This window comes from Miscanthus floridulus, chromosome 2 (assembly GCF_019320115.1).
Source record: "Miscanthus floridulus cultivar M001 chromosome 2, ASM1932011v1, whole genome shotgun sequence".
NCBI lineage: Eukaryota > Viridiplantae > Streptophyta > Magnoliopsida > Poales > Poaceae > Miscanthus > Miscanthus floridulus.
Genome location: NC_089581.1, coordinates 88,153,616 through 88,225,704, shown reverse-complemented (window position 1 = coordinate 88,225,704; position 72,089 = coordinate 88,153,616). Strand labels below are relative to the sequence as shown.

Sequence of the window (72,089 nt, the reverse complement as noted above, 5' to 3'; positions counted from 1 at the left end):
CGACGGTCAAGGTACCAAAATGACCACATCATCACGGCGCATCGACTGAAGGCACTAGCTAGACGAATTACTACGAGTTACGAGCTTGGCGTCGGCCATGGCGGATGCGGTGGCTCGGCGACGTTACGCCGGCGAAATGAAGCCGAAAACGGGGAAACAGAGGGCATGGGAAGGTCCAGTAGCTCACCACGAACACGTTCAAGCAAGAATTAAGGCCGGAGAAGTAACGTAGACACGGGTCGACGTGAACAGCAACGGCGGCGGAGTAAGGGTCGTCGGTGACGGTGTGCCGGCGACTGCAGTGGATAAAACGGCCAAACAATAGTGAAATGAGCACTACGGCATCGAGACGAAGCTAAAGGGACATCAATCAAGGGCAACAGCTCACCGATGGACTCTGGCCACGAAGATGCGCATGCGACGGTGAGGTTACCGGCCGCGAGGAAGAAGGCGATGAAACTCGAGTTCCCGGTGAAGACAAGCCAAATTGGTGGGTCAGATGGACGCGCAAGGTTCAGGCGGAGCTAGGACTAGCTTAACAGTGACGGTGGAGCACGACAACGACGGCACGGGCTTGCCGGAGATGGAGCAGCGGCGACGGGAAAAACAGAGAGCGAAGAAAGAAGAACGGCGGCGGCTCCAGAGCTTTATAGGGCAGCCAAGGAAGCGCAAGGAAGCCACGACGCAGCCTTCAGCGCGCCAACGCGACGCCCAGACGGCCACGCGCGCGACTAGAAGCAAGCCGAAGATCGCCGCCGGTGTAGCCTGAGCGGTGAGTACTGTTCACAGAAATTACAAGTTTGCCATTCGCCAAATTTCACAAATTACTCTCAAATTTTCATAACAACTCAAAAATCTCCAAAAATAAAAGTTGTTCAAAATCAAAAGTTCTACAACTTTGCTTTTATAACCATCTCCTAATTCGGTCTAGATTTTGAAATGAACTTTTGAATTTGAATAGGGAAATTTACCGAATTACGCCTTTTTGATTTACTCAAAAATTTTCTAAACAACTTGAAAAACTCCAAAAACAAACTTTGTATAACCTGCCAAGCTCTACACTTTTGCTTTTGGGCCCAACCCCAAAATATGCTTAGATTTTGAAATGGATTTTCAGGGTAGGGTTTACATGTTGAAACGCGGGGTTTTCTCGAAAAATTCAAAACCCAGTCAAACTTTGAACTTGAGTCAAACAATACAATTCAACACTCATTACACAAATGTAAACTTGTTTTAGTAAATGCACATCAAAGTTTTCACCAAATGCCAAATGCTTTGCAATGCATATGATGACATGTCAGATTTTAACATTTAAACACCCGAGGTGTTACAACGGTTTGCGCCACATGTACCATTGGCTCAGAAATCATTTTGGACGCACCCGATGGTACTCCTAGGTGACGAGGCTCAAGTGGAATATCTCATTTTGGTTCGTTTGGACATAGTGCTAATCTTGACACAAGATAGGTGTGCAGTCTGCACCGAACGTACCATAGGCTCAGAAATCATTTTGGATGCGCCCGATGGAACTCCTAGGTGATGTGGGTCTTGTGGAATCTCGTTTCGGACATAGGTTTAGAAATCGTTTTGGACATAATAATGGTACTCCTACGTGATGAGGCTCAAGTGGATGCTTGTTTCGTTCTGTTTGGAGATAGTGCTAAGCTTGACATAAGATAGGTGCACGGTTTGCGCCAAACGTACCATAGGCTCAGAAATCGATGTGGACATAATGATGGTACTCCTACGTGACGAGGCTCAAGTGGATGCTTGTTTCCTTCTGTTTGGAGATAGTGCTAAGTTTGACGCAAGATAGGTGCACGGTTTGCACCGAACGTACCATAGGCTCATAAATCGTTTTGGATGCACCCGATGGAATGCCTAGGTGACGGGGGTCATGTGGAACCTTGTTTTGATCTGTTTGGAGATTGTGTTAGTGTTGGTGCAAGTTAGGTGCTTGGTTTGCGCAAAACGTACCATAGGCTCAGCATTCGTTTTGGACGTACCCAATGGTACTCCTAGGCGATGAGGCTGAAATGGAAGCTCGTTTTGGTCCGTTTGGAGATAGTGTTAGTGTCGGTGCAAGATAAGTGCACGGTTTGCGCCACATGTACCATTGGCTCAGAAATCATTTTGGACGCACCCAATGGTACCCCTAAGTGACGAGGCTCAAGTGGAATATCTCGTTTTGGTTCGTTTGGACATAGTGCTAATCTTGATACAAGATAGGTGTGCAGTTTGCACCGAACATACCATAGGCTCAGAAATCATTTTGGATGCGCCCGATGGAACTCCTAGGTGATGTGGGTCTTATGGAATCTCATTTTGGCCTGTTGGGAGACAATGTTGGTGTTGGTGCAAGTAGGTGCACGGTTTGCGCCAAACGTACCACAGGCTCTGAAATCGTTTTGGACATAATGATGGTACTCCTACGTGACGAGGCTCAAGTGGATGCTTGTTTTGTTTTGTTTGGAGATAGTGCTAAGCTTGACGCAAGATATGTGTACGGGTTGTGCCGAACGTACCATTGGCTCAGAAATCATTTTGGATGCACCCGATGGAACGCCTAGGTGACGTGGGTCATGTGGAACCTCGTTTCGATACGTTTGGAGATAGTGTTAGTGTGGGTGCAAGTTAGGTGCATGGTTTGCGCAAAACATACCATAGGCTCAGCACAAGTTTTGGACATACCCGATGGTACTCCTAGGTGATGAGGCTGAAATGGAAGCTCGTTTTGGTCCGTTTGGAGATAGTGTTAGTGTCGGTGCAAGATAATTGCACGGTTTGCGCCACATGTACCATTGACTCAGAAATCATTTTGGACACACCAGATGGTACTCCTAGGTGACGAGGCTCAAGTGGAATATCTCATTTTGGTTCGTTTGGACATAGTGCTAATCTTGACACAAGATAGGTGTGCAGTTTGCACCGAACGTACCATAGGCTCAGAAATCATTTTGGATGCGCCCGATGGAACTCCTAGGTGACGTGGGTCTTGTGGAATCTCGTTTCGGACATAGGTTCAGAAATCGTTTTGGACATAATAATGGTACTCCTACGTGATGAGGCTCAAGTGGATGCTTGTTTCGTTCTGTTTGGAGATAGTGCTAAGCTTGACCCAAGATTGGTGCATGGTTTGCGGCGAACGTACCATAGGCTCAAAAATCGTTTTGGATGCACCCGATGGAATGCCTAGGTGACGTGGGTCATGTGGAACCTTGTTTCGATCTGTTTAGAGATAGTGTTAGTGTCGGTGCAAGTTAGGTGCACGGTTTGCGCAAAACGTACCATAGGCTCAGCATTCGTTTTGGACGTACCCGATGGTACTCCTAGGCGACGAGGCTGAAATGGAAGCTCGTTTTGGTCCATTTGGAGATAATGTTAGTGTCGGTGCAAGATAAGTGCACGGTTTGCGCCACATGTACCATTGGCTTAGAAATCGTTTTGGACGTACCCGATGGTGCTCCTAAGTGACGGGGCTCAAGTGGAATATCTCGTTTTGGTTCGTTTGGACATAGTGCTAATCTTGACACTAGGTAGGTGTGCAGTTTGCACCGAACTTACCATATACTTAGAAATCATTTTGGATGCGCCCGATGGAACTCCTAGGTGACGTGGGTCTTATGGAATCTCGTTTTGGTCTGTTGGGAGACAATGTTGGTGTTGGTGCAAGTAGGTGCACGGTTTGCGCCAAACATACCACAGGCTTAGAAATCATTTTGGACATAATGATGGTACTCCTACGTGACGAGGCTCAAGTGGATGCTTGTTTTGTTTTGTTTGGAGATAGTGCTAAGCTTGACGCAAGATATGTGTATGGGTTGTGCCGAACATACCATAGGCTCAGAAATCATTTTGGATGCACCCGATGGAACGCCTAGGTGACGTGGGTCATGTGGAACCTCGTTTCGATCCATTTGGAGATAGTGTTAGTGTTGGTGCAAGTTAGGTGCACGGTTTGTGCAAAATGTACCATAGGCTCAGCATTCGTTTTGGACGTACCCGATGGTACTCCTAGGTGACGAGGCTGAAATGGAAGCTCGTTTTGGTCCATTTGGAGATAGTGTTAGTGTCGGTGCAAGATAAGTGCACTGTTTGCGCCACATGTACCATTGGCTCAGAAATCATTTTGGACGCACCCGATGGTACTCCTAGGTGATGAGGCTCAAGTGGAATATCTCATTTTGGTTCGTTTGGACATAGTGCTAATCTTGACACAAGATAGGTGCGCAGTTTGCACCGAACGTACCATAGGCTTAGAAATCATTTTGGATGCGCCCGATGGAACTCCTAGGTGACGTGGGTCTTGTGGAATCTCGTTTCGGACATAGGTTCAGAAATCGTTTTGGACATAATAATGGAACTCCAACATGATGAGGCTCAAGTGGATGCTTGTTTCGTTCTATTTGGAGATAGTGCTAAGCTTGACATAAGATAGGTGCACGGTTTGCGATGAACGTACCATAGGCTCAAAAATCGTTTTGGATATAATGATGGTACTCCTACGTGATGAGGCTCAAGTGGATGCTTGTTTCGTTCTGTTTGGAGATAGTGCTAAGCTTGACCCAAGATAGGTGCATGGTTTGCGACGAATGTACCATAGGCTCAAAAATTGTTTTGGATGCACCCGATGGAACGCCTAGGAGACGTGGGTCATGTGGAACCTCGTTTCGATCCGTTTGGAGATTGTGTTAGTGTTGGTGCAAGTTATGATATGCACCCGCTAGGGTTGAATCCCGATCTTTCGATGAGAGAAGGTGGATAACTCGATTTGGGGATGGAGATGACGTTCACGGCCCGACTACAACCATCCAAGGATGCCGTGCCTTAGCAACCGATACACCACCTCCAACAGTCATCGCGATCTTGTGGAGCACGATCAACCAAACCACTAGGGTAATTCCTGCAAGCAATCAAGGAACAAGCAAGAACAAGTAGAACAAGCAACTCAATTGCAAATATGGAGATGAAAAAAACCAATCTGAAATCACAAAGTTGGGGTTCTGAATCGAGTAGAACGGATGGTCTAGTCGACACACGCGTCTACAAGGAAGTAGCAATGGCTAAACTTGATCTAAACAAAACCCAATCTGTTTGTGGCGGCTCTAATCCTTATTAATACCTAGGGGAACGACCAGGGGGGTGTTGGGGTCGTTCTCCAACCCTAGGACGCGTCCCTAATGGACCCAACTTGATACATGGACCATCGGCCCAAAATAGGGTGATGCAGCACCAAAGGCAGAAAAGGTCCTGGCGTGAAAACGACGACTACAGAAGCATCGGATAAGATATAGCCATGAGTCCAGATCCGTTGGAAAATAGACTTGATAAGCTTTCCAAAAAGTGCTAGAACGTCCCAATCCGAGTCCGTATGCGACCGTGGTGAACATCACAAGTTGGAGCTGTCCTGGAGTCCGAATCCAGCCCCAAAACGTGTTGGATTTGATCTCTTTCTTTCCTTGGACCAAAAGTGACGTGGTGTCCAGGTGGAGGACGTTAGGAATACATGGATTTGGTCCCCAATCAACTTCATTAACCTTCCATGCTTTCCATATGCAATCAAACCTTCCCTTGATCCATGTAAGTATTTCTGAAAATGACAACGAACACACATCATGGTGCAGCATCAATTCATCAAATGTATCAAATACAATCATGGTAAAGGATTGTTTCACCTATGAATCAAAAGTTGCTAATGTGGTTGTATCCAGGCAGGTGATGTCCTCATCATTCTCCCCTTCTTGGCTGCAAGTCGTCCTCGACTTGCCCCAATGGCATTCAAAGGTGCTTGCTTTGATGTTGGAGCATGGAGCGATGACTATGCTGCATGGCCACAACCAGCAATGCTCCCCTTCTTTGGCCTTACCCTGTTGCATATTGGAAAAACTAGGAAAACTTTGCAAGACATTATTAGTGTTAGTGCAGCCCTCAATTTGATCTTGGTATTGTGGCCCAAAAGGATATTTTAGATTAGAGCAAATATAAACTTTATGCACCAAATATTCTCCTTTGCTGTCATATTTGCCAATTGCATGAAGCGAACAATGATTAAAACTCGGCAAACTAGAATCAAATTTAAGTTTCTCTTTTAGACAATTTAGATTACATAGAATATCAAATTCAATATAACCCAAAGTATTTAAAGAGGACAGCAAATTCAGTTCATCTTGTGCACATGTAATAGGATGAAAAAGCTTATCTTTAGCACATTTGTATGGTTCCAAACCAAAAGTATCACACTTATTCGCTACTTGTGGCATAGAAGTAAAAGAATCATCAGCACACAAGTCCTCTTTGTCACAAGGAATAGCGAGTAATTCATTTTGTGACAAAGGAAAATCAGTAGTGGGTTCCACTATTTGTTGCTCTTCATTAGCATGCAGAGTGGACAAATTTTGGACATTATGGGTCACATCATTCTGGCAAGTATTCACAGATAATAGAATCTCTTTTTCAGCATTGAGAGCTAGACAAAACAATTGACCAATATGGCAATATGATTTGCTAATTAACAAGGTTCGAATTTCAGAATTGAGCCCTCTCATGAATCTACTCATAACATCTTCCATGCATTCATCCAATCCACCAAACATGATACAAATCTTAAAATTATGGTAGTATTGTTTCACAGTCTTACTACCCTGCTTCAAGTTGTCTAATTTTGCAAGCAAATAATCAACATGATATGCAGGAACGAATGCATCTCTAAAAAGAAATTTGAAGTCTTTCCAAGATTCTGGAACTTTGTTGTGCCTACAAATGTGTTTCCATTCTAGCAAAGCATATTCAATCAAAATATTAGAGGCAATACAAATCTTTTGTTTCTCAGACAGGTCATGCTCATCAAATTCATTGTCTACTTTTAACTCCCAATCAATGTAAGCTTGAGGATCAAACTTACCATCATATAACGGCAAGTGTTGAATGACATCCTGAATATGAGGGTCTAGTTTCAATAGCTCAAAAATCTCCATATCACCTGCCATGATCAGTAGAAAACAAGAAACACAAAAATAATATGTATCCTCCTATCAACTACTAGGATGTGTCGGATGTAATTCTCTCAAACTTAACTTGTTAAAACAAGCCCTTACAAGTTCTTACCAAGCCAAACAGGAGGTGACGGCAACCAACAAGTCTACAACCGTGGAGTGAAGTGTATCGGTGCCGCAACAACAACACCTGTCAAGCTGTTGTCGAAATATGTGGAGCTATAGGTGGGCTAAAGCAAGGAAGTACTAGAACCACGTTAGTTGCAAGCAAATTGAACAAACGCTCAACGACGTTATTGTGCTGGTCCTAGGCTAGTACATGCTAGAGACGCGAGCCTAGACACAAACGAAGTCACTGAGCTGCAACAAAGAAGGATCCCAAGGAGAGGAATAACAACAAAAGAAAAAATCCTTCTCTTCTTCTTTCTCTTTCTATTCTTTCTTTCTTTCTTTCTTCCTGTCTTTCTTTTCTTTCTTTCTTTTCTTTCTTTCTTTTCTTTCTTTCTTTCTTTTCTTTCTTTCTTTTCTTTCTTTTTCTTTCAAGTAGCACAAAGCTAAAATTTTGCAACAAGAGATAACAAGCTACTTATAGCAATTAAATGTATCCTTGGGAAGGGTGATTCAGTAGCAAAGTCAAACCAGTGGCTGTTTTGCAAAACCAGGAGATGCGCAAATCTCCAGGGCGATTACGAAGCGCTCAAAATGAATTTAGGAGCAATGTCAGATCTGTTGGAAAGAGCACAAGTTAAGGTTTCCAGATTATATTTAAACTCCTTATTCGGACTCCTGACAAAGGAAATATGGTGCTTTTCTTTTCAGGATAAAACAGGACTCCGAATCGAATTCTACCTTGATCTTGTTGGATTTCCTTTTTGTAGATGGAAATATGGACGTGGATGAAACCTCCAAGGACGTGGCTAGGATAATGGTGGTAAACAAAACAAAGGAATTTGGAAATCCACTCGGATTCGTAGAGAGAAACAAATAAACTCAAATCTGCGATGGTGACAGAAATGTGACTAGAACTCGAAACTCTAAACGACTAGACGCTAAGACCAGCAACTTGACACGATGATGCAACCGTTAATTCAATAAGCCCTAACTAAGCAGTAATAGTATTAAGCTCAAAGGGTTTTTGGGATTATGAAGAACTAATCTACTAATTTTGTTTTGGCTTTTTCTGGACTAAAGGAGATTAAAAATAGCAAAGAACTGGAAGTCTCTCACCGATCAACCTGGCTCTGATACCAACTGATATGCACCCGCTAGGGTTGAATCCCGATCTTTCGATGAGAGAAGGTGGATAACTCGATTTGGGGATGGAGATGATGTTCACGGCCCGACTACAACCATTCAAGGATGCCGCGCCTTAGCAACCGATACACCACCTCCAACAGTCGTCGCGATCTTGTGGAGCACGATCAACCAAACCACTAGGGTAATTCCTGCAAGCAATCGAGGAACAAGCAAGAATAAGTAGAACAAGCAACTCAATTGCAAATATGGAGATGAAAAAAACCAATCTGAAATCACAAAGTTGGGGTTCTGAATCGAGTAGAACGGATGGTCTAGTCGACACACGCGTCTACAAGGAAGTAGCAATGGCTAAACTTGATCTAAACAAAACCCAATCTGTTTGTGGCGGCTCTAATCCTTATTAATACCTAGGGGAACGACCATGGGGGTGTTGGGGTCATTCTCCAACCCTAGGACGTGTCCCTAATGGACCCAACTTGATACATGGACCATCGGCCCAAAATAGGGTGACGCAGCACCAAAGGCAGAAAAGGTCCTGGCGTGAAAACGACGACTACGGAAGCATCGGATAAGATATAGCCATGAGTCCAGATCCGTTGGAAAATAGACTTGATAAGCTTTCCAAAAAGTGCTAGAACGTCCCAATCCGAGTCCGTATGCGACCGTGGTGAACATCACAAGTTGGAGCTGTCCTGGAGTCCGAATCCAGCCCCAAAACGTGTTGGATTTGATCTCTTTCTTTCCTTGGACCAAAAGTGACGTGGTGTCCAGGTGGAGGACGTTAGGAATACATGGATTTGGTCCCCAATCAACTTCATTAACCTTCCATGCTTTCCATATGCAATCAAACCTTCCCTTGATCCATGTAAGTATTTCTGAAAATGACAACGAACACACATCATGGTGCAGCATCAATTCATCAAATGTATCAAATACAATCATGGTAAAGGATTGTTTCACCTGTGAATCAAAAGTTGCTAATGTGGTTGTATCCAGGCAGGTGATGTCCTCATCAAGTTAGGTGCACGGTTTGCGCAAAAACGTACCATAGGCTCAGCATTCGTTTTGGACATACCCGATGGTACTCCTAGGCAATGAAGCTGAAATGGAAGCTTGTTTCGGTCCGTTTGGAGATAGTGTTAGTGTCAGTGCAAGATAAGTGCACGGTTTGCGCCACATGTACCATTGGCTCAGAAATCATTTTGGACGCACCCAATGGTACTCCTAGGTGACGAGGCCCAAGTGGAATATCTCATTTTGGTTCGTTTGGACATAGTGCTAATCTTGACACAAGATAGGTGTGCAATCTACACCGAACGTATCATAGGCTCAGAAATCATTTTGGATGCGCCCGATGGAACTCCTAGGTGATGTGGGTCTTATGGAATCTCGTTTCGGACATAGGTTCAGAAATCGTTTTGGACATAATAATGGTACTCCTACGTGATGAGGCTCAAGTGGATGCTTGTTTCGTTCTGTTTGGAGATAGTGCTAAGCTTGACATAAGATAGGTGCACGGTTTGCGCCAAACGTACCATAGGCTCAGAAATCGATTTGGACATAATGATGGTACTCCTACGTGATGAGGCTCAAGTGGATGCTTGTTTCGTTCTGTTTGGAGATAGTGCTAAGCTTGACCCAAGTTAGGTGCATGGTTTGCGGCGAACGTACCATAGGCTCAAAAATCGTTTTGGATGCACGAGATGGAACGCCTAGGTGACATGGGTCATGTGGAACCTTGTTTCGATCTATTTAGAGATAGTGTTAGTGTCGGTGCAAGTTAGGTGCACGGTTTGCGCAAAACGTACCATAGGCTCAGCATTCGTTTTGGACGTACCCGATGGTACTCCTAGGCGACGAGGCTGAAATGGAAGCTCATTTTGGTCTGTTTGGAGATAGTGTTAGTGTCGGTGCAAGATTAGTGCACGGTTTGCACCACATGTACCATTGGCTCAGAAATCATTTTGGACGCACCCGATGGTACTCCTAAGTGACGAGGCTCAAGTGGAATATCTCGTTTTGGTTTGTTTGGACATAGTGCTAATCTTGACACAAGATAGGTGCACAGTTTGCACCGAACTTACCATATACTCAGAAATCATTTTGGATGCGCCCGATGGAACTCCTAGGTGACGTGGATCTTATGGAATCTCGTTTCGGTCTGTTGGGAGACAATGTTGGTGTTGGTGCAAGTAGGTGCACGGTTTGCGCCAAACGTACCATAGGCTCAGAAATCATTTTGGACATAATGATGGTACTCCTACGTGACGAGGCTCAAGTGGATGCTTCTTTTGTTTTGTTTGGAGATAGTGCTAAGCTTGATGCAAGATATGTGTACGGGTTGTGCCGAACGTACCATAGGCTCAGAAATCATTTTGGATGCACCCGATGGAACGCCTAGGTGACGTGGGTCATGTGGAACCTCATTTCGATCCATTTGGAGATAGTGTTAGTGTTGGTGCAAGTTAGGTGCACGGTTTGCGCAAAATGTACCATAGGCTCAGCATTCGTTTTGGACATACCCGATGGTACTCCTAGGTGACGAGGCTGAAATGGAAGCTCGTTTTGTTCCGTTTGGAGATAGTGTTGGTGTTGGTGCAAGATAAGTGCACGGTTTGCGCCACATGTACCATTGGCTCAGAAATCATTTTGGATGCACCCGATGGTACTCCTAGGTGACGAGGCTCAAGTGGAATATCTCATTTTGGTTCGTTTGGACATAGTGCTAATCTTGACACGAGATAGGTGTGCAGTTTGCACCGAACGTACCATAGGCTCAGAAATCATTTTGGATGCGCCCGATGGAACTACTAGGTGATGTGGGTCTTGTGGAATCTCGTTTCGGGCATAGGTTCAGAAATCGTTTTGGACATAATAATGGTACTCCTACGTGATGAGGCTCAAGTGGATGCTTGTTTCATTCTGTTTGGAGATAGTGCTAAGCTTGACATAAGATAGGTGCACGGTTTGCGACGAACGTACCATAGGCTCAAAAATCATTTTGGATATAATGATGGTACTCCTACGTGATGAGGCTCAAGTGGATGCTTGTTTCGTTCTGTTTGGAGATAGTGCTAAGCTTGACCCAAGATAGGTGCATGGTTTGCGACGAACGTACCATAGGCCCATAAATCGTTTTGGATGCACCCGATGGAACGCCTAGGTGACGTGGGTCATGTGGAACCTCATTTTGATCCGTTTGGAGATTGTGTTAGTGTCGGTGCAAGTTAGGTGCACGGTTTGCGTAAACGTACCATAGGCTCAGCATTTGTTTTGGACGTACCCAATGGTGCTCCTAGGCAATGAAGCTGAAATAGAAGCTCGTTTCGGTCTGTTTGGAGATAGTGTTAGTGTCAGTGCAAGATAAGTGCACGGTTTGCGCCACATGTACCATTAGCTCAGAAATCATTTTGGACGCACCCGATGGTACTCCTAGGTGATGAGGCTCAAGTGGAATATCTCATTTTGGTTCATTTGGACATAGTGCTAATCTTGACACAAGATAGGTGTGCAGTTTGCACCGAACGTACCATAGGCTCAGAAATCATTTTGGATGCGCCCGATGGAACTCCTAGGTGATTGGGTCTTGTGGAATCTCGTTTCGGACATAGGTTCCGAAATCGTTTTGGACATAATAATGGTACTCCTATGTGATGAGGCTCAAGTGGATGCTTGTTTCGTTCTGTTTGGAGATAGTGCTAAGCTTGACATAAGATAGGTGCACGGTTTGCGCCAAACGTACCATAGGCTCCGAAATCGATTTGGACATAATGATGGTACTCCTACGTGATGAGGCTCAAGTGGATGCTTGTTTTCTTCTGTTTGGAGATAGTGCTAAGTTTGACGCAAGATAGGTGCACGGTTTGCACCGAACGTACCATAGGCTCGTAAATCATTTTGGATGCACCCGATGGAATGCCTAGGTGATGGGGGTCATGTGGAACCTTGTTTTGATCTGTTTGGAGATTGTGTTAGTGTTGGTGCAAGTTAGGTTCTCGGTTTGCGCAAAACGTACCATAGGCTCAGCATTCGTTTTGGACGTACCCAATGGTACTCCTAGGCGACGATGCTGAAATGGAAGCTCGTTTTGGTCCGTTTGGAGATAGTGTTAGTGTCAGTGCAAGATAAGTGCACGGTTTGCGCCACATGTACCATTGGCTCAGAAATCATTTTGGACGCACCCGATGGTACTCCTAAGTTACGAGGCTCAAGTGGAATATCTCGTTTTGGTTCAATTGGACATAGTGCTAATCTTGATACAAGATAGGTGCGCAGTTTGCACTGAACATACCATAGGCTCAGAAAACATTTTGGATGCGCCCGATGGAACTCCTAGGTGCTGTGGGTCTTATGGAATCTCATTTCGGTCTGTTGGGAGACAATGTTGGTGTTGGTGCAAGTAGGTGCATGGTTTGCGCCAAACGTACCACAGGCTCAGAAATCGTTTTGGACATAATGATGGTACTCCTACGTGACGAGGCTCAAGTGGATGCTTGTTTTGTTTTGTTTGGAGATAGTGCTAAGCTTGATGCAAGATATGTGTACGGGTTGTGCCGAATGTACCATAGGCTCAGAAATCATTTTGGATGCACCCGATGGAACGCCTAGGTGACGTGGGTAATGTGGAACCTCATTTCGATCTGTTTGGAGATAGTGTTAGTGTGGGTGCAAGTTAGGTGCACGGTTTGCGCAAAACATACCATAGGCTCAGCATAAGTTTTGGACATACCCGATGGTACTCCTAGGTGACGAGGCTGAAATGGAAGCTCGTTTTGGTCCGTTTGGAGATAATGTTAGTGTCGGTGCAAGATAATTGCATGATTTGCGCCACATGTACCATTGGCTCAGAAATCATTTTGGACACACCCGATGGTACTCCTAGGTGACGAGGCTCAAGTGGAATATCTCATTTTGGTTCGTTTGGACATAGTGCTAATCTTGACACAAAATAGGTGTGCAGTTTGCACCGAACGTACCATAGGCTCAGAAATCATTTTGGATGCGCCCGATGGAACTCCTAGGTGATGTGGGTCTTGTGGAATCTCGTTTTGGACATAGGTTCAGAAATCATTTTGGACATAATAATGGTACTCCTACGTGATGAGGCTCAAGTGGATGCTTGTTTCGTTCTGTTTGGAGATAGTGCTAAGCTTGACCCAAGATAGGTGCATGGTTTGCGGCGAACGTACCATAGGCTCAAAAATCGTTTTGGATGCACCCGATGGAACGCCTAGGTGACGTGGGTCATGTGGAACCTCGTTTCGATCCGTTTGGAGATAGTGTTAGTGTCGGTGCAAGTTAGGTGCACGGTTTGCGCAAAATGTACCATAGGCTCAGCATTCGTTTTGCACGTACCCGATGGTACTCCTAGGTGATGAGGCTGAAATGGAAGCTCATTTTGGTCCGTTTGGAGATAGTGTTAGTGTCGGTGCAAGATAAGTGCACGGTTTGCGCCACATGTACCATTGGCTCAGAAATCATTTTGGACGCACCCGATGGTACTCCTAGGTGACGAGGCTCAAGTGGAATATCTCATTTTGGTTCGTTTGGACATAGTGCTAATCTTGACACGAGATAGGTGTGCAGTTTGCACCGAACGTACCATAGGCTCATAAATCATTTTGGATGCGCCCAATGGAACTCCTAGGTGATGTGGGTCTTGTGGAATCTCGTTTCGGACATAGGTTCAGAAATCATTTTGGACATAATAATGGTACTCCTATGTGATGAGGCTCAAGTGGATGCTTGTTTCGTTCTGTTTGGAGATAGTGCTAAGCTTGACATAAGATAGGTGCACGGTTTGCGACGAACATACCATTGGCCCAAAAATCGTTTTGGATATAATGATGGTACTCCTACGTGATGAGGCTCAAGTGGATGCTTGTTTCGTTCTGTTTGGAGATAGTGCTAAGCTTGACCCAAGATAGGTGCATGGTTTGCGATGAACGTACCATAGGCTCAAAAATCATTTTGGATGCACCCGATGGAACGCCTAGGTGACGTGGGTCACGTGGAACCTCATTTTGATCCGTTTGGAGATTGTGTTAGTGTCGATACAAGTTAGGTGCACGGTTTGCGCAAACGTACCATAGGCTCAGCATTCGTTTTGGACGTGGCAATGAAGCTGAAATGGAAGCTCGTTTCGGTCTGTTTGGAGATAGTGTTAGTGTCAGTGCAAGATAAGTGCACGGTTTGCGCCACATGTACCATTGGCTCAGAAATCATTTTGGACGCACCCGATGGTACTCCTAGGTGACGAGGCTCAAGTGCAATATCTCATTTTGGTTCATTTGGACATAGTGCTAATCTTGACACAAGATAGGTGTGCAGTTTGCACCGAACGTACCATAGGCGTAGAAATCATTTTGGATGCGCCCGATGGAACACCTAAGTGATGTGGGTCTTGTGGAATCTCATTTCGGACATAGGTTCAGAAAATCGTTTTGGACATAATAATGGTACTCCTACGTGATGAGGCTCAAGTGGATGCTTGTTTCGTTCTGTTTGGAGATAGTGCTAAGCTTGACATAAGATAGGTGCACGGTTTGCGCCAAACGTACCATAGGCTCAGAAATCGATTTGGACATAATGTTGGTACTCCCACGTGACGAGGCTCAAGTGGATGCTTGTTTTGTTTTGTTTGGAGATAGTGCTAAGCTTGACACAAGATATGTGTATGGGTTGTGCCGAACATACCATAGGCTCAGAAATCATTTTGGATGCACCCGATGGAACGCCTAGGTGACGGGGGTCATGTGGAACCTTGTTTTGATCTGTTTGGAGATTGTGTTAGTGTTGGTGCAAGTTAGGTTCTTGGTTTGCGCAAAATGTACCATAGGCTCAACATTCGTTTTGGACGTACCCAATGGTACTCCTAGGCGACGATGCTGAAATGGAAGCTCGTTTTGGTCCATTTGGAGATAGTGTTAGTGTCGGTGCAAGATAAGTGCACGGTTTGTGCCACATGTACCATTGGCTCATAAATCATTTTGGACGCACCTGATGGTACTCCTAAGTGACGAGGCTCAAGTGGAATATCTCGTTTTGGTTCGTTTAGACATAGTGCTAATCTTGATACAAGATAGGTGCGCAGTTTGCACCGAACATACCATAGGCTCAGAAATCATTTTGGATGCGCCCGATGGAACTCCTAGGTGATGTGGGTCTTATGGAATCTCATTTCGGTCTGTTGGGAGACAATGTTGGTGTTGGTGCAAGTAGGTGCATGGTTTGCGCCAAACGTACCATAGGCTCAGAAATCGTTTTGGACATAATGATGGTACTCCTACGTGACGAGGCTCAAGTGGATGGTTGTTTTGTTTTGTTTGGAGATAGTGCTAAGCTTGACGCAAGATATGTGTACGGGTTGTGCCGAACGTACCATAGGCTCAGAAATCATTTTGGATGCACCCGATGGAACGCCTAGGTGACGTGGGTCATGTGGAACCTCGTTTCGATCCGTTTGGAGATAGTGTTAGTGTGGGTGCAAGTTAGGTGCACGGTTTGCGCAAAACATACCATAGGCTCAGCATAAGTTTTGGACATACCCGATGGTACTCCTAGGTGATGAGGCTGAAATGGAAGCTCGTTTTGGTCCGTTTGGAGATAGTGTTAGTGTCGGTGCAAGAAAATTGCACGATTTGCGCCACATGTACCATTGGCTCAGAAATCATTTTGGACACACCCGATGGTACTCCTAGGTGACGAGGCTCAAGTGGAATATCTCATTTTGGTTCGTTTGGACATAGTGCTAATCTTGACACAAGATAGGTGCACAGTTTGCACCAAACGTACCATAGGCTCAGAAATCATTTTGGATGCGCCCGATGGAACTCCTAGGTGACGTGGGTCTTGTGGAATCTCATTTCGGACATAGGTTCAGAAATCATTTTGGACATAATAATGGTACTCCTACGTGATGAGGCTCAAGTGGATGCTTGTTTCGTTCTGTTTGGAGATAGTGCTAAGCTTGTCCCAAGATAGGTGCATGGTTTGCGGCGAACGTACCATAGGCTCAAAAATTGTTTTGGATGCACCCGATGGAACGCCTAGGTGACGTGGGTCATGTGGAACCTTGTTTCGATCTGTTTAGAGATAGTGTTAGTGTCGGTGCAAGTTAGGTGCACGGTTTGCGCAAAACGTACCATAGGCTCAGCATTCGTTTTGGACATACCCGATGGTACTCCTAGGCGACGAGGCTGAAATGGAAGCTCGTTTTGGTCCATTTGGAGATAGTGTTAGTGTCGGTGCAAGATAAGTGCACGGTTTGCGCCACATGTACCATTGGCTCAGAAATCATTTTGGACGCACCCGATGGTACTCCTAAGTGACGAGGCTCAAGTGGAATATCTCGTTTTGGTTCATTTGGACAATGTGCTAATCTTGACACAAGATAGGTGTGCAGTTTGCCCCGAACGTACCATAGGCTCAGAAATCATTTTGGATGCGCCCGATGGAACTCCTAGGTGATGTGGGTCTTGTGGAATCTTGTTTCGGACATAGGTTCAGAAATCGTTTTGGACATAATAATGGTACTCCTACGTGATGAGGCTCAAGTGGATGCTTGTTTCGTTCTGTGTTGGAGATAGTGCTAAGCTTGACATAAGATAGGTGCACGGTTTGCGCCAAACGTACCATAGGCTCAGAAATCGATTTAGACATAATGATGGTACTCCTACGTGACGAGGCTCAAGTGGATGCTTGTTTCCTTCTGTTTGGAGATAGTGCTAAGTTTGACGCAAGATAGGTGCACGGTTTGCACCGAACATACCATAGGCTCATAAATCATTTTGGATGCACCCGATGGAATGCCTAGGTGACGGGGGTCATGTGGAACCTTGTTTTGATCTGTTTGGAGATTGTGTTAGTGTTGGTGCAAGTTAGGTTCTTGGTTTGCGCAAAACGTACCATAGGCTCAGCATTCGTTTTGGACGTACCCAATGGTACTCCTAGGCGACGATGCTGAAATGGAAGCTCGTTTTGGTCCATTTGGAGATAGTGTTAGTGTCGGTGCGAGATAAGTGCACGGTTTGCGCCACATGTACCATTGGCTCAGAAATCATTTTGGACGCACCCGATGGTACTCCTAAGTGACGAGGCTCAAGTGGAATATCTTGTTTTGGTTCGTTTGGACATAGTGCTAATCTTGATACAAGATAGGTGCGCAGTTTGCACCGAACATACCATAGGCTCAGAAATCATTTTGGATGCGCCCGATGGAACTCCTAGGTGATGTGGGTCTTATGGAATCTCATTTCGGTCTATTGGGAGACAATGTTGGTGTTGGTGCAAGTAGGTGCACGGTTTGCGCCAAACGTACCACAGGCTCAGAAATCATTTTGGACATAATGATGGTACTCCTACGTGACGAGGCTCAAGTGGATGCTTGTTTTGTTTTGTTTGGAGATAGTGCTAAGCTTGATGCAAGATATGTGTACGGGTTGTGCCGAACGTACCATAGGCTTAGAAATCATTTTGGATGCACCCGATGGAACGCCTAGGTGATGTGGGTCATGTGGAACCTCGTTTCGATCCGTTTGGTGATAGTGTTAGTGTGGGTGCAAGTTAGGTGCACGGTTTGCGCAAAACATACCATAGGCTCAGCATAAGTTTTGGACATACCCTATGGTACTCCTAGGTGACGAGGCTGAAATGGAAGCTCATTTTGGTCCGTTTGGAGATAGTGTTAGTGTCGGTGCAAGATAATTGCACGATTTGCGCCACATGTACCATTGGCTCAGAAATCATTTTGGACACACCCAATCGTACTCCTAGGTGACGAGGCTCAAGTGGAATATCTCATTTTTGTTCGTTTGGACATAGTGCTAATCTTGACACAAGATAGGTGCGCAGTTTGCACCGAACGTACCATAGGCTCAGAAATCATTTAGGATGCGCCCGATGGAACTCCTAGGTGACGTGGGTCTTGTGGAATCTTGTTTCGGACATAGGTTCAGAAATCGTTTTGGACATAATAATGGTACTCCTACGTGATGAGGCTCAAGTGGATGCTTGTTTCGTTCTGTTTGGAGATAGTGCTAAGCTTGACCCAAGATAGGTGCATGGTTTGCGGCGAACGTACCATAGGCTCAAAAATTGTTTTGGATGCACCCGATGGAACGCCTAGGTGACGTGGGTCATGTGGAACCTTGTTTTGAGCTGTTTAGAGATAGTGTTAGTGTCGGTGCAAGTTAGGTGCACGGTTTGCGCAAAACGTACCATAGGCTCAGCATTCGTTTTGGACGTACCCGATGGTACTCCTAGGCGACGAGGCTGAAATGGAAGCTCGTTTTGGTCCGTTTCGAGATAGTATTAGTGTCGGTGCAGGATAAGTGCACGATTTGCGCCACATGTACCATTGGCTCAGAAATCATTTTGGATGCACCTGATGGTACTCCTAAGTGACGAGGCTCAAGTGGAATATCTCATTTTGGTTCGTTTGGACATAGTGCTAATCTTGACACAAGATAGGTGCGCAGTTTGCACCGAACTTACCATATACTCAGAAATCATTTTGGATGCGCCCAATGGAACTCCTAGGTGACGTGGGTCTTATGGAATCTCGTTTCGGTCTGTTGGGAGACAATGTTGGTGTTGGTGCAAGTAGGTGCACGGTTTGCGCCAAACGTACCATAGGCTCAGAAATCATTTTGGACACACCCGATGGTACTCCTAGGTGACGAGGCTCAAGTGGAATATCTCATTTTGGTTCGTTTGGACATAGTGCTAATCTTGACACAAGATAGGTGCACAGTTTGCACCAAACGTACCATAGGCTCAGAAATCATTTTGGATGCGCCCGATGGAACTCCTAGGTGACGTGGGTCTTGTGGAATCTCATTTCGGACATAGGTTCAGAAATCATTTTGGACATAATAATGGTACTCCTACGTGATGAGGCTCAAGTGGATGCTTGTTTCGTTCTGTTTGGAGATAGTGCTAAGCTTGTCCCAAGATAGGTGCATGGTTTGCGGCGAACGTACCATAGGCTCAAAAATCGTTTTGGATGCACCTGATGGAACGCCTAGGTGACGTGGGTCATGTGGAACCTTGTTTCGATCTGTTTAGAGATAGTGTTAGTGTCGGTGCAAGTTAGGTGCACGGTTTGCGCAAAACGTACCATAGGCTCAGCATTCGTTTTGGACATACCCGATGGAACTCCTAGGCGACGAGGCTGAAATGGAAGCTCGTTTTGGTCCATTTGGAGATAGTGTTAGTGTCGGTGCAAGATAAGTGCACGGTTTGCGCCACATGTACCATTGGCTCAGAAATCATTTTGGACGCACCCGATGGTACTCCTAAGTGACGAGGCTCAAGTGGAATATCTCGTTTTGGTTCATTTGGACAATGTGCTAATCTTGACACAAGATAGGTGTGCAGTTTGCACCGAACGTACCATAGGCTCAGAAATCATTTTGGATGCGCCCGATGGAACTCCTAGGTGATGTGGGTCTTGTGGAATCTCGTTTCGGACATAGGTTCAGAAATCGTTTTGGACATAATAATGGTACTCCTACGTGATGAGGCTCAAGTGGATGCTTGTTTCGTTCTGTTTGGAGATAGTGCTAAGCTTGACATAAGATAGGTGCACGGTTTGCGCCAAACGTACCATAGGCTCAGAAATCGATTTAGACATAATGATGGTACTCCTACGTGACGAGGCTCAAGTGGATGCTTGTTTCCTTCTGTTTGGAGATAGTGCTAAGTTTGACGCAAGATAGGTGCACGGTTTGCACCGAACATACCATAGGCTCATAAATCATTTTGGATGCACCTGATGGAATGCCTAGGTGACGGGGGTCATGTGGAACCTTGTTTTGATCTGTTTGGAGATTGTGTTAGTGTTGGTGCAAGTTAGGTTCTCGGTTTGCGCAAAACGTACCATAGGCTCAGCATTCGTTTTGGACGTACCCAATGGTACTCCTAGGCGACGATGCTGAAATGGAAGCTCGTTTTGGTCCATTTGGAGATAGTGTTAGTGTCGGTGCAAGATAAGTGCACGGTTTGCGCCACATGTACCATTGGCTTAGAAATCATTTTGGACGCACCCGATGGTACTCCTAAGTGACGAGGCTCAAGTGGAATATCTTGTTTTGGTTCGTTTGGACATAGTGCTAATCTTGATACAAGATAGGTGCGCAGTTTGCACCGAACATACCATAGGCTCAGAAATCATTTTGGATGCGCCCGATGGAACTCCTAGGTGATGTGGGTCTTATGGAATCTCATTTTGGTCTATTGGGAGACAATGTTGGTGTTGGTGCAAGTAGGTGCACGGTTTGCGCCAAACGTACCACAGGCTCAGAAATCGTTTTGGACATAATGATGGTACTCCTACGTGACGAGGCTCAAGTGGATGCTTGTTTTGTTTTGTTTGGAGATAGTGCTAAGCTTGATGCAAGATATGTGTACGGGTTGTGCCGAACGTACCATAGGCTCAGAAATCATTTTGGATGCACCCGATGGAACGCCTAGGTGATGTGGGTCATGTGGAACCTCGTTTCGATCCGTTTGGTGATAGTGTTAGTGTGGGTGCAAGTTAGGTGCACGGTTTGCGCAAAACATACCATAGGCTCAGCATAAGTTTTGGACATACCCTATGGTACTCCTAGGTGACGAGGCTGAAATGGAAGCTCGTTTTGGTCCGTTTGGAGATAGTGTTAGTGTCGGTGCAAGATAATTGCACGATTTGCGCCACATGTACCATTGGCTCAGAAATCATTTTGGACACACCCAATGGTACTCCTAGGTGACGAGGCTCAAGTGGAATATCTCATTTTTGTTCGTTTGGACATAGTGCTAATCTTGACACAAGATAGGTGCGCAGTTTGCACCGAACGTACCATAGGCTCAGAAATCATTTAGGATGCGCCCGATGGAACTCCTAGGTGACGTGGGTCTTGTGGAATCTTGTTTCGGACATAGGTTCAGAAATCGTTTTGGACATAATAATGGTACTCCTACGTGATGAGGCTCAAGTGGATGCTTGTTTCGTTCTGTTTGGAGATAGTGCTAAGCTTGACCCAAGATAGGTGCATGGTTTGCGGCGAACGTACCATAGGCTCAAAAATCGTTTTGGATGCACCCGATGGAACGCCTAGGTGACGTGGGTCATGTGGAACCTTGTTTTGAGCTGTTTAGAGATAGTGTTAGTGTCGGTGCAAGTTAGGTGCACGGTTTGCGCAAAACGTACCATAGGCTCAGCATTCGTTTTGGACGTACCCGATGGTACTCCTAGGCGACGAGGCTGAAATGGAAGCTCGTTTTGGTCCGTTTGGAGATAGTATTAGTGTCGGTGCAGGATAAGTGCACGATTTGCGCCACATGTACCATTGGCTCAGAAATCATTTTGGATGCACCTGATGGTACTCCTAAGTGACGAGGCTCAAGTGGAATATCTCATTTTGGTTCGTTTGGACATAGTGCTAATCTTGACACAAGATAGGTGTGCAGTTTGCACCGAACTTACCATATACTCAGAAATCATTTTGGATGCGCCCAATGGAACTCCTAGGTGACGTGGGTCTTATGGAATCTCGTTTCGGTCTGTTGGGAGACAATGTTGGTGTTGGTGCAAGTAGGTGCACGGTTTGCGCCAAACGTACCATAGGCTCAGAAATCATTTTGGACACACCCGATGGTACTCCTAGGTGACGAGGCTCAAGTGGAATATCTCATTTTGGTTCGTTTGGACATAGTGCTAATCTTGACACAAGATAGGTGCACAGTTTGCACCAAACGTACCATAGGCTCAGAAATCATTTTGGATGCGCCCAATGGAACTCCTAGGTGACGTGGGTCTTGTGGAATCTCATTTCGGACATAGGTTCAGAAATCATTTTGGACATAATAATGGTACTCCTACGTGAAGAGGCTCAAGTGGATGCTTGTTTCGTTCTGTTTGGAGATAGTGCTAAGCTTGTCCCAAGATAGGTGCATGGTTTGCGGCGAACGTACCATAGGCTCAAAAATCGTTTTGGATGCACCCAATGGAACGCCTAGGTGACGTGGGTCATGTGGAACCTTGTTTCGATCTGTTTAGAGATAGTGTTAGTGTCGGTGCAAGTTAGGTGCACGGTTTGCGCAAAACGTACCATAGGCTCAGCATTCGTTTTGGACATACCCGATGGAACTCCTAGGCGACGAGGCTGAAATGGAAGCTCGTTTTGGTCCATTTGGAGATAGTGTTAGTGTCGGTGCAAGATAAGTGCACGGTTTGCGCCACATGTACCATTGGCTCATAAATCATTTTGGACGCACCCGATGGTACTCCTAAGTGACGAGGCTCAAGTGGAATATCTCGTTTTGGTTCGTTTGGACATAGTGCTAATCTTGACACAAGATAGGTGCGCAGTTTGCACCGAACGTACCATAGGCTCAGAAATCATTTTGGATGCGCCCGATGGAACTCCTAGGTGATGTGGGTCTTGTGGAATCTCGTTTCGGACATAGGTTCAGAAATCGTTTTGGACATAATAATGGTACTCCTACGTGATGAGGCTCAAGTGGATGCTTGTTTCGTTCTGTTTGGAGATAGTGCTAAGCTTGACATAAGATAGGTGCACGGTTTGCGCCAAACGTACCATAGGCTCAGAAATCGATTTAGACATAATGATGGTACTCCTACGTGACGAGGCTCAAGTGGATGCTTGTTTCCTTCTGTTTGGAGATAGTGCTAAGTTTGACGCAAGATAGGTGCACGGTTTGCACCGAACATACCATAGGCTCATAAATCATTTTGGATGCACCCGATGGAATGCCTAGGTGACGGGGGTCATGTGGAACCTTGTTTTGATCTGTTTGGAGATTGTGTTAGTGTTGGTGCAAGTTAGGTTCTCGGTTTGCGCAAAACGTACCATAGGCTCAGCATTCGTTTTGGACGTACCCAATGGTACTCCTAGGCGACGATGCTGAAATGGAAGCTCGTTTTGGTCCATTTGGAGATAGTGTTAGTGTCGGTGCAAGATAAGTGCACGGTTTGCGCCACATGTACCATTGGCTCAGAAATCATTTTGGACGCACCCGATGGTACTCCTAAGTGACGAGGCTCAAGTGGAATATCTTGTTTTGGTTCGTTTGGACATAGTGCTAATCTTGATACAAGATAGGTGCGCAGTTTGCACCGAACATACCATAGGCTCAGAAATCATTTTGGATGCGCCCGATGGAACTCCTAGGTGATGTGGGTCTTATGGAATCTCATTTCGGTCTATTGGGAGACAATGTTGGTGTTGGTGCAAGTAGGTGCACGGTTTGCGCCAAACGTACCACAGGCTCAGAAATCATTTTGGACATAATGATGGTACTCCTACGTGACGAGGCTCAAGTGGATGCTTGTTTTGTTTTGTTTGGAGATAGTGCTAAGCTTGATGCAAGATATGTGTACGGGTTGTGCCGAACGTACCATAGGCTCAGAAATCATTTTGGATGCACCCGATGGAACGCCTAGGTGATGTGGGTCATGTGGAACCTCGTTTCGATCCGTTTGGTGATAGTGTTAGTGTGGGTGCAAGTTAGGTGCACGGTTTGCGCAAAACATACCATAGGCTCAGCATAAGTTTTGGACATACCCTATGGTACTCCTAGGTGACGAGGCTGAAATGGAAGCTCGTTTTGGTCCGTTTGGAGATAGTGTTAGTGTCGGTGCAAGATAATTGCACGATTTGCGCCACATGTACCATTGGCTCAGAAATCATTTTGGACACACCCAATGGTACTCCTAGGTGACGAGGCTCAAGTGGAATATCTCATTTTTGTTCGTTTGGACATAGTGCTAATCTTGACACAAGATAGATGCGCAGTTTGCACCGAACGTACCATAGGCTCAGAAATCATTTAGGATGCGCCCGATGGAACTCCTAGGTGACGTGGGTCTTGTGGAATCTTGTTTCGGACATAGGTTCAGAAATCGTTTTGGACATAATAATGGTACTCCTACGTGATGAGGCTCAAGTGGATGCTTGTTTCGTTCTGTTTGGAGATAGTGCTAAGCTTGACCCAAGATAGGTGCATGGTTTGCGGCGAACGTACCATAGGCTCAAAAATCATTTTGGATGCACCCGATGGAACGCCTAGGTGACGTGGGTCATGTGGAACCTTGTTTTGAGCTGTTTAGAGATAGTGTTAGTGTCGGTGCAAGTTAGGTGCACGGTTTGCGCAAAACGTACCATAGGCTCAGCATTCGTTTTGGACGTACCCGATGGTACTCCTAGGCGACGAGGCTGAAATGGAAGCTCGTTTTGGTCCGTTTGGAGATAGTATTAGTGTCGGTGCAGGATAAGTGCACGATTTGCGCCACATGTACCATTGGCTCAGAAATCATTTTGGATGCACCTGATGGTACTCCTAAGTGACGAGGCTCAAGTGGAATATCTCATTTTGGTTCGTTTGGACATAGTGCTAATCTTGACACAAGATAGGTGCGCAGTTTGCACCGAACTTACCATATACTCAGAAATCATTTTGGATGCGCCCAATGGAACTCCTAGGTGACGTGGGTCTTATGGAATCTCGTTTCGGTCTGTTGGGAGACAATGTTGGTGTTGGTGCAAGTAGGTGCACGGTTTGCGCCAAACGTACCATAGGCTCAGAAATCATTTTGGACACACCCGATGGTACTCCTAGGTGACGAGGCTCAAGTGGAATATCTCATTTTGGTTCGTTTGGACATAGTGCTAATCTTGACACAAGATAGGTGCACAGTTTGCACCAAACGTACCATAGGCTCAGAAATCATTTTGGATGCGCCCGATGGAACTCCTAGGTGGCGTGGGTCTTGTGGAATCTCATTTCGGACATAGGTTCAGAAATCATTTTGGACATAATAATGGTACTCCTACGTGATGAGGCTCAAGTGGATGCTTGTTTCGTTCTGTTTGGAGATAGTGCTAAGCTTGTCCCAAGATAGGTGCATGGTTTGCGGCGAATGTACCATAGGCTCAAAAATCGTTTTGGATGCACCCGATGGAACGCCTAGGTGACGTGGGTCATGTGGAACCTTGTTTCGATCTGTTTAGAGATAGTGTTAGTGTCGGTGCAAGTTAGGTGCACGGTTTGCGCAAAACGTACCATAGGCTCAGCATTCGTTTTGGACATACCCGATGGAACTCCTAGGCGACGAGGCTGAAATGGAAGCTCGTTTTGGTCCATTTGGAGATAGTGTTAGTGTCGGTGCAAGATAAGTGCACGGTTTGCGCCACATGTACCATTGGCTCAGAAATCATTTTGGACGCACCCGATGGTACTCCTAAGTGACGAGGCTCAAGTGGAATATCTCGTTTTGGTTCATTTGGACAATGTGCTAATCTTGACACAAGATAGGTGTGCAGTTTGCACCGAACGTACCATAGGCTCAGAAATCATTTTGGATGCGCCCGATGGAACTCCTAGGTGATGTGGGTCTTGTGGAATCTCGTTTCGGACATAGGTTCAGAAATCGTTTTGGACATAATAATGGTACTCCTACGTGATGAGGCTCAAGTGGATGCTTGTTTCGTTCTGTTTGGAGATAGTGCTAAGCTTGACATAAGATAGGTGCACGGTTTGCGCCAAACGTACCATAGGCTCAGAAATCGATTTAGACATAATGATGGTACTCCTACGTGACGAGGCTCAAGTGGATGCTTGTTTCCTTCTGTTTGGAGATAGTGCTAAGTTTGACGCAAGATAGGTGCACGGTTTGCACCGAACATACCATAGGCTCATAAATCATTTTGGATGCACCCGATGGAATGCCTAGGTGACGGGGGTCATGTGGAACCTTGTTTTGATCTGTTTGGAGATTGTGTTAGTGTTGGTGCAAGTTAGGTTCTCGGTTTGCGCAAAACGTACCATAGGCTCAGCATTCGTTTTGGACGTACCCAATGGTACTCCTAGGCGACGATGCTGAAATGGAAGCTCGTTTTGGTCCATTTGGAGATAGTGTTAGTGTCGGTGCAAGATAAGTGCACGGTTTGCGCCACATGTACCATTGGCTCAGAAATCATTTTGGACGCACCCGATGGTACTCCTAAGTGACGAGGCTCAAGTGGAATATCTTGTTTTGGTTCGTTTGGACATAGTGCTAATCTTGATACAAGATAGGTGCGCAGTTTGCACCGAACATACCATAGGCTCAGAAATCATTTTGGATGCGCCCGATGGAACTCCTAGGTGATGTGGGTCTTATGGAATCTCATTTCGGTCTATTGGGAGGCAATGTTGGTGTTGGTGCAAGTAGGTGCACGGTTTGCGCCAAACGTACCACAGGCTCATAAATCGTTTTGGACATAATGATGGTACTCCTACGTGACGAGGCTCAAGTGGATGCTTGTTTTGTTTTGTTTGGAGATAGTGCTAAGCTTGATGCAAGATATGTGTACGGGTTGTGCCGAACGTACCATAGGCTCAGAAATCATTTTGGATGCACCCGATGGAACGCCTAGGTGACGTGGGTCATGTGGAACCTCGTTTCGATCCGTTTGGTGATAGTGTTAGTGTGGGTGCAAGTTAGGTGCACGGTTTGCGCAAAACATACCATAGGCTCAGCATAAGTTTTGGACATACCCTATGGTACTCCTAGGTGACGAGGCTGAAATGGAAGCTCGTTTTGGTCCGTTTGGAGATAGTGTTAGTGTCGGTGCAAGATAATTGCACGATTTGCGCCACACGTACCATTGGCTCAGAAATCATTTTGGACACACCCAATGGTACTCCTAGGTGACGAGGCTCAAGTGGAATATCTCATTTTTGTTCGTTTGGACATAGTGCTAATCTTGACACAAGATAGGTGCGCAGTTTGCACCGAACGTACCATAGGCTCAGAAATCATTTTGGATGCGCCCGATGGAACTCCTAGGTGACGTGGGTCTTGTGGAATCTTGTTTCGGACATAGGTTCAGAAATCGTTTTGGACATAATAATGGTACTCCTACGTGATGAGGCTCAAGTGGATGCTTGTTTCGTTCTGTTTGGAGATAGTGCTAAGCTTGACCCAAGATAGGTGCATGGTTTGCGGCGAACGTACCATAGGCTCAAAAATCATTTTGGATGCACCCGATGGAACGCCTAGGTGACGTGGGTCATGTGGAACCTTGTTTTGATCTGTTTAGAGATAGTGTTAGTGTCGGTGCAAGTTAGGTGCATGGTTTGCGCAAAATGTACCATAGGCTCAGCATTCGTTTTGGACGTACCCGATGGTACTCCTAGGCGACGAGGCTGAAATGGAAGCTCGTTTTGGTCCGTTTGGAGATAGTGTTAGTGTCAGTGCAAGATAAGTGCACGGTTTGCGCCACATGTACCATTGGCTCAGAAATCATTTTGGACGCACCCGATGGTACTCCTAACTGACAAGGCTCAAATGGAATATCTCGTTTTGGTTCGTTTGGACATAGTGCTAATCTTGACACAAGATAGGTGCGCAGTTTGCACCGAACTTACCATATACTCAGAAATCATTTTGGATGCGCCCGATGGAACTCCTAGGTGATGTGAGTCTTATGGAATCTCGTTTCGGTCTGTTGGGAGACAATGTTGGTGTTGGTGCAAGTAGGTGCACGGTTTGCGCCAAACGTACCACAGGCTCAGAAATCATTTTGGACATAATGATGGTACTCCTACGTGACGAGGCTCAAGTGGATGCTTGTTTTGTTTTGTTTGGAGATAGTGCTAAGCTTGACGCAAGATATGTGTATGGGTTGTGCCGAACATACCATAGGCTCAGAAATCATTTTGGATGCACCCGATGGAACGCCTAGGTGACGTGGGTCATGTGGAACCTCGTTTCGATCCGTTTGGAGATAGTGTTAGTGTTGGTGCAAGTTAGGTGCACGGTTTGCGCAAAACGTACCATAGGCTCAGCATTCGTTTTGGACGTACCCGATGGTACTCCTAGGTGACGAGGCTAAAATGGAAGCTCGTTTTGGTCCGTTTGGAGATAGTGTTAGTGTCGGTGCAAGATAAGTGCACGGTTTGCGCCACATGTACCATTGGCTTAGAAATCATTTTGGACGCACCCGATGGTACTCCTAGGTGATGAGGCTCAAGTGGAATATCTCATTTTGGTTCGTTTGGACATAGTGCTAATCTTGACACAATATAGGTGTGCAGTCTGCACCGAACATACCATAGGCTCAGAAATCATTTTGGATGCGCCCGATGGAACTCCTAGGTGATGTGGGTCTTGTGGAATCTCATTTCGGACTTAGGTTCAGAAATTGTTTTGGACATAATAATGGTACTCCTACGTGATGAGGCTCAAATGGATGCTTGTTTCGTTCTGTTTGGAGATAGTGCTAAGCTTGACATAAGATAGGTGCATAGTTTGCGCCAAACGTACCATAGGCTCAGAAATCGATTTGGACATAATGATGGTACTCCTACGTGATGAGGCTCAAGTGGATGCTTGTTTCCTTCTGTTTGGAGATAGTGCTAAGTTTGACGCAAGATAGGTGCACGGTTTGCGCCGAACGTACCATAGGCTCATAAATCGTTTTGGATGCACCCGATGGAATGCCTAGGTGACGGGGGTCATGTGGAACCTTGTTTTGATCTGTTTGGAGATTGTGTTAGTGTTGGTGCAAGTTAGGTGCTCGGTTTGTGATGTGCACACGCCTATGCAACACGTGTAGCAAGTTTTGTGGCCCGATCTTCTCGTAGGATCCACGAACTTGATAACTTGTCGCTGCGTGACCTGGTGAAGAGGCAGTGCACCGCGAGGCTGTCCACGCGATGAACTACCGAGACAATCACCCTTCCACGTACCGACGAAACAGCCCACGCAATCACGCCCTATAGATGTGAAGGCACGAACTGGGTGAACCGCAGTTCGGTGTTCTACAACTCCCTCAGGAATCGAAAGAACAAGTTTGCAAGCCTCTCAAGACTCACGCATAAACAAAACTCCACGAGTTTGTGTATTCTGAATTCAGCTAATCAAGGTCTGACCTTTCATTGTCTAGTACAAGATATATATAGGGATAGGGACGTTCAGCTTGGAGTAAATGGCAGCATGCGCATGCACCAGTGGATTTCGTGGCTGGTTCGCGCGTCTTTCAGCTTCTGATAGCAGTTACTAAAATGAGCATAACTCTTTATTGGGAAGTCCAAATAATGAGCCGTTTGATGGGCTGGAAAGTAGACTTGAAGACGCTTCCATCCACATATAGAACACCGTCTAACTCCTTGTATTCTGTCCGCGGTGATGCTTGGAATTCGTACCATGTATCAGTCATCTAGCTTCTGGTTGCATTTCCATGTAAAGGTGATGAACCACCATTTTATTCTTGCACACCATAGGCTTCTTGGTTCAAATGTCCAGAGGCTTGAATCCATCTTCATCCCATGCTGGTTCATACACTCCATCATTCCTAAGGACATTGGAACAAGAACTCAAAAGCATAGGCTCATTCAACATAAACTGATTATTAAACATAAGGTTAGCGTTCACCTGAGAATGAATTTCCTTCTCCAATTGTTTAGCTCTACTTCTTGTAATTGGACCAGCTTTATCAAGTGGAGTTTCATTTGAAGATGAGTGAATGCTAGGAATGTCCTCATTAGCCTCCCCCTCTTGAGAAGGAGTCGTCCTCGACTCAGGCTCACCAACAAATGGAAGCAAGTCTTTGACATTGAATGTTGTACTCACATTGGAATATTCAGGTGGCAGCTCAATTTTGTAAGCATTATCATTTATCTTGTGTAATACCTTGAACGGACCATCACCCCTAGGAGATAACTTACTCTTGCGCTGTTGGGGAAATCGATCCTTGCGTAGATGCAACCACACGAGGTCTCCGGGCTGGAATGTAACCTTCTTCTTACCTTTGTTCGCTTGCTTTGCATATTGTGCGGATTTCTTCTCGATATTCCTTCTTGTCTCATCATGTAGCTTCTTGAGAAAATCTGATCTCTTTGCTGCATCCAAGTTAACTTGTTCCTGTAATGGTAAAGGCAAAAGATCCATGGGAGTATGCGGTTTAAACCCATAAACAATTTCAAATGGACAAAAGTTTGTTGTGGAATGGACTGCCCTGTTATAAGCAAATTCAACATGTGGAAGGCAGTCTTCCCACTGCTTCAAATTCTTTTTCAACACAGCACGCAACATGGTGGACAAGGTATGGTTGACAACTTCAGTTTGCCCATCGGTTTGCGGATGACAAGTGGTGGAAAATAACAACTTTGTACCAAGTTTAGCCCATAACGTCTTCCAAAAATAGCTTAGAAATTTTGTATCCCGATCTAAAACAATAGTCCTTGGTACTCCATGTAAACGAACGATCTCCCTGAAAAACAAATCAGCAACGTGTGAAGCATCGTCGTTCTTATGACATGGAATAAAATGTGCCATTTTAGAGAATCGGTCAACAACAACAAAGATAGAATCTCTCCCCCTCTGAGACCGAGGTAACCCCAAAATAAAATCCATGGATATATCTTCCCAAGGTACATTCAGAACTGGTAATGGAGTATAAAGACCATGGGGATTAAGGCGGGACTTAGCTTTCAAGCAGATTATGCAGCGTGCAACATGTCGCTGGACATCACGTCGCATATGTGGCCAAAAGAAATGATTGGAGAGCATGTCCAATGTCTTTTTGACGCCAAAATGACCAGCTAAGCCACCAGCATGTGCTTCCTGCAAAAGAACTTGACGAATCGAGCAGGCTGGAATGCATAGTTTGTTAGTGCGAAATAAAAAACCATCATGCACATAATACTTGTCCCAGCCTTTTCCAGCAATGCAATGAGAGAAAGGTTCTTTAAAATCAGAATCAGCTGCATAGAGTGTTTTAATGGATTCCAAACCAAGCACTTTTGTATCTAATTGTGTAACCAAACCACATCTCCGTGATAAGGCATCGGCAACAATGTTATCTTTTCCACGCTTATGTTTTACAACATAGGGAAATGTTTCAATGAACTCAATCCATTTAGCATGTCTACAGTTCAGTTTGCCTTGACTTTTTAGATATTTCAAAGCTTCATGATCAGAATGGATGACAAATTCTTTAGGTAACAAATAATGTTGCCAAACTTCCAAAACTCGAACTAAGGCATAAAGCTCTTTATCATAGACAGAATAATTCAGATGTGGACCATTCAACTTTTCAGAAAAGTAGGCAATAGGTTTACCTTCTTGAAGTAGTACACCTCCTATGCCAATACCACTTGCATCACATTCGATCTCAAATGTCTTACCAAAATCAGGAAGTTGTAGCAGCGGTGCTTCACAAAGCTTTGTTTTCAGCTCATTGAAGGCTTGGTCTTGTTCATTACCCCACTTGAATGGAACATCCTTCTTTATCAAATTGTTGAGGGGTGCAGCGATGGTGCTGAAATCTTTAACAAAACGCCTGTAAAAACCTGCAAGACCATGAAAACTTCGAACTTGACTCACATTTGTAGGTGTAGGCCAATCCTTTATTGCTTTAACCTTTTCTTCATCAACCTGAATACCATCTGCGGAAACAACAAAGCCAAGGAAAACAACACGGTCTGTGCAAAAGGTGCACTTAGCAATGTTGCCATACAATTTCTCTTCCCTCAAAACAGCAAGTACTTGACGGATATGATCAAGATGTTCATCAAATGATTTGCTATAGATCAGAATATCATCAAAATAAACAACTACAAACTTGCCAATGAAAGCTCGTAAAACATGGTTCATTAAGCGCATAAAAGTTGAAGGAGCATTTGTCAAGCCAAATGGCATCACAAGCCATTCATAGAGACCAATTTTAGTTTTAAACGCTGTTTTCCATTCATCACCAAGTTTCATGCGGATTTGATGATAGCCACTACGCAAATCAATCTTGGTGAAAATGATGGAACCACTCAATTCATCTAACATGTCATCAAGTCGTGGAATGGGATGGTGATATCGAACAGTTATAGCATTGATAGCACGACAATCAACACACATGCGCCAAGAGCCATCTTTCTTTGGAACTAAAAGAACGGGAACAACACATGGTGATAAGGATTCACGAACATACCCTTTGTCCAAAAGCTCTTTTACCTGTCGCTGAATTTCCTTTGTCTCTGTGGGATTGGTGCGGTAGGCTGGACGATTTGGAAGAGAAGCACCTGGTACCAAATCAATTTGATGCTCAATTCCACGGAGTGGAGGAAGTCCAGCTGGTATCTCATCGGGAAAAACATCTTTGAAGTCCTGTAAGAGATCAAGAACAACACTAGGCAGCGATGAAGGTAAATCGTTAGTTGAAAGTAAGACCTCCTTGTGCAAGAGCACAAAGAATGGGGCTGTGGTGTTTCTCACTTCTCTCATATCACTCTTGCTCACAAAGAGACACTCAGTGTGGTGTGGCTGTTTAGGATTGGCATGAGTCTTTATGTGGCTGGATGGGTTAGAACTCTCTCCCTTACTTGTGTTGGGGATCTCACTCAATTTTCTTTTATCAGATTCCTCTCTTTTCTTGCGAGCCATATCTGAAGCATGTATCTCCTCTGGAGATAATGGAATAAGAACCACCTTCTTGTCATTGTGAATGAAAGTGTGTTTGTTAGACCGTCCAAAATGCACCGAGTCCACATCAAATTGCCAGGGCCGACCAAGCAGCAAATGGCATGCTTGCATGGGGACAATATCACAATCCACCTCTCCATGATAATCACCAATGGAAAATGACAAACGAATCATGGCTGAAACCTTAACTGTCCCAGAATTATTCAACCATTGCATATGGTATGGATGTGGATGGCGACGTGGCTGCAAGCCAAGCTTCTCAATAAGCAAAGCACTAACAATATTATTGCAGCTCCCACCATCTATGATGAAACGGCACACTTGTCCTTTCACTTTGCATCTGGATTGAAACAAATTATGGTGTTGTCCTTGTTCAGCAGCAACAAATTGAGTGGAAAGAACTCGCCTCACCACCAAAGAAGGAGATGGTGTGTTCATTATAGAACACGTCAAATCAGGAAAATCAGCAAGCAACTCATCAAAATCATCACTAGTAATCTCGTCGAAAGATGGAGAAACAACATCTTGTAATAGGTCATTGTGAGCAAAAGTTGGAATAGGTTGAATGGCTAAACAATTTAGACCTAGCTCAAATGTACCATCCTCTGCTGAATACTCACAAGTGTCAAGATTAAGATCTGCAAATACATTGTTAAACTCGTCCTCCTCTTCACTTTGGGAATCATAAGAACCATCAGCAAGTGCAATAATAGTACGACGATTGGGACATTCAGCTTGCTTATGCCCATGACCACCACACTTAAAACACTCAATCTTGCTTGTCTTGCGTTGTGATATGAACCCGCTAGGGTGAATCCCGATCTTTCGATGAGAAAAGGTGGATAACTCGATTTGGGGATGGAGATGACGTTCACGGCCCGACTACAGCCTTCCAAGCTACGCCTTAGCAACCGATACACCACCTCCAACAGCCGTCGCGATCTTGTGGAGCACGATCAACCAAACCACTAGGGTAATTCCTGCAAGCAATCGAGGAACAAGCAAGAACAAGTAGAACAAGCAACTCAATTGCAAATATGGAGATGAAAACCAATCTGAAATATCAAAGTTGGGGTTCTGAATCGAGTAGAACGGATGGTCTAGTCGACACACGCGTCTACAAGGAAGTAGCAATGGCTAAACTTTCAACAAAACAAAACCCAATCTGTTTGTGGCGGCTCTAATCCTTATTAATACCTAGGGGAACGACCAGGGGGTGTTGGGGTCGTTCTCCAACCCTAGGACGCATCCCTAATGGACCCAACTTGATACATGGACCATCGGCCCAAAATAGGGTGACGCAGCACCAAAGGCAGAAAAGGTCCTAGCGTTGAAATGACGACTGCAGAAGCATCAGATAAGATATAGCCATGAATCCAGATCCGTTGAAAAATAGACTTGATAAGCTTTCCAAAAAGTGCTAGAACGTCCCAATCGGAGTCCGTATGAAGTCGTGGCGACCGTCGCAATTTGGGACTATTTTGCAGTCCGAATTCAACTTCCAAAACGTGTTGGACTTGGACTCTTTCTGTCCTTGGAACCGAAGTGACGTGGTGGCCTAGCAGAGGACGTTAGGAATACTTGGATTTGGTCCCCAATCAACTTCATTAACCTTCCATGCTTTCCATATGCAATCAAGCCTTCCCTTGATCCATGTAAGTAATTCTGAAAATGAGAATGAACACATTTTATGGTGGAGCACCAATTCATCAAATGCATCAATGATAAGCCTCATATAGAATGGTTGCACCTTTGGTATAGAAGTGGTTGGCATGGTCATATTTGAGCCAATGATGTCCTCATCACGTTGGGTGGCTGCAGTAGAAGAAGTGGGCTGACTTGAACTCACAGCTTTACCTTTCACATCCAATTGTTTGGAAGAAGTTGGAAGATATCTATTTGCTCCACGAGATGAGGATTTGGGCGTTGCAGCTCCTTGCTGTTGGAATTGAGGCGTGACATCCCCTTGCTGTTGGGAATGATGCCATGAAGCATTGTATTTGTAAGACGTAGCAATTTGCCTTTCAGCCCTCTTTGCAAAATGAACCAACTCGGTGAGACATGTGTAGGTTGTCATATCCACTTTATCAGCAATGGGTTTATTGAGGCCAACTAGAAACCGAGCCATTGTGGATTCCTCATCTTCAGTTATCCCTGTACGAAGTACACACATTTCCAATTCTTGAAAATATTCATCAACAGTACGAGTACCTTGCACAAGACGTTTCAGCTTCAAATGTAGATCACGAGAGTAATATGCTGGAACAAAACGACGTCGCATTTCTCTCTTTATGTCTTCCCAAGTTATACGAACATGCCCAACTCTCTGATATTCAGTACGGACCTGATTCCACCAAGTTATGGCATAGCCTTTAAACTCAATGGCTGCAAGCTTTGCCTTCTTTTCAGCAGAGTATTCATACAAATCAAATATTTGTTCCACCTTGGTCTCCCATTCAAAATAAGCATCAGCATTCTCCTGTCCGCTGAAAGGGGGAATAGAAACTTTCATGTTTCTTAAACCATCATCATTACGACGACGATGGCGGTCACGATAACCATGATGGCCACCACCATGTCGATGATCATCCATGTCGGACAACATATCATCATCACCATCATAATCTCTTCCTCCAACTAGAATGCGCCGAGCACGACCAAAACCATGGCCAAACCCACCACGTCCATGTCCATGACCAGCAGCACGACGTGGTGCCTCGTTATCCTCATTGTCATCATCCTCATTTGGTGGTGGTTCTCTATGAGGCATGTTCAATTGGAGAGTTTGTAGTTGTTGCATCAAATCATTCATTTGTGTACGCAGCTCCTGGAATTCCTCCACCGAAACAGCGGCACCATCTCCACGTCCTGCCATATTAGTAGAGGGGAAAAAGGGCAATATATATGTGGAATATATGTGGAATCACTCCCTCACCACTTGCTGAACAAGTTCTTTCTCTTCCTAGAAAGGGCAAGAACCAGGGCTGCAATCTGTAGTGGAAGAGTGAAGAGACTACGGTGCAACAGCTCACGGTGCTTTTAAGTGGAGCTTGGTGGGGTAATATGTAAATGGAATGCGCTGAAATGTAGTAATGCAAAACTGAATAATAATCCAAGAACTCAAGTCTAAGTTGCTGAATATAAAGGAAAAGATGCTCAAAGAAAGGAACAAGATGTAGGAAGTGGATAGATGAACACCAATTGCACCAACCGAAACTTGTTGCTGCCCAAACCCCTTTGTGGTGTGCTGAACACAATTCTCTTTTACTTCTTTTCTTTCCCTTTTTTTTGAACAAGAACTCGTTGTTTTCAGTCCTTCTTTTGACCCATATACATCTTTTCTTTTAACCTTTGTGAGAAACACAGCACAACTTTCAACTAAAGGGGCACATAAGGATCAACTAAGATGGACGGCGCAGCACAAAAACAAGAAACTCGCGTGGGGAATTTGTGGTGGGTAGAAAACAAGGGTGGAACGGGTGGTTTTTTTTGATTTATATGCAGCAAGCAATTTGATGATTCGAACAATGATAACAACTAGAATGATGTGGAAAAGAAAAATTCAGCAACTAGACAAATCTTAAAGGATTAAAACTCGATAAAGCAAACTACAAAATCAGTAGCATGTATGAATTTGGGCTGTAGGTTTTCTTTTTTGGCTATTAGTGGACAGTAGGTATATAAACTCTATCCTACCAAAAAAAGAACAATCCTAACGAGTAAACGGAGGCTCTGGTACCAGATGATGTGCACACGCCTATGCAACGCGTGTAGCAAGTTTTGTGGCCCGATCTTCTCGTAGGATCCGCGAACTTGATAACTTGTCGCTGCGTGACCTGGTGAAGAGGCAGTGCACCGCGAGGCTGTCCACGCGATGAACTACCGAGACAATCACCCTTCCACGTACCGACGAAACAGCCCACGCAATCACGCCCTATAGACGTGAAGGCATGAACTGGGTGAACCGCAGTTCGGCGTTCTACAACTCCCTCAGGAATCGAAAGAACAAGTTTGCAAGCCTCTCAAGATTCACGCATAAACAAAACTCCACGAGTTTGTGTATTCTGAATTCAGCTAATCAAGGTCTGACCTTTCATTGTCTAGTACAAGATATATATAGGGATAGGGACATTCAGCTTGGAGTAAATGGCAGCATGCGCATGCACCAGTGGATTTCGTGGCTGGTTCGCGCATCTTTCAGAAGGATAGCAGTTACTAAAATGAGCATAACTCTTTATTGGGAAGTCCAAATAATGAGCCGTTTGATGGGCTGGAAAGTAGACTTGAAGACGCTTCCATCCACATATAGAACACCATCTAACTCCTTGTATTCTGTCCGCGGTGATGCTTGGAATTCGTACCATGTATCAGTCATCTAGCTTCTGGTTGCATTTCCATGTAAAGGTGATGAACCACTATTTTATTCTTGCACACCATAGGCTTCTTGGTTCAAATGTCCAGAGGCTTGAATCCATCTTCATCCCATGCTGGTTCATACACTCCATCATTCCTAAGGACATTGGAACAAGAACTCAAAAGCATAGGCTCATTCAACATAAACGGATTATTAAACATAAGGTTAGCGTTCACCTGAGAATGAATTTCCTTCTCCAATTGTTTAGCTCTACTTATTGTAATTGGACCAGCTTTATCAAGTGGAGTTTCATTTGAAGATGAGTGAATGCTAGGAATGTCCTCATTAGTTTGCGCAAAACGTACCATAGGCTCAGCATTCATTTTGGACGTACCTGATGGTACTCCTAGGCGACGAGGCTGAAATGGAAGCTCATTTTGGTCCGTTTGGAGATAGTGTTAGTGTCGGTGCAAGATAAGTGCACGGTTTGTGCCACATGTACCATTGGCTCAGAAATCATTTTGGACGCACCCGATGGTACTCCTAAGTGACGAGGCTCAAGTGGAATATCTCGTTTTGTTTCGTTTGGACATAGTGCTAATCTTGACACAAGATAGGTGCGCAGTTTGCACCAAACGTACCATAGGCTCAGAAAATCATTTTGGATGCGCCCGATGGAACTCCTAGGTGATGTGGGTCTTATGGAATCTCATTTCGGTTTGTTGGGAGACAATGTTGGTGTTGGTGCAAGTAGGTGCACGGTTTGCGCCAAACGTACCACAGGCTCAGAAATTATTTTGGACATAATGATGGTACTCCTACATGACGAGGCTCAAGTGGATGCTTGTTTTGTTTTGTTTGGAGATAGTGCTAAGCTTGACGCAAGATATGTGTACGGGTTGTGCCGAACGTACCATAGGCTCAGAAATCATTTTGGATGCACCCGATGGAACGCCTAGGTGACATGGGTCATGTGGAACCTCGTTTCGATCCGTTTGGAGATAGTGTTAGTGTGGGTGCAAGTTAGGTGCACGGTTTGCGCAAAACATACCATAGGCTCAGCATGAGTTTTGGACATACCCGATGGTACTCCTAGGTGACGAGGCTGAAATGGAAGCACATTTTGATCCGTTTGGAGATAGTGTTAGTGTCGGTGCAAGATAATTGCACGATTTGCGCCACATGTACCATTGACTCAGAAATCATTTTGGACACACCCGATGGTACTCCTAGGTGACGAGGCTCAAGTGGAATATCTAATTTTGGTTCGTTTGGACATAGTGCTAATCTTGACACAAGATAGGTGCGCAGTTTGCACCGAACGTACCATAGGCTCAGAAATCATTTTGGATGCGCCCGATGGAACTCCTAGGTGACGTGGGTCTTGTGGATTCTTGTTTCGGACATAGGTTTAGAAATCGTTTTGGACATAATAATGGTACTCCTACGTGATGAGGCTCAAGTGGATGCTTGTTTCGTTCTGTTTGGAGATAGTGCTAAGCTTGACCCAAGATAGGTGCATGGTTTGCGGCGAACGTACCATAGGCTCAAAAATCGTTTTGGATGCACCCGATGGAACGCCTAGGTGACGTGGGTCATGTGGAACCTTGTTTCGATCTGTTTAGAGATAGTGTTAGTGTTAGTGCAAGTTAGGTGCACGGTTTGCGCAAAACGTACCATAGGCTCAGCATTCGTTTTGGACGTACCCGATGGTACTCCTAGGCGACGAGGCTGAAATGAAAGCTCGTTTTGGTCCGTTTGGAGATAGTGTTAGTGTCGGTGCAAGATAAGTGCACGGTTTGCGCCACATGTACCATTGGCTCAGAAATCATTTTGGACGCACCCGATGGTACTCCTAAGTGACGAGGCTCAAGTGGAATGTCTCGTTTTGGTTCGTTTGGACATAGTGCTAATCTTGACACAAGATAGGTGCGCAGTTTGCACCGAACTTACCATATACTCAGAAATCATTTTGGATGCACCCGATGGAACTCCTAGGTGACGTGGGTCTTATGGAATCTCGTTTCGGTCTGTTGGGAGACAATGTTGGTGTTGGTGCAAGTAGGTGCACGGTTTGCGCCAAACGTACCACAGGCTCAGAAATCATTTTGGACATAATGATGGTACTCCTACGTGACGAGGCTCAAGTGGATGCTTGTTTTGTTTTGTTTGGAGATAGTGCTAAGCTTGACGCAAGATATGTGTACAGGTTGTACCGAACGTACCATAGGCTCAGAAATCATTTTGGATGCACCCGATGGAACGCCTAGGTGACGTGGGTCATGTGGAACCTCATTTCGATCCGTTTGGAGATAGTGTTAGTGTTGGTGCAAGTTAGGTGCACGGTTTGCGCAAAACGTACCATAGGCTCAGCATTCGTTTTGGACGTACCCGATGGTACTCCTAGGTGACGAGGCTGAAATGGAAGCCCGTTTTGGTCCGTTTGGAGATAGTGTTAGTGTCGATGCAAGATAAGTGCACGGTTTGCGCCACATGTAGCATTGGCTCAGAAATCATTTTGGACACACCCGATGGTACTCCTAGGTGACGTGGCTCAAGTGGAATATCTCATTTTGGTTCGTTTGGACATAGTGCTAATCTTGACACGAGATAGGTGTGCAGTTTGCACCGAACATACCATAGGCTCAGAAATCATTTTGGATGCGCCCGATGGAACTCCTAGGTGATGTGGGTCTTGTGGAATCTCGTTTCGGACATAGGTTCAAAAATTGTTTTGGACATAATAATGGTACTCCTACGTGATGAGGCTCAACTGGATGCTTGTTTCGTTCTGTTTGGAGATAGTGCTAAGCTTGACATAAGATAGGTGCACGGTTTGCGCCGAACGTACCATAGGCTCAAAAATCATTTTGGATATAATGATGGTACTCCTACGTGATGAGGCTCAAGTGGATGCTTGTTTTGTTCTGTTTGGAGATAGTGCTAAGCTTGACCCAAGATAGTGCATGGTTTGCGACGAACGTACCATAGGCTCAAAAATTGTTTTGGATGCACCCGATGGAACGCCTAGGTGATGTGGGTCATGTGGAACCTCGTTTTGATCCGTTTGGAGATTGTGTTAGTGTCGGTGCAAGTTAGGTGTACGGTTTGCGCAAAACGTACCATAGGCTCAGCATTTGTTTTGGACATACCCGATGGTACTCCTGGGCAATGAAGCTGAAATGGAAGCTCGTTTCGGTCTGTTTGGAGATAGTGTTAGTGTCAGTGCAAGATAAGTGCACGGTTTGCGCCACATGTACCATTAGCTCAGAAATCATTTTGGACGCACCCAATGGTACTCCTAGGTGATGAGGCTCAAGTGGAATATCTCATTTTGGTTCATTTGGACATAGTGCTAATCTTGACACAAGATTGGTGTGCAGTTTGCACCGAACGTACCATAGGCTCAGAAATCATTTTGGATGCGCCCGATGGAACTCCTAGGTGATTGGGTCTTGTGGAATCTCGTTTCGGACATAGGTTCAGAAATCGTTTTGGACATAATAATGGTACTCCTATGTGATGAGGCTCAAGTGGATGTTTTCTTCGTTCTATTTGGAGATAGTGCTAAGCTTGACATAAGATAGGTGCACGGTTTGCGCCAAACGTACCATAGGCTCAGAAATCGAATTGGACATAATGATGGTACTCCTACGTGACGAGGCTCAAGTGGATGCTTGTTTCCTTCTGTTTGGAGATAGTGCTAAGTTTGACGCAAGATAGGTGCACGGTTTGCACCGAACGTACCATAGGCTCAAAAATCATTTTGGATGCACCCGATGGAATGCCTAGGTGACGGGGGTCATGTGGAACCTTGTTTTGATCTGTTTGGAGATTGTGTTAGTGTTGGTGCAAGTTAGGTTCTCGGTTTGCGCAAAACGTACCATAGGCTCAGCATTCGTTTTGGACGTACCCAATGGTACTCCTAGGCGACGAGGCTGAAATGGAAGCTCGTTTTGGTCCGTTTGGAGATAGTGTTAGTGTCGGTGCAAGATAAGTGCACGGTTTGCACCACATAAACCATTGGCTCAGAAATCATTTTGGATGCACCCGATGGTACTCCTAAGTGACGAGGCTCAAGTGGAATATCTCGTTTTGGTTCGTTTGGACATAGTGCTAATCTTGACACAAGATAGGTGCGCAGTTTGCACCGAACGTACCATAGGCTCAGAAATCATTTTGGATGCGCCCGATGGAACTCCTAGGTGACGTGGGTCTTATGGAATCTCGTTTCGGTCTGTTGGGAGACAATGTTGGTGTTGGTGCAAGTAGGTGCACGGTTTGCGCCAAACGTACCACAGGCTCAGAAATCGTTTTGGACATAATGATGGTACTCCTACGTGATGAGGCTCAAGTGGATGCTTGTTTTGTTTTGTTTTGTTTGGAGATAGTGCTAAGCTTGACGCAAGATATGTGTACGGGTTGTGCCGAACGTACCATAGGCTCAAAAATCATTTTGGATGCACCCGATGGAACGCCTAGGTGACGTGGGTCATGTGGAATCTCGTTTCGATCCGTTTGGAGATAGTGTTTGTGTGGGTGCAAGTTAGGTGCACGGTTTGCGCAAAACGTACCATAGGCTCAGCATTCGTTTTGGACGTACCCGATGGTACTCCTAGGCGACGAGGCTAAAATGGAAGCTCGTTTTGGTCTGTTTGGAGATAGTGTTAGTGTCGGTGCAAGATAAGTGCACGGTTTGCGCCACATGTACCATTGGCTCAGAAATCATTTTGGACGCACCCGATGGTACTCCTAAGTGACGAGGCTCAAGTGGAATGTCTCGTTTTGGTTCGTTTGGACATAGTGCTAATCTTGACACAAGATAGGTGCGCAGTTTGCACCGAACTTACCATATACTCAGAAATCATTTTGGATGCGCCCGATGGAACTCCTAGGTGACGTGGGTCTTATGGAATCTCGTTTCGATCTGTTGGGAGACAATGTTGGTGTTGGTGCAAGTAGGTGCACGGTTTGCGCCAAACGTACCACAGGCTCAGAAATCATTTTGGACATAATGATGGTACTCCTACGTGACGAGGCTCAAGTGGATGCTTGTTTTGTTTTGTTTGGAGATAGTGCTAAGCTTGACGCAAGATATGTGTACAGGTTGTACCGAACGTACCATAGGCTCAGAAATCATTTTGGATGCACCCGATGGAACGCCTAGGTGACGTGGGTCATGTGGAACCTCATTTCGATCCGTTTGGAGATAGTGTTAGTGTTGGTGCAAGTTAGGTGCACGGTTTGCGCAAAACGTACCATAGGCTCAGCATTCGTTTTGGATGTACCCGATGGTACTCCTAGGTGACGAGGCTGAAATGGAAGCTCGTTTTGGTCCGTTTGGAGATAGTGTTAGTGTCGATGCAAGATAAGTGCACGGTTTGCGCCACATGTACCATTGGCTCAGAAATCATTTTGGACGCACCCGATGGTACTCCTAGGTGACGAGGCTCAAGTGGAATATCTCATTTTGGTTCGTTTGGACATAGTGCTAATCTTGACACGAGATAGGTGTGCAGTTTGCACCGAACGTACCATAGGCTCAGAAATCATTTTGGATGCGCCCGATGGAACTCCTAGGTGATGTGGGTCTTGTGGAATCTCGTTTCGGACATAGGTTCAGAAATCGTTTTGGACATAATAATGATACTCCTACATGATGAGGCTCAAGTGGATGCTTGTTTCGTTCTGTTTGGAGATAGTGCTAAGCTTGACATAAGATAGGTGCACGGTTTGCGCCGAACGTACCATAGGCTCAAAAATCGTTTTGGATATAATGATGGTACTCCTACGTGATGAGGCTCAAGTGGATGCTTGTTTCGTTCTGTTTGGAGATAGTGCTAAGCTTGACCCAAGATAGGTGCATGGTTTGCGACGAACGTACCATAGGCTCAAAAATCGTTTTGGATGCACCCGATGGAACGCCTATGTGATGTGGGTCATGTGGAACCTCGTTTTGATCCGTTTGGAGATTGTGTTAGTGTCGGTGCAAGTTAGGTGCACGGTTTGCGCAAAACGTACCATAGGCTCAGCATTCGTTTTGGACATACCCGATGGTACTCCTAGGCAATGAAGCTGAAATGGAAGCTCGTTTCGGTCTGTTTGGAGATAGTGTTAGTGTCAGTGCAAGATAAGTGCACGGTTTGCGCCACATGTACCATTAGCTCAGAAATCATTTTGGACGCACCCGATGGTACTCCTAGGTGACGAGGCTCAAGTGGAATATCTCATTTTGGTTCGTTTGGACATAGTGCTAATCTTGACACAAGATAGGTGTGCAGTTTGCACCGAACGTACCATAGGCTCAGAAATCATTTTGGATGCGCCCGATGGAACTCCTAGGTGATTGGGTCTTGTGGAATCTCGTTTCGAACATAGGTTCAGAAATCGTTTTGGACATAATAATGGTACTCCTATGTGATGAGGCTCAAGTGGATGCTTGTTTCGTTCTGTTTGGAGATAGTGCTAAGCTTGACATAAGATAGGTGCACGGTTTGCGCCAAACGTACCATAGGCTCAGAAATCGATTTGGACATAATGATGGTACTCCTACGTGACGAGGCTCAAGTGGATGCTTGTTTCCTTCTGTTTGGAGATAGTGCTAAGTTTGACGCAAGATAGGTGCACGGTTTGCACCGAACGTACCATAGGCTCATAAATCATTTTGGATGCACCCGATGGAATGCCTAGGTGACGGGGGTCATGTGGAACCTTGTTTCGATCTGTTTGGAGATAGTGTTAGTGTTGGTGCAAGTTAGGTGCACGGTTTGCGCAAAACGTACCATAGGCTCAACATTCGTTTTGGATGTACCCCGATGGTACTCCTAGGCGACGAGGCAGAAATGGAAGCTCGTTTTGGTCCATTTGGTGATAGTGTTAGTGTCGGTGCAAGATAAGTGCACGGTTTGCGCCACATAAACCATTGGCTCAGAAATCATTTTGGACGCACCCGATGGTACTCCTAGGTGACGAGACTGAAGTGGAATATCTCATTTTGGTTCGTTTGGACATCATGCTAATCTTGACACAAGATAGGTGCGCAGTTTGCACCGAACGTACCATAGGCTCAGAAATCATTTTGGATGCGCCCGATGGAACTCCTAGGTGACGTGGGTCTTATGGAATCTCGTTTCGGTCTGTTGGGAGACAATGTTGGTGTTGGTGCAAGTAGGTGCACTGTTTGTGCCAAACGTACCACAGGCTCAGAAATCATTTTGGAAATAATGATGGTACTCCTACGTGATGAGGCTCAAGTGGATGCTTGTTTTGTTTTGTTCGGAGATAGTGCTAAGCTTGACGCAAGATATGTGTACGAGTTGTGCCTAACGTACCATAGGCTCAGAAATCATTTTGGATGCACCCGATGGAACGCCTAGGTCACGTGGGTCATGTGGAACCTCGTTTCGATCCGTTTGGAGATAGTGTTAGTGTCGGTGCAAGTTAGGTGCACGGTTTGCGCAAAATGTACCATAGGCTCAGCATTCGTTTTGGACGTACCCGATGGTACTCCTAGGCGATGAGGCTGAAATGGAAGCTTGTTTTGGTCTGTTTGGAGATAGTGTTAGTGTCGGTGCAAGATAAGTGCACGGTTTGCGCCACATGTACCATTGGCTCAGAAATCATTTTGGACGCACCCGATGGTACTCCTAAGTGACGAGGCTCAAGTGGAATATCTCATTTTGGTTCGTTTGGACATGCTGCTAATCTTGACACAAGATATGATGAGGACATCATTGGCTCAAATATGACCATGCCAACCACTTCTATACCAAAGGTGCAACCATTCTATATGAGGCTTATCATTGATGCATTTGATGAATTGGTGCTCCACCATAAAATGTGTTCATTCTCATTTTCAGAATTACTTACATGGATCAAGGGAAGGCTTGATTGCATATGGAAAGCATGGAAGGTTAATGAAGTTGATTGGGGACCAAATCCAAGTATTCCTAACGTCCTCTGCTAGGCCACCACGTCACTTTGGTTCCAAGGACAGAAAGAGTCCAAGTCCAACACCTTTTGGAAGTTGAATTCGGACTGCAAAATAGTCCCAAATTGCGACGGTCGCCACGACTTCATACGGACTCCGATTGGGACGTTCTAGCACTTTTTGGAAAGCTTATCAAGTCTATTTTCCAACGGATCTGGACTCATGGCTATATCTTATCTGATGCTTCCGCAGTCATCATTTCAACGCCAGGACCTTTTCTGCCTTTGGTGCTGCGTCACCCTATTTTGGGCCGATGGTCCATGTATCAAGTTGGGTCCATTAGGGATGCGTCCTAGGGTTGGAGAATGACCCCAACACCCCCTGGTCGTTCCCCTAGGTTATAAGGATTAGAGCCACCACAAACAGATTGGGTTTTGTTTAGATTAAGTTTAGCCATTGCTACTTCCTTGTAGACGCGTGTGTCGACTAGACCATCCGTTCTACTCGATTCAGAACCCCAACTTTGTGATTTCAGATTGGTTTTTTCACCTCCATACTTGCAATTGAGTTGCTTGTTCTACTTGTTCTTGCTTGTTCCTCGATTGCTTGCAGGAATTACCCTAGTGGTTTGGTTGATCGTGCTCCACAAGATCGCGACGGCCGTTGGAGGTGGTGTATCGGTTGCTAAGGCGCAGCATCCTTGGATGGTTGTAGTTGGGCCGTGAACGTCATCTCCATCCCCAAATCGAGTTATCCACCTTCTCTCATCGAAAGATCGGGATTCAACCCTAGCGGGTGCATATCAGTTGGTAATCAGAGCAAGGTTTATCGGTGAGAGACTTAGAATCCTTCGCTGTTTTTTTTTTAATTTTTCCTATAGTCCAGAAAAGCCAAAAAAAATAGATTGGTTTACCCACAATCCTATAAACCCTTTGAGCCTTTGCTAGCACTGCTTAGTTAGGGCTTGTTGAGTTTTAAGTTGCATCGGTTGTGTCGAGTTGCTGGTCTTAGTGTCTATTCCTTTAGAGTTTTGAGTTCTATCACATTTTGGTCACCACGAGATCCACCATCACCATATACATTGTTGCTGCGTTTCTACCACCATAGATCCATATGATGTCCGATTTGGGAGTTTAAATACAATCTGGAAACTTGAAGTTGTCTTCTTTCCAACAGATCTGACCTTGCAGCAAAATTCGATCTGAGCACTCCACAATCATCTTAGAGATTTCAGCATCTGCGGTATTAACAAGAGTTGTTAAATCTGAATTCGAAGGGGCTGTGTATAATAGCCTTATTGTTTGGGTTGTCATAGTACCAAATAAAGCATTTAGGCCTCTGCAAAAAAAAAAGAAAAAGAAGAAAAAAAGAAAAAAAAAAGACAAGAGAAGGAGAAGAAAGAAGGGGCTGAGTCTGTTGTTTTCTTCATGCTGTGCTAGTTGCTCTTTTTCAGTGACTACCTTTGTGCCTAGGCTCACGTCTCTAGCATGATTTAGCCTAGAACCAGCACAGTACCACCATTGAATGATTATTCAGCTTGCTTTTGTGACTAATGTGGTGCTAGTACTTCCTTGCTTTAGCCCACCTATAGCTCCACATATTTTGACTACAGCTTGACAGTTTGTTTTGTTGCTGCGGCACCGATACACTTCGCTCCACGGTTGCAGACTTGTTGGTTGCCGTCACCTCCTGTTTGGCTTGGTAAGAACTTGTAAGGGCTTGTTTTAACAAGTTGAGTTTGAGAGAATTACATCCGACACATCCTAGTAGTTGATAGGAGGATACATATTATTTTTGTGTTTCTTGTTTTCTACTAATCATGGCAGGTGGTATGGAGATTTTTGAGCTGTTGAAACTAGACCCTCATATTCAGGATGTCATTCAACACTTGCCGTTATATGATGGTAAGTTTGATCCTCAAGCTTACATTGATTGGGAGTTAGAAGTAGACAATGAATTTGATGAGCATGACCTGTCCGAGAAACAAAAGATTTGTATTGCCTCCAATGTTTTGACTGAATTTGCTTTGCTAAAATGGAAACACATTCGTAGGCACAAGAAAGTTCTAGAATCTTGGGAAGACTTCAAAATTCTTTTTAGAGATGCATTCATTCCTGCATATTATATTGATTATTTGCTTGCAAAATTAGACAACTTGAAGCAGGGTAGTAAGACTGTGAAACAATACTACCATGATTTTAAGATTTGTATCATGTTTGGTGGATTGGATGAATGCATGGAAGATGTTATGAGTAGGTTCATGAGAGGGCTCAATTCTGAAATTCGAACCTTGTTAATTAGCAAATCATATTGCCATATTGGTCAATTGTTTTGTCTTGCTCTCAATGCTGAAAAAGAGATTCTATTATCTGTGAATACTTGCCAGAATGATGTGACCCATAATGTCCAAAATTTGTCCACTCTGCATGCTAATGAAGAGCAACAAATAGTGGAACCCACTACTGATTTTCCATTGTCACAAAATGAATTACTCGTTGTTCCTTGTGATAAAGAGGAGTTGTGTGCTGATGATTCTTTTACTCCTATGCCACAAGTAGCGAATAAGTGTGATACTTTTGGTTTGGAACCATACAAATGTGCTGAAGATAAGCTTTTTCATCCTATTACATGTGCACAAGATGAACTGAATTTGCTGTCCTCTTTAAATACTTTGGGTTATATTGAATTTGATATTCTGTGTAATCTAAATTGTCTAAAAGAGAAACTTAAATTTGATTCTGGTTTGCCAAGTTTTAATCATTGTTCGCTTCATGCAATTGGCAAATATGACAGCAAAAGAGAATATTTGGTGCATAAAGTTTATATTTGCTCTAATCTGAAATATCCTTTTGGGCCACCACACCATGATCAAATTGAGGGCTGCACTAATACTAATGATGTCTTGCAAAGTTTTCCTAGTTTTTCCCATATGCAACAGGATAAATATCAAGAAGGGGAGCACGGTTCACTTTTACCTACAACACATCTTCCAACAAAGGTCAAACCGAGGACGGTTTGCTGTCAAGAAGGGGAGAATGATGAGGACATCATTGGCTCAAATATGACCATGCCAACCACTTCTATACCAAAGGTGCAACCATTCTATATGAGGCTTATTATTGATGCATTTGATGAATTGGTGCTCCACCATAAAATGTGTTCATTCTCATTTTCAGAATTACTTACATGGATCAAGGGAAGGCTTGATTGCATATGGAAAGCATGGAAGGTTAATGAAGTTGATTGGGGACCAAATCCAAGTATTCCTAACGTCCTCTGCTAGGCCACCACGTCACTTTGGTTCCAAGGACAGAAAGAGTCCAAGTCCAACACCTTTTGGAAGTTGAATTCGGACTGCAAAATAGTGCCAAATTGCGACGGTCGCCACGACTTCATACGGACTCCGATTGGGACGTTCTAGCACTTTTTGGAAAGCTTATCAAGTCTATTTTCCAACGGATCTGGACTCATGGCTATATCTTATCTAATGCTTCCGCAGTCGTCATTTCAACGCCAGGACCTTTTCTGCCTTTGGTGCTGCGTCACCCTATTTTGGGCCGATGGTCCATGTATCAAGTTGGGTCCATTAGGGATGCGTCCTAGGGTTGGAGAATGACCCCAACACCCCCTGGTCGTTCCCCTAGGTATTAATAAGGATTAAAGCCACCACAAACAGATTGGGTTTTGTTTAGATTAAGTTTAGCCATTGCTACTTCCTTGTAGACGCGTGTGTCGACTAGACCATCCGTTCTACTCGATTCAGAACCCCAACTTTGTGATTTCAGATTGGTTTTTTCACCTCCATACTTGCAATTGAGTTGCTTGTTCTACTTGTTCTTGCTTGTTCCTCGATTGCTTGCAGGAATTACCCTAGTGGTTTGGTTGATCGTGCTCCACAAGATCGCGACGGCCGTTGGAGGTGGTGTATCGGTTGCTAAGGCGCAGCATCCTTGGATGGTTGTAGTTGGGCCGTGAACGTCATCTCCATCCCCAAATCGAGTTATCCACCTTCTCTCATCGAAAGATCGGGATTCAACCCTAGCGGGTGCATATCAAGATAGGTGCGCAGTTTGCACCGAACGTACCATAGGCTCAGAAATCATTTTGGATGCGCCCGATGGAACTCCTAGGTGACGTGGGTCTTGTGGAATCTCGTTTCAGACATAGGTTCAGAAATCATTTTGGACATAATAATGGTACTCCTACGTGATGAGGCTCAAGTGGATGCTTGTTTCGTTCTGTTTGGAGATAGTGCTAAGCTTAACATAAGATAGGTGCACGGTTTGCGCCAAACGTACCATAGGCTCAAAAATCGTTTTGGACCTAATGATGGTACTCCTACGTGATGAGGCTCAAGTGGATGCTTGTTTCGTTTTGTTTGGAGATAGTGCTAAGCTTGACCCAAGATAGGTGCATGGTTTGCGGCGAACATACCATAGGCTCAAAAATCGTTTTGGATGCACCCGATGGAACGCCTTGGTGAAGTGGGTCATGTGGAGCCTTGTTTCGATCTGTTTGGAGATAGTGTGAGTGTCGGTGCAAGTTTGGTGCACGGTTTGCGCAAAACGTACCATAGGCTCAGCATTCGTTTTGGACACACCCGATGGTACTCCTAGGCGATGAGGCTGAAATGGAAGCTCGTTTTGGTCCGTTCAGAGATAGTGTTAGTGTCGGTGCAAGATAAGTGCACGGTTTGCGCCACATGTACCGTTGGCTCAGAAATCATTTTGGACGCACCCGATGGTACTCCTAGGTGACGAGGCTCAAGTGGAATATCTCATTTTGGTTCGTTTGGACATAGTGCTAATCTTGACACAAGATAGGTGCGTAGTTTGCACCGAACGTACCATAGGCTCAGAAATCATTTTGGATGCGCCCGATGGAACTCCTAGGTGACGTGGGTCTTGTGGAATCTTGTTTCGGACATAGGTTCAGAAATCGTTTTGGACATAATAATGGTACTCCTACATGATGAGGCTCAAGTGGATGCTTGTTTCGTTCTGTTTGGAGATAGTGCTAAGCTTGACATAAGATAGGTGCACGGTATGCGCCAAACGTACCATAGGCTCAGAAATCGATTTGGACATAATGATGGTACTCCTACGTGATGAGGCTCAAGTGGATGCTTGTTTCCTTCTGTGTTGGAGATAGTGCTAAGCTTGACACAAGATAGGTGCACGGTTTGCGGCGAACGTACCATAGGCTCATAAATTGTTTTGGATGCACCCGATGGAATGCCTAGGTGACGGGGGTCATGTGGAACCTTGTTTCGATCTGTTTGGAGACAGTGTTAATGTTGGTGCAAGTTAGGTGCACGGTTTGCGCAAAACATACCATAGGCTCAACATTCATTTTGGACATACCCCGATCGTACTCCTAGGCGACGAGGCAGAAATGGAAGCTCGTTTTGGTCCATTTGGAGATAGTGTTAGTGTCGATGCAAGATAAGTGCATGGTTTGCGCCACATGTACCATTGGCTCAGAAATCATTTTGGACGCACCCGATGGTACTCCTAGGTGACGAGACTCAAGTGGAATATCTGATTTTGGTTCGTTTGGACATCGTGCTAATCTTGACACAAGATAGGTGCACAGTTTGCACCGAACATACCATAGGCTCAGAAATCATTTTGGATGCGCCCGATGGAACTCCTAGGTGACGTGGGTCTTATGGAATCTCGTTTCGGTCTGTTGGGAGACAATGTTGGTGTTGGTGCAAGTAGGTGCACTATTTGCGCCAAACGTACCACAGGCTCAGAAATCATTTTGGACATAACGATGGTACTCCTACGTGACGAGGCTCAAGTGGATGCTTGTTTTGTTTTGTTTGGAGATAGTGCTAAGCTTGACGCAAGATATGTGTACGAGTTGTGCCGATTGTACCATAGGCTCAGAAATCATTTTGGATGCACCCGATGGAACGCCAAGGTGACATGGGTCATGTGGAACCTCGTTTCGATCCGTTTGGAGATAGTGTTAGTGTCGGTGCAAGTTAGGTGCACGGTTTGCGCAAAACGTACCATAGGCTCAGCATTCGTTTTGGACGTACCCGATGGTACTCCTAGGCGATGAGGCTGAAATGGAAGCTCGTTTTGGTCCATTTGGAGATAGTGTTAGTGTCGGTGCAAGATAAGTGCACGATTTGCGCCACATGTACCATTGGCTCAGAAATCATTTTGGACGCACCCGATGGTACTCCTTGGTGACGAGGCTCAAGTGGAATATCTCAGTTTGGTTCATTTGGACATAGTGCTAATCTTGACACAAGATAGGTGTGCAGTTTGCACCGAACGTACCATAGGCTCAGAAATCATTTTGGATGCGCCCGATGGAACTCCTAGGTGATGTGGGTCTTGTGGAATCTCGTTTTGGACATAGGTTTAGAAATCATTTTGCACATAATAATGGTACTCCTACGTGATGAGGCTCAAGTGGATGCTTGTTTCGTTCTGTTTGGAGATAGTGCTAAGCTTGACATAAGAAAGGTGCACGGTTTGCGCCAAACGTACCATAGGCGCAGAAATCGTTTTGGACATAGTGATGGTACTCCTACGTGACATGGCTCAAGTGGATGCTTGTTTCCTTCTGTTTGGAGATATTGCTAAGCTTGACGCAAGATAGGTGCACGGTTTGCGGTGAACGTACCATAGGTTCAGAAATCATTTTGGACATAATGATGGTACTCCTACGTGATGAGGCTCAAGTGGATGCTTGTTTCGTACTGTTTGGAGATAGTGCTAAGCTTGACCCAAGATAGATGCATGGTTTGCGGCGAACGTACCATAGGCTCAAAAATTGTTTTGGATGCACCCGATGGAACGCCTAGGTGACGTGGGTCATGTGGAACCTTGTTTCGATCTGTTTGGAGATAGTGTTAGTGTCGGTGCAAGTTAGGTGCATGGTTTGCGCAAAACGTACCATAGGCTCAGCATTCGTTTTGGACGTACCAGATGGTACTCCTAGGCGATGAGGCTGAAATGGAAGCTCATTTTGGTCCGGTTGGAGATAGTGTTAGTGTCGGTGCAAGATAAGTGCACGGTTTGTGCCACATGTACCATTGGCTCAGAAATCATTTTGGACGCACCCGATGGTACTCCTAGGCGACGAGGCTCAAGTGGAATATCTCATTTTGGTTCATTTGGACATAGTGCTAATCGTGACACAAGATAGGTGCGCAGTTTGCACCGAACGTACCATAGGCTCAGAAATCATTTTGGATGCGCCCGATGGAACTCCTAGGTGACGTGGGTCTTATGGAATCTCGTTTTGGTCTGTTGGGAGACAATGTTGGTGTTGGTGCAAGTTGGTGCACGGTTTGCACCAAATGTACCACAGGCTCAGAAATCATTTTGGACATAATGATGGTACTCCTACGTGATGAGGCTCAAGTGGATGATTGTTTTGTTTTGCTTGGAGATAGTGCTAAGCTTGATGCAAGATATGTATACGGGTTGTGCCGAACGTACCATAGGCTTAGAAATCAATTTGGATGCACCCGATGGAACGCCTAGGTGACGTGGGTCATGTGGAAACTCGTTTCGATCCGTTTGGAGATAGTGTTAGTGTCGGTGCAAGTTAGGTGCACGGTTTGCGCAAAACGTACCATAGGCTCAGCATTTGTTTTGGACGTACCCGATGGTACTCCTAGGTGACGAGGCTGAAATGGAAGCTCATTTTGGTCCGTTTGGAGATAGTGTTAGTGTCGGTGCAAGATAAGTGCACGGTTTGCGCCACATGTACCATTGGCTCAAAAATCATTTTGGACACACCCAATGGTACTCCTAGGTGACGAGGCTCAAGTGGAATATCTCATTTTGGTTCGTTTGGACATAGTGCCAATCTTGACACAAGATAGGTGCGCAGTTTGCACCGAACGTACCATAGGCTCATAAATCATTTTGGATGCGCCCGATGGAACTCCTAGGTGACGTGAGTCTTGTGGAATCTCGTTTCGGACATAGGTTCAAAAATCATTTTGGACATAATAATGGTACTCCTACATGATGAGGCTCAAGTGGATGCTTGTTTTGTTCTGTTTGGAGATAGTGCTAAGCTTGACATAAGATAGGTGCACGGTATGCGCCAAACGTACCATAGGCTCAGAAATCGATTTGGACATAATGATGGTACTCCTAAGTGACGAGGCTCAAGTGGATGCTTGTTTCCTTCTGTTTGGAGATAGTGCTAAGCTTGACGCAAGATAGGTGCATAGTTTGCGGCTAACGTACCATAGGCTCATAAATCGTTTTGGATGCACCCGATGGAATGCCTAGGTGATGGGGGTCATGTGGAACTTTGTTTCGATCTGTTTGGAGATAGTGTTAGTGTTGGTGCAAGTTAGGTGCACGGTTTGCGCAAAATGTACCATAGGCTCAACATTCATTTTGGACGTACCCGATGGTACTCCTAGGCGACGAGGCTGAAATGGAAGCTCGTTTTGGTCCGTTTGGAGATATTGTTAGTGTTGGTGCAAGATAATTGCATGGTTTGCGCCACATGTACCATTGGCTCAGAAATCATTTTGGACGCACCCGATGGTACTCCTAGGTGACGAGGCTCAAGTGGAATATCTCGTTTTGGTTCGTTTGGACATCGTGCTAATCTTGACACAAGATAGGTGCGTAGTTTGCACCGAAAGTACCATAGGCTCATAAATCGTTTTGGATGCACCCGATGGAACTCCTAGGTGACGTGGGTCTTGTGGACTCTCGTTTCGGACATAGGTTTAGAAATCATTTTGGACATAATAATGGTACTCCTACGTGATGAGGCTCAAGTGGATGCTTGTTTCGTTCTGTTTGGAGATAGTGCTAAGCTTGACATAAGATTGGTGCACGGTTTGCGCCAAACGTACCATAGGCTCAGAAATCGTTTTGGACATAATGATGGTACTCCTACGTGATGAGGCTCAAGTGGATGCTTGTTTCATACTGTTTGGAGATACTGCTAAGCTTGACCCAAGATAGATGCATGGTTTGCGGTGAACGTACCATAGGCTCAAAAATTGTTTTGGATGCACCCGATGGAACGCCTAGGTGACGTGGGACATGTGGAACCTTGTTTCGATCTGTTTGGAGATAGTGTTAGTGTCGGTGCAAGTTAGGTGCACGGTTTGCGCAAAACGTACCATAGGCTCAGCATTCGTTTTGGACGTACCTGATGGTACACCTAGGCGATGAGGCTGAAATGGAAGCTCATTTTGGTCCGGTTGGAGATAGTGTTAGTGTCGGTGCAAGATAAGTGCACGGTTTGTGCCACATGTACCATTGGCTCAGAAATCATTTTGGACGCACCCGATGGTACTCCTAGGCGACAAGGCTCAAGTGGAATATCTCATTTTGGTTCGTTTGGACATAGTGCTAATCGTGACACAAGATAGGTGCACAGTTTGCACCGAATATACCATAGGCTCAGAAATCATTTTGGATGCGCCTGATGGAACTCCTAGGTGACGTGGGTCTTATGGAATCTCGTTTCGGTCTGTTGGGAGACAATGTTGGTGTTGGTGCAAGTAGGTGCATGGTTTGCGCCAAATGTACCATAGGCTCAGAAATCATTTTGGACATAACGATGGTACTCCTACATGATGAGGCTCAAGTGGATGCTTGTTTTGTTTTGTTTGGAGATAGTGCAAAGCTTGACACAAGATATGTATACGGGTTGTGCCGAACATACCATAGGCTCAGAAATCATTTTGGATGCACCCGATAGAACGCCTAGGTGACGTGGGTCATGTGGAAACTCATTTCGATCCGTTTGGAGATAGTGTTAGTGTCGGTGCAAGTTAGGTGCACGGTTTGCGCAAAACGTACCATAGGCTCAGCATTTGTTTTGGACGTACCCGATGGAACTCCTAGGTGACGAGGCTGAAATGGAAGCTCGTTTTGGTCCGTTTGGAGATAGTGTTAGTGTCGGTGCAAGATAAGTGCACGGTTTGCGCCACATGTACCATTGGCTCAGAAATCATTTTGGACACACCCAATGGTACTCCTAGGTGATGAGACACAAGTGGAATATCTCATTTTGGTTCGTTTGGACATCGTGCTAATCTTGACACAAGATAGGTGCACAGTTTGCACCGAACGTACCATAGGCTCAGAAATCATTTTGGATGCGCCCGATGGAACTCCTAGGTGACGTGGGTCTTATGGAATCTCGTTTCGGTCTGCTGGGAGACAATGTTGGTGTTGGTGCAAGTAGGTGCACTGTTTGCGCCAAACGTACCACAGGCTCAGAAATCATTTTGGACATAACGATGGTACTCCTACGTGACGAGGCTCAAGTGGATGCTTGTTTTGTTTTGTTTGGAGATAGTGCTAAGCTTGACGCAAGATATGTGTACGAGTTGTGCCGAATGTACCATAGGCTCAGAAATCATTTTGGATGCACCCGATGGAACGCCAAGGTGACGTGGGTCATGTGGAACCTCGTTTCGATCCGTTTGGAGATAGTGTTAGTGTCGGTGCAAGTTAGGTGCACGGTTTGCGCAAAACGTACCATAGGCTCAGCATTCGTTTTGGACGTACCCGATGGTACTCCTAGGCGATGAGGCTGAAATGGAAGCTCGTTTTGGTCCATTTGGAGATAGTGTTAGTGTCGGTGCAAGATAAGTGCACGGTTTGCGCCACATGTACCATTGGCTCAGAAATCATTTTGGACGCACCCGATGGTACTCCTTGGTGACGAGGCTCAAGTGGAATATCTCAGTTTGGTTCATTTGGACATAGTGCTAATCTTGACACAAGATAGGTGTGCAGTTTGCACCGAACGTACCATAGGCTCAGAAATCATTTTGGATGCGCCCGATGGAACTCCTAGGTGACGTGGGTCTTGTGGAATCTCGTTTCGGACATAGGTTTAGAAATCATTTTGGACGTAATAATGGTACTCCTACGTGATGAGGCTCAAGTGGATGCTTGTTTTGTTCTGTTTGGAGATAGTGCTAAGCTTGACATAAGAAAGGTGCACGGTTTGCGCCAAACGTACCATAGGCGCAGAAATTGTTTTGGACATAATGATGGTACTCCTACGTGACATGGCTCAAGTGGATGCTTGTTTCCTTCTGTTTGGAGATATTGCTAAGCTTGACGCAAGATAGGTGCACGGTTTGCGGTGAACGTACCATAGGTTCAGAAATCGTTTTGGACATAATGATGGTACTCCTACGTGATGAGGCTCAAGTGGATGCTTGTTTCGTACTGTTTGGAGATAGTGCTAAGCTTGACCCAAGATAGATGCATGGTTTGCGATGAACGTACCATAGGCTCAAAAATTGTTTTGGATGCACCCGATGGAACGCCTAGGTGACGTGGGTCATGTGGAACCTTGTTTCGATCTGTTTGGAGATAGTGTTAGTGTCGGTGCAAGTTAGGTGCATGGTTTGCGCAAAACGTACCATAGGCTCAGCATTCATTTTGGACGTACCAGATGGTACTCCTAGGCGATGAGGCTGAAATGGAAGCTCGTTTTGGTCCGGTTGGAGATAGTGTTAGTGTCGGTGCAAGATAAGTGCACGGTTTGTGCCACATGTACCATTGGCTCAGAAATCATTTTGGACGCACCCGATGGTACTCCTAGGCGACGAGGCTCAAGTGGAATATCTCATTTTGGTTCGTTTGGACATAGTGCTAATCGTGACACAAGATAGGTGCGCAGTTTGCACCGAACGTACCATAGGCTCAGGAATCATTTTGGATGCGCCCGATGGAACTCCTAGGTGACGTGGGTCTTATGGAATCTCGTTTTGGTCTGTTGGGAGACAATGTTGGTGTTGGTGCAAGTAGGTGCACGGTTTGCACCAAATGTACCACAGGCTCAGAAATCATTTTGGACATAATATGGTACTCCTACGTGATGAGGCTCAAGTGGATGATTGTTTTGTTTTGTTTGGAGATAGTGCTAAGCTTGACGCAAGATATGTATACGGGTTGTGCCGAACGTACCATAGGCTCAGAAATCAATTTGGATGCACCCGATGGAACGCCTAGGTGACGTGGGTCATGTGGAAACTCGTTTCGATCCATTTAGAGATAGTGTTAGTGTCGGTGCAAGTTAGGTGCACGGTTTGCGCAAAACGTACCATAGGCTCAGCATTTGTTTTGGACGTACCCGATGGTACTCCTAGGTGACGAGGCTGAAATGGAAGCTCGTTTTGGTCCGTTTGGAGATAGTGTTAGTGTCGGTGCAAGATAAGTGCACGGTTTGCGCCACATGTACCATTGGCTCAGAAATCATTTTGGACACACCCAATGGTACTCCTAGGTGACGAGGCTCAAGTGGAATATCTCATTTTGGTTCGTTTGGACATAGTGCTAATCTTGACACAAGATAGGTGCGCAGTTTGCACCGAACGTACCATAGGCTCAGAAATCATTTTGGATGCGCTCGATGGAACTCCTAGGTGATGTGGGTCTTGTGGAATCTCGTTTCGGACATAGGTTCAAAAATCGTTTTGGACATAATAATGGTACTCCTACATGATGAGGCTCAAGTGGATGCTTGTTTTGTTCTGTTTGGAGATAATGCTAAGCTTGACATAAGATAGGTGCACGGTATGCGCCAAACGTACCATAGGCTCAGAAATCGATTTGGACATAATGATGGTACTCCTAAGTGACGAGGCTCAAGTGGATGCTTGTTTCCTTCTGTTTGGAGATAGTGCTAAGCTTGACGCAAGATAGGTGCATAGTTTGCGGCTAACGTACCATAGGCTCATAAATCGTTTTGGATGCACCCGATGGAATGCCTAGGTGATGGGGGTCATGTGGAACTTTGTTTCGATCTGTTTGGAGATAGTGTTTGTGTTGGTGCAAGTTAGGTGCACGGTTTGCGCAAAACGTACCATAGGCTCAACATTCATTTTGGACGTACCCGATGGTACTCCTAGGCGACGAGGCTGAAATGGAAGCTCGTTTTGGTCCTTTTGGAGATAGTGTTAGTGTTGGTGCAAGATAATTGCATGGTTTGCGCCACATGTACCATTGGCTCAGAAATCATTTTGGACGCACCCGATGGTACTCCTAGGTGACGAGGCTCAAGTGGAATATCTCGTTTTGGTTCGTTTGGACATCGTGCTAATCTTGACACAAGATAGGTGCGTAGTTTGCACCGAAAGTACCATAGGCTCATAAATCGTTTTGGATGCACCCGATGGAATGCCTAGGTGACGGGGGTCATGTGGAACCTCGTTTTGGTCCGTTTGGAGATAGTGTTAGTGTCGGTGCAAGTTAGGTGCACGGTTTGCGCAAAACGTACCATAAGCTCAGCATTCGTTTTGGACATACCCGATGGTACTCCTACGCGATGAGGCTGAAATGGAAGCTCGTTTTGGTCCGTTTGGAGATAGTGTTAGTGTCGGTGCAAGATAAGTGTACGGTTTGCACCACATGTACCATTGGCTCAGAAATCACTTTGGACGCACCCGATGGTACTCCTAGGTGACGAGGCTCAAGTGGAATATCTCATTTTGGTTCGTTTGGACGTAGTGCTAATCTTGACACAAGAAAGGTGTGCAGTTTGCACCGAACGTACCATAGGCTCAGAAATCATTTTGGTTGCGCCCGATGGAACTCCTAGGTGATGTGGGTCTTGTGGAATCTCGTTTCGGACATAGGTTTAGATATCATTTTGGACGTAATAATGGTACTCCTACGTGATGAGGCTCAAGTGGATGCTTGTTTCATTATGTTTGGAGATAGTGCTAAGCTTGACATAAGATAGGTGCACGGTATGCGCCAAACGTACCATAGGCTCAGAAATCATTTTGGACATAATGATGGTACTCCTACGTGATGAGGCTCAAGTGGATGCTTGTTTCGTACTGTTTGGAGATAGTGTTGGTGTCGGTGCAAGTTTGGTGCCTGGTTTGCGCAAAACATACCATAGGCTCAGCATTCGTTTTGGACGTACCCGATGGTACTCCTAGGCGATGAGGCTGAAATGGAAGCTCGTTTTGGTCCGTTTGGAGATAGTGTTAGTGTCAGTGCAAGAAAAGTGCACGGTTTGCGCCACATGTTCCATTGGCTTAGAAATCATTTTGGACGCACCCGATGGTACTCCTGATATGAACCCGCTAGGGTTTATGGACGATCTTTCGATGAGAGGCGTGAGATCACTCGATTTGGTGGATGGAGATGACGTTCACGGCCCGACTACAGCCTTCCAAGACCGCGCCTTAGCAACCGATACACCACCTCCAAAGGCCGTCACGATCTTGTGGAGCGCGACAACCAGCCACTAGGGCTCCCGTCCTGCAAGCAATCGAAGAACTAGCAAGAACAAGGAAACAAGCACTGAATTTGCAAGATGGAATTGAAAGCCTCAAACTGAATCTTATTTTGAGTGGGGTTCCGAAGACAAGGAGACGGGCGGCTGGATCAGCACGCGCGCCTACAAGCAAGTAGCAAAGGCTAAACTTGATCTAAACAAAACCCAAGTGTTCCTGGTGGCGGCTAAGGGGTATATGACGTGTGGAGGACGACCACAAGAGAGTTTGGGTCGTGCTCCAACCCTAGGACGCGTCCCTACTGGACTCTAAACGATACAAGCCCATTGGGCTAACTTAAGGTGGCGCAGCACCCTGGACAGAATAGACCTCTTGGTGATTTTTGGGCTGTTGACTCCGTTTACGAGCAGGTATGAGTATGAGGTCAGATCCGTATGAAAGTAGACTTTATTAGCTTTCCAACAAGTCCAGAATCACCCCAATCCGACTCCGTATGTAACCGTGGCGACCGTCGCAAGTTGGAGGTGTGCTGCAGTCCGAATCCAGCCTACGCGAGTCCTTTTCCCTTTCGGTCTTCTCCTTGATTCCTAATCAAAACAAGAGTGCACGTGTCTCCAAGATCTAAACAGGATGGACAAGAGCTCAAGAAGGAACTCACTTGATGATTAAGTGTTCGAGCACGAGCACGGGTAATAGGACCAGCAGGTGTCGGCGTGGACGGCGTGGATGTATGATCGGTGTTGATGTCCTCATCAACTCCTAGGTGATGAGGCTCAAGTGGAATATCTCATTTTGGTTCGTTTGGACATAGTGCTAATCTTGACACAAGATAGGTGTGCAGTTTGCACCGAACGTACCATAGGCTCAGAAATCATTTTGGATGCGCCCGATGGAACTCCTAGGTGACGTGGGTCTTGTGGACTCTCGTTTCGGACATAGGTTTAGAAATCATTTTGGACATAATAATGGTACTCCTACGTGATGAGGCTCAAGTGGATGCTTGTTTCGTTCTGTTTGGAGATAGTGCTAAGCTTGACATAAGATTGGTGCACGGTTTGCGCCAAACGTACCATAGGCTCAGAAATCGTTTTGGACATAATGATGGTACTCCTACGTGATGAGGCTCAAGTGGATGCTTGTTTCATACTGTTTGGAGATACTGCTAAGCTTGACCCAAGATAGATGCATGGTTTGCGGTGAACGTACCATAGGCTCAAAAATTGTTTTGGATGCACCCGATGGAACGCCTAGGTGACGTGGGACATGTGGAACCTTGTTTCGATCTGTTTGGAGATAGTGTTAGTGTCGGTGCAAGTTAGGTGCACGGTTTGCGCAAAACGTACCATAGGCTCAGCATTCGTTTTGGACGTACCTGATGGTACACCTAGGCGATGAGGCTGAAATGGAAGCTCATTTTGGTCCGGTTGGAGATAGTGTTAGTGTCGGTGCAAGATAAGTGCATGGTTTGTGCCACATGTACCATTGGCTCAGAAATCATTTTGGACGCACCCGATGGTACTCCTAGGCGACAAGGCTCAAGTGGAATATCTCATTTTGGTTCGTTTGGACATAGTGCTAATCGTGACACAAGATAGGTGCGCAGTTTGCACCGAATATACCATAGGCTCAGAAATCATTTTGGATGCGCCTGATGGAACTCCTAGGTGACGTGGGTCTTATGGAATCTCGTTTCGGTCTGTTGGGAGACAATGTTGGTGTTGGTGCAAGTAGGTGCACGGTTTGCGCCAAATGTACCACAGGCTCAGAAATCATTTTGGACATAACGATGGTACTCCTACGTGATGAGGCTCAAGTGGATGCTTGTTTTGTTTTGTTTGGAGATAGTGCAAAGCTTGACGCAAGATATGTATACGGGTTGTGCCGAACATACCATAGGCTCAGAAATCATTTTGGATGCACCCGATGGAACGCCTAGGTGACGTGGGTCATGTGGAAACTCGTTTCGATCCGTTTGGAGATAGTGTTAGTGTCGGTGCAAGTTTGGTGCACGGTTTGCGCAAAACGTACCATAGGCTCAGCATTTGTTTTGGACGTACCCGATGGTACTCCTAGGTGACAAGGCTGAAATGGAAGCTCGTTTTGGTCTGTTTGGAGATAGTGTTAGTGTCGGTGCAAGATAAGTGCACGGTTTGCGCCACATATACCATTGGCTCAGAAATCATTTTGGACACACCCAATGGTACTCCTAGGTGACGAGGCTCAAGTGGAATATCTCATTTTGGTTCGTTTGGACATAGTGCCAATCTTGACACAAGATAGGTGCGTAGTTTGCACCGAACGTACCATAGGCTCAGAAATCATTTTGGATGCGCCCAATGGAACTCCTAGGTGACATGGGTCTTGTGGAATCTCGTTTTGGACATAGGTTCAAAAATCGTTTTGGACATAATAATGGTACTCCTACATGATGAGGCTCAAGTGGATGCTTGTTTTGTTCTGTTTGGAGATAGTGCTAAGCTTGACATAAGATAGGTGCACGGTATGCGCCAAACGTACCATAGGCTCAGAAATCGATTTGGACATAATGATGGTACTCCTAAGTGATGAGGCTCAAGTGGATGCTTGTTTCCTTCTGTTTGGAGATAGTGCTAAGCTTGACGCAAGATAGGTGCACGGTTTGCGGCTAACGTACCATAGGCTCATAAATCATTTTGGATGCACCCGATGGAATGCCTTGGTGACGGGGGTCATGTGGAACTTTGTTTCGATCTGTTTGGAGATAGTGTTAGTGTTGGTGCAAGTTAGGTGCACGGTTTGCGCAAAACATACCATAGGCTCAACATTCATTTTGGACGTACCCGATGGTACTCCTAGGCGACGAGGCTGAAATGGAAGCTCGTTTTGGTCCGTTTGGAGATAGTGTTAGTGTTGGTGCAAGATAATTGCATGGTTTGCGCCACATGTACCATTGGCTCAGAAATCATTTTGGACGCACCCGATGGTACTCCTAGGTGACGAGGCTCAAGTGGAATATCTCGTTTTGGTTCGTTTGGACATCGTGCTAATCTTGACACAAGATAGGTGCGTAGTTTGCACCGAAAGTACCATAGGCTCATAAATCGTTTTGGATGCACCCGATGGAATGCCTAGGTGACGGGGGTCATGTGGAACCTCGTTTCGGTCCGTTTGGAGATAGTGTTAGTGTCGGTGCAAGTTAGGTGCACGGTTTGCGCAAAACGTACCATAGGCTCAGCATTCGTTTTGGACATACCCGATGGTACTCCTACGCGATGAGGCTGAAATGGAAGCTCATTTTGGTCCGTTTGGAGATAGTGTTAGTGTCGGTGCAAGATAAGTGTACGGTTTGCACCACATGTACCATTGGCTCAGAAATCATTTTGGACGCACCCGATGGTACTCCTAGGTGACGAGGCTCAAGTGGAATATCTCATTTTGGTTCGTTTGGACATAGTGCAAATCTTGACACAAGATAGGTGTGCAGTTTGCACCGAACATACCATAGCCTCAGAAATCATTTTGGTTGCGCCCGATGGAACTCCTAGGTGACGTGGGTCTTGTGGAATCTCGTTTCGGACATAGGTTTAGAAATCATTTTGGACGTAATAATGGTACTCCTACGTGATGAGGCTCAAGTGGATGCTTGTTTCATTATGTTTGGAGATAGTGCTAAGCTTGACATAAGATAGGTGCACGGTATGCGCCAAACGTACCATAGGCTCAGAAATCGTTTTGGACATAATGATGGTACTCCTACGTGATGAGGCTCAAGTGGATGCTTGTTTCGTACTGTTTGGAGATAGTGTTGGTGTCGGTGCAAGTTAGGTGCCCGGTTTGCGCAAAACATACCATAGGCTCAGCATTCGTTTTGGACGTACCCGATGGTACTCCTAGGCGATGAGGCTGAAATGGAAGCTCGTTTTGGTCCGTTTGGAGATAGTGTTAGTGTCAGTGCAAGAAAAGTGCACGGTTTGCGCCACATGTTCCATTGGCTTAGAAATCATTTTGGACGCACCCGATGGTACTCCTAGGTGATGAGGCTCAAGTGGAATATCTCATTTTGGTTCGTTTGGACATAGTGCTAATCTTGACACAAGATAGGTGTGCAGTTTGCACCGAACGTACCATAGGCTCAGAAATCATTTTGGATGCGCCCGATGGAACTCCTAGGTGACGTGGGTCTTGTGGACTCTCGTTTCGGACATAGGTTTAGAAATCATTTTGGACATAATAATGGTACTCCTACGTGATGAGGCTCAAGTGGATGCTTGTTTCGTTCTGTTTGGAGATAGTGCTAAGCTTGACATAAGATTGGTGCACGGTTTGCGCCAAACGTACCATAGGCTCAGAAATCGTTTTGGACATAATGATGGTACTCCTACGTGATGAGGCTCAAGTGGATGCTTGTTTCATACTGTTTGGAGATACTGCTAAGCTTGACCCAAGATAGATGCATGGTTTGCGGTGAACGTACCATAGGCTCAAAAATTGTTTTGGATGCACCCGATGGAACGCCTAGGTGACATGGGACATGTGGAACCTTGTTTCGATCTGTTTGGAGATAGTGTTAGTGTCGGTGCAAGTTAGGTGCACGGTTTGCGCAAAACGTACCATAGGCTCAGCATTCGTTTTGGACGTACCTGATGGTACACCTAGGCGATGAGGCTGAAATGGAAGCTCATTTTGGTCCGGTTGGAGATAGTGTTAGTGTCGGTGCAAGATAAGTGCATGGTTTGTGCCACATGTACCATTGGCTCAGAAATCATTTTGGACGCACCCGATGGTACTCCTAGGCGACAAGGCTCAAGTGGAATATCTCATTTTGGTTCGTTTGGACATAGTGCTAATCGTGACACAAGATAGGTGCGCAGTTTGCACCGAATATACCATAGGCTCAGAAATCATTTTGGATGCGCCTGATGGAACTCCTAGGTGACGTGGGTCTTTTGGAATCTCGTTTCGGTCTGTTGGGAGACAATGTTGGTGTTGGTGCAAGTAGGTGCACGGTTTGCGCCAAATGTACCACAGGCTCAGAAATCATTTTGGACATAACGATGGTACTCCTACGTGATAGGGCTCAAGTGGATGCTTGTTTTGTTTTGTTTGGAGATAGTGCAAAGCTTGACGCAAGATATGTATACGGGTTGTGCCGAACATACCATAGGCTCAGAAATCATTTTGGATGCACCCGATGGAACACCTAGGTGACGTGGGTCATGTGGAAACTCGTTTCGATCCGTTTGGAGATAGTGTTAGTGTCGGTGCAAGTTAGGTGCACGGTTTGCGCAAAACGTACCATAGGCTCAGCATTTGTTTTGGACGTACCCGATGGTACTCCTAGGTGACGAGGCTGAAATGGAAGCTCGTTTTGGTCCGTTTGGAGATAGTGTTAGTGTCGGTGCAAGATAAGTGCACGGTTTGCGCCACATATACCATTGGCTCAGAAATCATTTTGGACACACCCAATGGTACTCCTAGGTGACGAGGCTCAAGTGGAATATCTCATTTTGGTTCGTTTGGACATAGTGCTAATCTTGACACAAGATAGGTGCGCAGTTTGCACCGAACGTACCATAGGCTCAGAAATCATTTTGGATGCGCCCAATGGAACTCCTAGGTGACATGGGTCTTGTGGAATCTCGTTTCGGACATAGGTTCAAAAATCGTTTTGGACATAATAATGGTACTCCTACATGATGAGGCTCAAGTGGATGCTTGTTTTGTTCTGTTTGGAGATAGTGCTAAGCTTGACATAAGATAGGTGCACGGTATGCGCCAAACGTACCATAGGCTCAGAAATCGATTTGGACATAATGATGGTACTCCTAAGTGATGAGGCTCAAGTGGATGCTTGTTTCCTTCTGTTTGGAGATAGTGCTAAGCTTGACGCAAGATAGGTGCACGGTTTGCGGCTAACGTACCATAGGCTCAAAAATCGTTTTGGATGCACCCGATGGAATGCCTAGGTGATGGGGGTCATGTGGAACTTTGTTTCGATCTGTTTGGGGATAGTGTTAGTGTTGGTGCAAGTTAGGTGCACGGTTTGCGCAAAACGTACCATAGGCTCAACATTCATTTTGGACGTAGCCGATGGTACTCCTAGGCGACGAGGCTGAAATGGAAGCTCGTTTTGGTCCGTTTGGAGATAGTGTTAGTGTTGGTGCAAGATAATTGCATGGTTTGCGCCACATGTACCATTGGCTCAGAAATCATTTTGGACGCACCCGATGGTACTCCTAGGTGACGAGGCTCAAGTGGAATATCTCGTTTTGGTTCGTTTGGACATCGTGCTAATCTTGACACAAGATAGGTGCGTAGTTTGCACCGAAAGTATCATAGGCTCATAAATCGTTTTGGATGCACCCGATGGAATGCCTAGGTGACGAGGGTCATGTGGAACCTCGTTTCGGTCCGTTTGGAGATAGTGTTAGTGTCGGTGCAAGTTAGGTGCACGGTTTGCGCAAAACGTACCATAGGCTCAGCATTCGTTTTGGACATACCCGATGGTACTCCTACGCGATGAGGCTGAAATGGAAGCTCGTTTTGGTCCGTTTGGAGATAGTGTTAGTGTCGGTGCAAGATAAGTGTACGGTTTGCACCACATGTACCATTGACTCAGAAATCATTTTGGACGCACCCGATGGTACTCCTAGGTGACGAGGCTCAAGTGGAATATCTCATTTTGGTTCGTTTGGACATAGTGCTAATCTTGACACAAGATAGGTGTGCAGTTTGCACCGAACGTACCATAGGCTCAGAAATCATTTTGGATGCGCCCGATGGAACTCCTAGGTGACGTGGGTCTTGTGGACTCTCGTTTCGGACATAGGTTTAGAAATCATTTTGGACATAATAATGGTACTCCTACGTGATGAGGCTCAAGTGGATGCTTGTTTCGTTCTGTTTGGAGATAGTGCTAAGCTTGACATAAGATTGGTGCACGGTTTGCGCCAAACGTACCATAGGCTCAGAAATCGTTTTGGACATAATGATGGTACTCCTACGTGATGAGGCTCAAGTGGATGCTTGTTTCATACTGTTTGGAGATACTGCTAAGCTTGACCCAAGATAGATGCATGGTTTGCGGTGAACGTACCATAGGCTCAAAAATTGTTTTGGATGCACCCGATGGAACGCCTAGGTGACGTGGGACATGTGGAACCTTGTTTCGATCTGTTTGGAGATAGTGTTAGTGTCGGTGCAAGTTAGGTGCACGGTTTGCGCAAAATGTACCATAGGCTCAGCATTCGTTTTGGACGTACCTGATGGTACACCTAGGCGATGAGGCTGAAATGGAAGCTCATTTTGGTCCGGTTGGAGATAGTGTTAGTGTCGGTGCAAGATAAGTGCATGGTTTGTGCCACATGTACCATTGGCTCAGAAATCATTTTGGACGCACCCGATGGTACTCCTAGGCGACAAGGCTCAAGTGGAATATCTCATTTTGGTTCGTTTGGACATAGTGCAAATCGTGACACAAGATAGGTGTGCAGTTTGCACCGAATATACCATAGGCTCAGAAATCATTTTGGATGCGCCTGATGGAACTCCTAGGTGACGTGGGTCTTATGGAATCTCATTTCGGTCTGTTGGGAGACAATGTTGGTGTTGGTGCAAGTAGGTGCACGGTTTGCGTGAAATGTACCACAGGCTCAGAAATCATTTTGGACATAACGATGGTACTCCTACGTGATGAGGCTCAAGTGGATGCTTGTTTTGTTTTGTTTGGACATTGTGCAAAGCTTGACGCAAGATATGTATACGGGTTGTGCCGAACATACCATAGGCTCAGAAATCATTTTGGACGCACCCGATGGAACGCCTAGGTGACGTGGGTCATGTGGAAACTCGTTTCGATCCGTTTGGAGATAGTGTTAGTGTCGGTGCAAGTTAGGTGCACGGTTTGCGCAAAACATACCATAGGCTCAGCATTTGTTTTGGACGTACCCGATGGTACTCCTAGGTGACCAGGCTGAAATGGAAGCTCGTTTTGGTCTGTTTGGAGATAGTGTTAGTGTCGGTGCAAGATAAGTGCACGGTTTGCGCCACATATACCATTGGCTCAGAAATCATTTTGGACACACCCAATGGTACTCCTAGGTGACGAGGCTCAAGTGGAATATCTCATTTTGGTTCATTTGGACATAGTGCTAATCTTGACACAAGATAGGTGCGCAGTTTGCACCGAACGTACCATAGGCTCAGAAATCATTTTGGATGCGCCCAATGGAACTCCTAGGTGACATGGGTCTTGTGGAATCTCGTTTCGGACATAGGTTCAAAAATCGTTTTGGACATAATAATGGTACTCCTACATGATGAGGCTCAAGTGGATGCTTGTTTTGTTCTGTTTGGAGATAGTGCTAAGCTTGACATAAGATAGGTGCACGGTATGCGCCAAACGTACCATAGGCTCAGAAATCGATTTGGACATAATGATGGTACTCCTAAGTGATGAGGCTCAAGTGGATGCTTGTTTCCTTCTGTTTGGAGATAGTGCTAAGCTTGATGCAAGATAGGTGCACGGTTTGCGGCTAACGTACCATAGGCTCATAAATCGTTTTGGATGCACCCGATGGAATGCCTAGGTGACGGGGGTCATGTGGAACTTTGTTTCGATCTGTTTGGAGATAGTGTTAGTGTTGGTGCAAGTTAGGTGCACGGTTTGCGCAAAACGTACCATAGGCTCAACATTCATTTTGGACGTACCCGATGGTACTCCTAGGCGATGAGGCTGAAATGGAAGCTCGTTTTGGTCCGTTTGGAGATAGTGTTAGTGTTGGTGCAACATAATTGCATGGTTTGCGCCACATGTACCATTGGCTCAGAAATCATTTTGGACGCACCCGATGGTACTCCTAGGTGACGAGGCTCAAGTGGAATATCTCGTTTTGGTTCGTTTGGACATCGTGCTAATCTTGACACAAGATAGGTGCGTAGTTTGCACCGAAAGTACCATAGGCTCATAAATCGATTTGGATGCACCCGATGGAATGCCTAGGTGACGGGGGTCATGTGGAACCTCGTTTCGGTCCGTTTGGAGATAGTGTTAGTGTCGGTGCAAGTTAGGTGCACGGTTTGCGCAAAACGTACCATAGGCTCAGCATTCGTTTTGGACATACCCGATGGTACTCCTACGCGATGAGGCTGAAATGGAAGCTCGTTTTGGTCCGTTTGGAGATAGTGTTAGTGTCGGTGCAAGATAAGTGTACGGTTTGCACCACATGTACCATTGGCTCAGAAATCATTTTGGACGCACCCAATGGTACTCCTTGGTGACGAGGCTCAAGTGGAATATCTCATTTTGGTTCGTTTGGACATAGTGCTAATCTTGACACAAGATAGGTGTGCAGTTTGCACCGAACATACCATAGGCTCAGAAATCATTTTGGTTGCGCCCGATGGAACTCCTAGGTGATGTGGGTCTTGTGGAATCTCGTTTCGGACATAGGTTTAGAAATCATTTTGGACGTAATACTGGTACTCCTACGTGATGAGGCTCAAGTGGATGCTTGTTTCATTATGTTTGGAGATAGTGCTAAGCTTGACATAAGATAGGTGCACGGTATGCGCCAAACGTACCATAAGCTCAGAAATCGTTTTGGACATAATGATGGTACTCCTACGTGATGAGGCTCAAGTGGATGCTTGTTTCGTACTGTTTGGAGATAGTGTTGGTGTCGGTGCAAGTTAGGTGCCCGGTTTGCGCAAAACATACCATAGGCTCAGCATTCGTTTTGGACGTACCCGATGGTACTCCTAGGCGATGAGCTGAAATGGAAGCTCGTTTTGGTCCGTTTGGAGATAGTGTTAGTGTCAGTGCAAGAAAAGTGCACGGTTTGCGCCACATGTTCCATTGGCTTAGAAATCATTTTGGACGCACCCGATGGTACTCCTAGGTGATGAGGCTCAAGTGGAATATCTCATTTTGGTTCGTTTGGACATAGTGCTAATCTTGACACAAGATAGGTGTGCAGTTTGCACCGAACATACCATAGGCTCAGAAATCATTTTGGATGCGCCCGATGGAACTCCTACGTGACGTGGGTCTTGTGGACTCTCGTTTCGGACATAGGTTTAGAAATCATTTTGGACATAATAATGGTACTCCTACGTGATGAGGCTCAAGTGGATGCTTGTTTCGTTCTGTTTGGAGATAGTGCTAAGCTTGACATAAGATTGGTGCACGGTTTGCGCCAAACGTACCATAGGCTTAGAAATCGTTTTGGACATAATGATGGTACTCCTACGTGATGAGGCTCAAGTGGATGCTTGTTTCATACTGTTTGGAGATACTGCTAAGCTTGACCTAGGATAGATGCATGGTTTGCGGCGAATGTACCATAGGCTCAAAAATTGTTTTGGATGCACCCGATGGAACGCCTAGGTGACGTGGGACATGTGGAACCTTGTTTCGATCTGTTTGGAGATAGTGTTAGTGTCGGTGCAAGTTAGGTGCACGGTTTGCGCAAAACGTACCATAGGCTCAGCATTCGTTTTGGACGTACCTGATGGTACACGTAGGCGATGAGGCTGAAATGGAAGCTCATTTTGGTCCGGTTGGAGATAGTGTTAGTGTCGGTGCAAGATAAGTGCACAGTTTGTGCCACATGTACCATTGGCTCAGAAATCATTTTGGACGCACCCGATGGTACTCCTAGGCGACAAGGCTCAAGTGGAATATCTCATTTTGGTTCGTTTGGACATAGTGCTAATCGTGACACAAGATAGGTGCGCAGTTTGCACCGAATATACCATAGGCTCAGAAATCATTTTGGATGCGCCTGATGGAACTCCTAGGTGACGTGGGTCTTATGGAATCTCGTTTCGGTCTGTTGGGAGACAATGTTGGTGTTGGTTCAAGTAGGTGCACGGTTTGCGCCAAACATACCATAGGCTCAGAAATCATTTTGGACACACCCGATGGTACTCCTAGGTGACGAGGCTCAAGTGGAATATCTCATTTTGGTTCGTTTGGACATAGTGCTAATCTTGACACAAGATAGGTGCACAGTTCGCACCAAACGTACCATAGGCTCAGAAATCATTTTGGATGCGCCCGATGGAACTCCTAGGTGATGTGGGTCTTGTGGAATATCGTTTTGGACATAGGTTCAGAAATCATTTTGGACATAATAATGGTACTCCTACGTGATGAGGCTCAAGTGGATGCTTGTTTCGTTCTAGGTTGGAGATAGTGCTAAGCTTGACATAAGATAGGTGCACGGTTTGCGCCAAACGTACCATAGGCTCAGAAATCGATTTGGGCATAATGATGGTACTCCTACGTGATGAGGCTCAAGTGGATGCTTGTTTCCTTCTGTTTGGAGATAGTGCTAAGCTCGACGCAAGATAGGTGCACAGTTTGCGGTGAATGTACCATAGGCTCCGAAATCGTTTTGGATGCACCCGATGGAACGCCTAGGTGACGGGGGTCATGTGGAACCTTGTTTCGATCTGTTTGGAGATAGTGTTAGTGTCGGTGCAAGTTAGGTGCACGGTTTGCGCAAAACGTACCATAGGCTCAGCATTCGTTTTGGACGTACCCGATGGTACTTCTAGGCGACGAGGCTGAAATGGAAGCTCATTTTGGTCCATTTGGAGATAGTGTTAGTGTCGGTACAAGATAAGTGCACGGTTTGCGCCACATGTACCATTGGCTCAGAAATCATTTTGGACGCACCCGATGGTACTCCTTGGTGACGAGGCTCATGTGGAATATCTCATTTTAGTTCGTTTGGACATAGAGCTAATCGTGACACAAGATTGGTGCGCAGTTTGCACCGAACGTACCATAGGCTCAGAAATCATTTTGGATGCACCCGATGGAACTCCTAGGTCACGTGGGTCCTATGGAATCTCATTTCAGACATAAGTTCAGAAATCGTTTTGGACATAATAATGGTACTCCTACGTGATGAGGCTCAAGTGGATGCTTGTTTCGTTCTGTTTGGAGATAGTGCTAAGCTTGACATAAGATAGGTGCACGGTTTGCGCCAAACGTACCATAGGCTCAGAAATCGATTTGGACATAATGATGGTACTCCTACGTGATGAGGCTCAAGTGGATGCTTGTTTCATTCGGTTTGGAGATAGTGCTAAGCTTGACGCAAGATAGGTGTATGGTTTGCGGCGAACGTACCATAGGCTCATAAATCGTTTTGGATGCACCCGATGGAATGCCTAGGTGACGGGGGTCAAGTGGAACCTTGTTTCAATCTGTTTGGAGATAGTGTTAGTGTCGGTGCAAGTTAGGTGCATGGTTTGCGCAAAACATACCATAGGCTCAGAATTCGTTTTGGACGTACCCGATGGTACTCCTAGGCGACGAGGCTGAAATGGAAGCTCATTTGGGTCCGTTTGGAGATAGTGTTAGTGTCGGTACAAGATAAGTGCACGGTTTGCGCCACATGTACCATTGGCTCAGAAATCATTTTGGACGCACCCAATGGTACTCCTAGGTGACGAGGCTCAAGTGGAATATCTCATTTTGGTTCGTTTGGACATAGTGCTAATCTTTACACAAGATAGGTGTGCAGTTTGCACCGAATGTACCATAGGCTCAGAAATCATTTTGGATGCGCCCGATGGAACTCCTAGGTGACGTGGGTCTTGTGGAATCTCGTTTCGGACATAGGTTCAGAAATCATTTTGGACATAATAATGGTCCTCCTACGTGATGAGGCTCAAGTGGATGCTTGTTTCATTCTGTTTGGAGATAGTGTTAAGCTTGACCCAAGATAGTTGCATGGTTTGCGGCGAACGTACCATAGGCTCAAAAATCATTTTGGATGCACCTGATGGAACGCCTAGGTGACGTGGGTCATGTGGAACCTTGTTTCGATCTGTTTGGAGATGGTGTTAGTGTCGGTGCAAGTTAGGTGCAC

At 45.5% G+C, this 72,089-nt stretch overlaps 1 protein-coding gene across 1 annotated transcript; it reads right to left on the bottom strand.

Moving 5' to 3' along the window:
• Positions 1-29,172: 29,172 nt before the first annotated feature.
• Positions 29,173-35,590, bottom strand: LOC136536778 (uncharacterized). Its single transcript, XM_066528962.1, has 5 exons — positions 34,565-35,590; positions 31,618-33,453; positions 31,113-31,527; positions 30,840-30,875; positions 29,173-30,251 (listed from the first exon to the last, which is right to left on the bottom strand). Exons 1-5 carry the CDS (start codon positions 35,588-35,590, stop codon positions 29,533-29,535), a joined length of 4,032 nt encoding a protein of 1,343 aa, XP_066385059.1. The 3' UTR covers positions 29,173-29,532.
• Between the last annotated feature and the right edge of the window lie 36,499 nt (positions 35,591-72,089).

What these genes read in the sequence shown, in the direction of transcription:
- LOC136536778 (XM_066528962.1), bottom strand. Translation starts at nt 35,590, where the DNA reads ATGGCAGGACGTGGAGATGGTGCCGCTGTTTCGGTGGAGGAATTCCAG. An exon ending in TGGATGTGAAAGGTAAAGCT is followed by an intron (nt 33,454 to 34,564) that starts GTGAGTTCAAGT and finishes CATGGGCATAAG; the next exon opens with CAAGCTGAATGTCCCAATCG. An exon ending in CTATGTTGTAAAACATAAGC is followed by an intron (nt 30,876 to 31,112) that starts GTGGAAAAGATA and finishes CGATTCGTCAAG; the next exon opens with TTCTTTTGCAGGAAGCACAT.